Source organism: Thamnophis elegans, chromosome 5 (assembly GCF_009769535.1).
Source record: "Thamnophis elegans isolate rThaEle1 chromosome 5, rThaEle1.pri, whole genome shotgun sequence".
In the NCBI taxonomy this organism is placed as follows: domain Eukaryota; kingdom Metazoa; phylum Chordata; class Lepidosauria; order Squamata; family Colubridae; genus Thamnophis; species Thamnophis elegans.
In genome coordinates this window covers 16,345,246-16,417,334 of record NC_045545.1, presented here as the reverse complement: position 1 = coordinate 16,417,334, position 72,089 = coordinate 16,345,246, and the positions used below count along the sequence as shown (strand labels likewise).

General features: G+C 37.6%; 2 protein-coding genes across 6 annotated transcripts in view; both read right to left on the bottom strand.

Moving 5' to 3' along the window:
- The window catches only part of LOC116508915 (vitellogenin-2-like), a 28,250-nt gene extending 15,799 nt beyond the window's left edge, over positions 1–12,451 (bottom strand). The window contains exons 1-18 of the mRNA XM_032217725.1: positions 12,412–12,451; positions 12,254–12,274; positions 9,952–9,972; positions 9,078–9,098; positions 8,885–8,905; positions 8,188–8,336; positions 6,684–6,929; positions 5,798–5,965; positions 5,368–5,513; positions 3,919–4,084; positions 3,656–3,807; positions 3,304–3,481; positions 3,051–3,173; positions 2,649–2,852; positions 2,015–2,232; positions 1,587–1,684; positions 461–579; positions 192–293 (exon numbers count right to left, since the gene is read on the bottom strand). Coding sequence (XP_032073616.1) covers positions 192–293; positions 461–579; positions 1,587–1,684; positions 2,015–2,232; positions 2,649–2,852; positions 3,051–3,173; positions 3,304–3,481; positions 3,656–3,807; positions 3,919–4,084; positions 5,368–5,513; positions 5,798–5,965; positions 6,684–6,929; positions 8,188–8,336; positions 8,885–8,905; positions 9,078–9,098; positions 9,952–9,972; positions 12,254–12,274; positions 12,412–12,451 — 2,193 coding nt within the window. The remainder of the gene's footprint in view (positions 1–191; positions 294–460; positions 580–1,586; positions 1,685–2,014; positions 2,233–2,648; positions 2,853–3,050; positions 3,174–3,303; positions 3,482–3,655; positions 3,808–3,918; positions 4,085–5,367; positions 5,514–5,797; positions 5,966–6,683; positions 6,930–8,187; positions 8,337–8,884; positions 8,906–9,077; positions 9,099–9,951; positions 9,973–12,253; positions 12,275–12,411) is intronic.
- Positions 12,452–25,713: 13,262 nt separating this feature from the next.
- Positions 25,714–52,049, bottom strand: SSX2IP (SSX family member 2 interacting protein). 5 transcript variants are annotated; one of them, XM_032218885.1, is made up of 14 exons: positions 51,940–52,049; positions 48,024–48,151; positions 46,375–46,541; positions 46,036–46,236; positions 41,438–41,548; positions 40,386–40,521; positions 39,684–39,759; positions 39,431–39,608; positions 36,086–36,236; positions 34,153–34,289; positions 33,222–33,395; positions 31,508–31,619; positions 27,661–27,781; positions 25,714–26,968 (listed from the first exon to the last, which is right to left on the bottom strand). In XM_032218885.1, the coding sequence occupies exons 2-14, from the start codon at positions 48,064–48,066 to the stop codon at positions 26,797–26,799; spliced, it is 1,779 nt and encodes a 592-aa protein (XP_032074776.1). In that variant the 5' UTR covers positions 48,067–48,151; positions 51,940–52,049; the 3' UTR covers positions 25,714–26,796. The 5 variants fall into 5 exon arrangements, with proteins under 5 accessions (XP_032074776.1, XP_032074777.1, XP_032074775.1 ...); XM_032218886.1 differs by lacking the exon at positions 51,940–52,049 and adding an exon at positions 51,807–51,933; XM_032218884.1 differs by lacking the exon at positions 51,940–52,049 and adding an exon at positions 51,835–51,933.
- Positions 52,050–72,089: the final 20,040 nt, after the last annotated feature.

The window sequence follows — 72,089 nt, the reverse complement described above, 5'->3', positions numbered from 1 at the left end:
TTAGATTCTACCACACAAATAAAGTGATCAGATGATTTACTTTATCTTAAATTACAATATTAACCTGGGAAGAATTTTGCTACCAGATGCAAGATTTTCGCAGGGCAGCCCTCCTACTAAATCTCCTGGAATAATCTTATCTAATGTCCCCTTTAACATTTATATTCAAAGGAATAAATACAGAAATATACCTGGTCTTGGATATTTTTGATCTTCTGCTTGGTAGCGGATTGCTCAGACTGGCCATCTGATTCGTCAAACAATCTATCTAGACCTTGTACTTGCAGTTCAACCTGAAAGAAAAGAAAAGAAAAGAAAGAAAGAAAGAAAGAAAGAAAGAAAGAAAGAAAGAAAGAAAGAAAGAAAGAAAGAAAAGTATTATGTGTGAAGTGACATGGTAAGGGCATACTAACATCTCAAATGCTTTTTAATAATGAACTTTTAAAAATACAATATATACCTCTAGCAGTTCAGCCTTGCTATGGGGAAATGTGAAGTCTGTTTTCAAGACAACCTTTGAAGGGTGTCTATTGTCACCAGACATGAAGAATTTCATAGTAAATCCATTGTTTAGGAAAGCTGTCATACAAAAAGAATAATACAACACACATAATGAGATTATTAGCTTTTTGAAATGGAAAGATTTGAAATTTTACTTGTTTGGTTCACTTGTTTGGCTTAGTCCTCATTTAACTACAAAACTAAGAATACTATTGCCATTGAGGAGCCTAAGCTAACATACCTGCCTTATGCCCTAGGATTCTGAGAAATTATGTTGATGCAAGCTTTTTGTCTACCTATTTATTTAGATCTATAGTAATTTGCTTGGTTGATAAACAAAGCATATGATTAGGCTCGTTTTGCGAACTGCATTGCAAAATAAAGTTTAGATACTACTCTCAGATCTGGACTACAGAGATTCAGATGATACTATGATATGGTAGCAAAGAGTGAAGATTTTTTTTTATATCACCCTACTGCTGTCCCACAGTCCTTTATAATCTTTATAATCCAGTTTTGCAGTCCTAGTTCTACCTAAAGAGAGCCTGCAGAGTTCAGAGCCATTTTTAAGTGTCTCCGAGCAATAGAATCAATTGTTCACTTTGTATCACATTTGCACAACCTGTAATTTCACACTTAATGTTTTGTATGAAATAAGGCAAGGTTCAGTTAAAGGAGATGCCTGAAGTATGGAACCCTGGACCTTGCAAAGTTAGTGTCTGGAAAAACCAGAAAGCAAAAAAGGGATGAATCTTTAAAAACATCTTCGGGCATTGTAAACTAGGAAATCGTCCTCAGTTTTACTAGCCATTACAATTAAATCATTGCAATTATTTGGTTCTGATTCCACATTAATAGAACAATTTATACATGAATAACTCCTCTTCTCCTTTTGAGTTTATAAAGTGTAAGGCATATAGGACACAGTACAGAATTCGAAAATCAGAACTACTTGGTAGGAAACCAAGTAAACACAATAAGGTGATTTTTCGCTTGGATCATAATGGAGCAAATAAACTTACTCCAAATATTGTGACGCATCCCATAAAGAGAAATGGAGAAACAATTAAGTAATAGCTACTCACAGTTGAAAAAGACAACATGCATAGCCCTATTGAAAGGGGAGTTCAGTTCATCAAGTCGGGGGCTCAGAATTCTGAGGGCCAAAGAGCAATGAGAAGCCCTAAATGGGGAAAAAGAGGACATTGTTAATATTAGGTTCTTTTAACTATTAACTGGGGCAACGTCTACAGACTGACTCAAGAACAGGCAGCGCTAGACTCTATGGAATTCAGCTCACATCCTGTATCCTCTGAGAAGTTGTGTATAGGATTACAATTTAACAATCTTGCAGCCTTCTGCAGGCTTAACAAACTTCCTAATCTGTGTATGATGGGAGTTCTCATTGCTGGTAATGTATTACTTGGAACCTTGATTTGGTTCCAAGTAATACTTGGAACTATAACATTTCTGTACCTAATATAACACATAATCTGAATGTCTCTTTACTTACAGGATGTAGTATGCTGGGTCCCTGATCTTTGTTATAGTCTTCATGTGAGAGTACACAAAGCTGGCAATATGGACATTCTCCTCATACAGCATTGCATTGGCCATGGCTGTCACTATAGATAGAGAAGGGGCACTGTCTAGGAGGACAATGCAAGCCATTACTCGGACGGGCTCACAGCGTGAAACATCCATAAAGATCTGAAGGAGTAAACCTTGAACCTAGACAGAAGAAACAAATGAATGTGGAGTTCAGCGAATACACATGGAAACAATCAGGGGGAATGTTGGTAATGGTTTTTCTCAGGATTTGCTTTCTGTGACTTATAGGATGGCCAAAGAACCACAAATATGGGCTCTCAAATTGCATTGTGGTTAGGCCTTTGAGTGGAGCATTTTCTTTGGCATGCAATAACTAGCTACTTTCTCTCGCTCTCTCTTTTTTTTTTCTAGGTAGGAATCCCATTTAAGCCTCCACCAATTGCTGTAAATATTGTTCAGCAATGTGATTTCAGGGATTACTTAGAAGCTCAAACATTCAGCTTGGTTACAAAGTTTTGCAGTTACCTGAAAGCTAGACCATAAGCGATATATGATTTTTACCTACTTTAAAAAGAGACATGTTTTCTGTCACTTACCTTTGTAGGATCCTGCTTGCCGACTTGTGCCAGGGTCTGAACTGCAATCACCTGGATGTACTCAGAATGTTTATCACTCTCACACAGGAGTTTCACTTGTTTCAGGCTGACAATCTGACCGGCATTGCCAATAGCTTTCAGAGCTAATGCAATTTTGTTTTCTTCTTTTTCCCGAACTGCCTCAGTTAGGAGGTTGTGGAGAGGCTATAAAGAATAAATAAATAAATAAACAGGATGTGGGTCTGTGCACTTTTATGCATATATTTTCATTGCTGTATCCAAATAGTCTGTATTGCTTTCTGCAAAGAAAAATCATGTTCTTTTGTTGCAATATTATCTATACATAATCAAGATTTAGATCTTGATATCTATCTAGATCTATAGATAAAATTAGCCATATACCTCAAGCAATTTAGGATGACAGGTTCTAGAATTGGAACATTGCTTGTTCACCATAATCCCATATGCCAGGTAAACGGCTTTTCCAAGGATAGATGTTTTGTCAGTGATTTTGGAAAGTAATTCCTGTTGGGAAGAAAACAAAATTGTTCTTAGAATTTAGGAGAACATTCTCAATCTAGGGTCACAATGCATCCTATGTAGATTTTAAAAACATGTTATAGTGCCATTCAACAACACCATAACATATACTCACTGCTGTCACTTTAGCAATTTCTTCCATTCTCGTAATATCCACGTTGGCAGAATGGAAGGTTGTGGGAATAAGCCAAATCAGGTCATGATATGGAAGTTCTCCACTGACTGCTTTGTCCTTGATGAACTTCAATGTGATCAAATTACCCGCATGGGCACATGAAACCAATAGGAATTTTCTGCAATGAATAAAGGGACACATTCTTTAAAATATCATGAATCGTCCACTAATGAAGAAATGTTTTCTGGCTCATTTTTCCATAAATCTTAATAATTCCTCTGGGAGAACAACATTTGGGGTTTCAGGAAATTAAGGTAAAGCTAGTATGCAATATACAAGTTAGCTAACATACCTAGTAGCAGGGATTCTTGAAAACTTGCTGTAGAGAGTGTTCACATCATTTAATGACAAGCGTTGTATGAGTCGGGTCAATACTGTAACCTTGGTGGAAAACATTTTATCCTGCATCTGCCAGTGCACTGATTCTTCTAAGAGTTGCTCAACCTGTCCAAGGAAAAATCAAGAACAGCATGCATTCATTCCAATCGCCAAGATCATGGTGTTTTCTGTTTGGTTTTGAAAGGGTTAAATTGTTCACTATTTCATTTTTTTTACCTGTCGTACAGGATCTATGATGGGGTTCTCCATCACAGGCAAAAACAGATTTGCGCTATGTTCATAACGAATGTTGATTGTTACAAGTTCTCCTTGTTGTTGTTGTTGTTGCTGCTGCTGCTGCTGCTGTTGTTCAGGTCTCACTTCAGTCAAGATGAGCACTTGCCTGGAAGAAAACAAACAAACACACACACACACACATATGACTAAATCATCATAAATGAGGACTCATCCATTTGAAATACTGTAGGATTGACTCCAGAAAGTCAGAAGATGGTAACTAGAGATAAGAGATGATTCAACCAAAGCCAACAGGATGCACTGCACTTCAAAGGCTTGGACCTGTCTTCACATTGGATTAAAAAAAAACATATTTGAGCTATGCCTATTTGCTAATTTTCTAAAAGTTTTTAATCTGAATTCCCCACATTGTGTCGTTCATCCTTTAATGTAAGACTAGTGTATTCAATTCCATAGGAAATTATGGCTTGTGAGGTTTTTCTGCAAATCAGATCCATTGCCAGGTTATGATAAGTATAATATATTGTATTATTATGAGCCGTGGTGGCGAAGTGGTTAGAATGTAGTACTGCAGGCTACTTCTGCTGACTGCCAATTGCAGTTTGGCAGTTCGAGTTTCACCAGGCTCTAGGTTGACTCAGCCTTCCACCCTTCCAAGATAAAATGAGGACCCAGATTGTTGGGAGCAATAGACTGACTCTGTTAAACCGCTTAGAGAGTGTTGTTAAGCACTGTGAAGCAGTATATAAGTCTACAGTAAGTGCTATTGCTATTATCACGCTTAATATATTTTTCCCATTGCCAATTAAACAAATATAATAAAGGGCAAAATCCTTGAGAGTCAATGTTATCCTTCCACAACTTTAAGGGCATAAAAATGCAGTTCTTCTTTTGGTCTGAAAATGAAAAGTGGTGCTGTAAAAGCTATATTTGCTGTATTGGTTTCGGTTTTCATGCAGCCCTGGATCTGCTGGTAGATTACTGGAGTTTGGTACAGAACAGAGAAGTACAGATCTATTGAAGTTACATTCTAATGTAACATAATCCCCAACTTCCGGTCCTTCCGGTGTGCCCTAAAAAGTTGGCTTTTTCAGCAAGCCGTCCTGGCCTGAATAGAATAAATTAAATTATTAATTTTTAATTTTAATTTAATCCTAAATTTGATTTAAATTGTCAATTGAAGGTTATTGCATTTCCTATTTAATCTTTTTTAACTTTTGTCATATGTGTTTTTATGGTGTACACCGCCCTGAGTCCTTGGGGAGAAGGGCGGCATATAAGTCCAATAAAACCAAACCAAATCAAACTTAGAATGTTACATTAGTTCTATATAGGCATACATCTATGCCTTTCAATGCATAGAGATGGTGGACTAAGAAGCAAAGCAAACTAAACAGTGCGAAATGTTGTTTTGATATTGCTACTTACTGAGCTTTCATATATCCGGTAGAATCATCTCCAGCTAGAGGGAAGTCCAATACTTGTTCAGAAATGACTTCAGTGACCATGTCACTCCTATCGTCCCGCTTGATTTTGACGACTGAGGCAGTTGCCCCTTGGACAAATTTTTCTCTCTAAGTAACAAAAAGAGACATATTTCACAAGGAGAAATGCAATTTTACAGCAAAATAGTATACTATTTTAAACCTGTGGCTGGTGTTCTTCCCTCCCCCATTTTTAATATGTACATATGAAAGTCCTAGTCTAGATCAGAACTATAACCTAAGAAATGGGGGACTCTCCTTCCGTCGTGTCCCAGTTCAAGATCTCGTATTTGTAGTTTGCAAAAGAAAAGCCCTCTATTAAAGCTCAGAGACCCACACCAACATGTGAGAAAATAGATGTACAGCACTCTTACTTGGTAGCAGTTGGGTTGCTGGAAGAGCTGGAGATAGGGCATTCCAACATTCAGCATAATTTTTTGTTTGCATTGGTTCAGGTCCCTGATTCTGTTATACAAGAAGACGTTGTTCCTTTTATCCTCGTAGAGAACATATCTGGTGTTGCACTCTCCTTCAAGTCCATCCTGCCAATATTGAAAAACTCAGTTTGTACAAGAACACAGGACCTCAAATTCCCAATGAGAGTCAAAGGGAGAGATTTGCAGCAGGTTTAAATAAAATCAGGTGCATTTAAAATGTCTACAACTTTAGAACAATTTTCCCCCCTCGCCTTTATCTGCTCCTTTACATTTTGTTCATTTACTGATATTTTTTCCAAATCCAGCAGGAAATAGACCAGGGGTGAAATTCGGCAGGTTCTGACAGGTTCTGGAGAACCGGTAGTGAAATTTTGAATAGTTTGGAGAACCGGCAAATATCACCTCTGGCTGGCCCCAGAGTGGGGAGGGAATGGGGCTTTGCAGTATCCTTCCCCTGCCACGTGCACTAAGTCACGCCCACAGAACCGGTAGTAATTTTTTTGAATTTCACCACTGAAATAGATGTTATAGATTTTGTTCAAGAACATCCAAAGAATCCCCTGGGAATGAATATCTACATATTTGAGGGAGAATAGCAATTGATACCTAAACAGATTGGTTCAAATCTAGCTATCTAGAAGTCGCTATTTCCTTATTCAGGAAAAATTTTTTTTACAAAGAGCAATCCAATATGCTTTGAAATCACATTGCTCAAGGAGATAGGAGACCCTTGATTCTTCATATGTTAATGGCTCATTGACTGTATTCTACTGCAGTAAAATAAAGCTTGAAAAGATGAGAAAAAAATTAAAAGAAGCCTAACCTCAAATAGTTCATACTCTTTAAGGTTCCGTGGTGTGACAGCGAACATGCTCAGCAAGCCTCTGAAAAAATTCTTGCAAAGTAGACTTGCTTGCGCTGGTATACGGATAGAGTTAATTTTTCCAGCATAGATGAAATGGGTTGTAAACTTCTGGCATTCAAGGAGCTCTTTATATTCCCTTCGTGGTTCTGACAAGGTATCTCTCGGACGGAATCCAACAGCATCTCGTACTCTCATATTCTTCAACTAAGAACAAAATGGAGGGCAAGAAAGGAAGCAATTGTTAAATCTTTTGGACACCAGTAGAAGAGATTGAAAATTGTTAATTTGGAAGGGATCATGCTTATTCCCCATTACAGAATGTGTTTCAAATTCAAATAGGAAGCAAGTAAACAAATGCACTAATATTATTTTACTGAGCTGCTATTTGCCCCGCTTAAATAAAAAAAAAGATTATTTCTGCACTAGCCAATCATAGCAACATTCAACAATAAAAAGTCTGTTCCCATTAATGATTAATTGGCATAGTGATGTAAACCTGGAGACGCTTACTCAATCTACAATTGACATCATCCCTACTGTTCTCACAATGTCATGGGAGGATACTGATGTGCTGACCAGTACTTCCCCCAGATGACCAATAAGGGAGAATAATTGTCCATCAATCTGCATCCCACACCTGTCATAATTTCACATGGCATTTATTTTTGCAGTGTGGAAAGGAAAATTATCATTCACTGGGTGGAAGAGCTGCAACGTTACCTAGATCTATTTTCCAAAGGCTAGTGAAGTGGGGTCACATCTTCATGTCACCTCTATCCCAGTGGGAAGAACAGCAGGAGACAAGACATACAAAAATTCCAGAAAATGGGAAACTGCTTGCTCCCTAGCTTCAGCTTTAGTATTGCAAAGTTATTTTGTAATAATCTCCACTGCCTAAAGACCCAGGGGACCAACACCCAGAAAGGTAATGTCTGATCCACCCCAATTCAGCAACTATTTGAAACACCTTCACTAATTACATTTTAGTTTGTGGAACACTAATTTAAAATTCAATTATGCCTCAGTTTTAAAATCTCAGTTATTCTTGTCAGGAATATAATGCACTTATGAATGAATAGTTTAGGATTGCTTAACTTTTTTTTAAACTGCAGACAAATAAAGAATTGAAGCTTAAGATGATCATTTTTCTCTTGGCCTATTGTACAGAAAATGTTAGGTCTGAGAATGAATGTACACTACTGTACAGCATAGAGTAACTCTGTGGTTACTGTTTTATCTGCTTGCTATGGAGTTTTCTTCACCTCTCCATGAAGCCTACTTTACCCTTTGAGAAGCTAAAGCAAAGCTGGCAATCTCCTTGCATTTTGTGACACAAAGCTTTAATCAATCTGTGGTCCATATATGGGAATATTTCTTGAATGAATGTACACTATAGTTTCCCTTCAATTGAATGGGCTTGAGAGTTACTGAAAGGAACTTTATCCTTGAGGAGAAAGCTTACCTGAAGCATATGCTCTGGTTGACCTGTTATGATGATTACATCAGCTTCTATCTTTAGAAGACTCCTTCCATAACTTTTATCTTCAACTCCAGTTACCATTGTGGTGTTGTAACTGTATTTGAATGTTTGTCCGGCAGGAAAGTCTGGTTCTATAAACAGAAACAAACATATGTGGTTGTCTTCAGTAAAGAAGGCATTTATACTAGGATGAAGGTTTTAATTGAGTAAATTCCATGATTATTAACCTGAAACTTTAAAGGACAATGGAAGTTAGATTTTTATTAAAGGCTTACTATTTATATATGCTAATTTTGGGTCTCTTTATGATTTGCTGGGGAAATCACAAAAGGAAACAAAAAGATTGGATTCCATTTAAGCAGATTTATATATGCTAATTTTGAGTCTCTCTATGATTTGCTGTGCAAATCACAAAAGGAAACAAAAAGAATGTATTCCATTTGAGCAGATTGCTATTGTTTTTGTGTATTGAATAATAATTTACCTGTATTTTTTTAAAAAAACTCAAAATAGAGATCAATTTTATATAATTTAAAAAGATTTAAATGAAGAATTTCTTTTTACAACTCATTTGTCTTATGCAACTCAGCTAATGCTGTTTCCTTTACTCAGCAGTGACAGCCCAAATATCATTTTAATATACTGATTTAAATATAAATACAAATATGAATATACTTACTGATGTCAACATTCTCCGTTCCTAGAAGAAAAAAAATCATAAATTGTTGAGTACAGTTTTAGAATAAAACAATAGAGTGTACATTTTCTTATTTAAACATCCAAATGAGAATTGCAAAATTATGTTTTATTATATGATCATCTTCTAACACAAGTATACTGATGAGTTGTCTTGTTATCGTCATTACACTTACCAGTTTCAGGATTCTGGGTTTCTGTGGGATAGAGATGCAATATTTAGCAAGTATATTAAATTTCTGAACTTCTTTTATTGCAAAAAAATATACAAGTAGGAATTACAATATAGTTTTTATACTGGTCTGTTCAAGATAACACAGCTTGTGTGGTGTTTTTCTTTGGTAAGAAAAGGTCTCTCTGGAAATCATGGCTTTCCTTTGAAACCATTTTTATCTTTTCTAATGCTCTACACCCGTGATGGCGAACCTATGGCGTGCATAGCAGAAGTGGCACACAGAGCCATCTCTCTGGGCACGCAAGCTGTCATGCATTGCTTTTCCAGGTTCCAGTGTGCCAGCCAGCTGTCTTCATGTGTGAGGGAGCGCTGGAAACCAAAAGAGCAGCCGCCCGGTGCACATATGAGCCCCAGGAAGATAATCTTCTGGATTCCGGTGCGCACGTGCTGATCTTCACACGCACGTGGGCACCAGAAACCGAAAGACCAGGTGGCCATTGGATTCAAGATTTATGACGCATTTCACCCCTCAATCTCAGCCTGATCGTCTCTTAAAAATGTTAATCCATTTCTTATGTACTGTAAAGATTAAATCATTGGCCAAACTCATTAACTAAAGTACGGTACTTGAAAACCAAGAAGGCCATTTTAAGTTTTCAGGGTTCTCATTTAAGAATACACCTAGGTTTTTTTTAGTTTCCTTCTGTTTTGATGTATCAGTTTCCTTTAAATTGTTAACGATTACAAAAACTAACTATGTTTGACTTAAAATGTGATGGTCCTTAAATAAGTATCAATTAATTATTTAATGTCAATTGATTTTGTTTAATGTCATTTCAACAAGAGGCTAGGTTTGTTGTAATTTTTCAACTTACTTGACTGAGGTTTCTGGTTCCCTGGTAGAAAGAAAATGAACATGTTATAATGTTAGTTTTAACAGTACGGTTATGATTTATATGTTATATATTCAAAAAACTCTTATTGTATGCTGGTTTATAACAAAAAATCATTAATCCCAGCAGTGTTCTCAAGAGCTAAAAAGTTTCCACAAAGACTACTAAAAAGTTCCATTTACTGAACATGCATTGCTTTTATTAAATACATAATAATCAGACTGGTATGTTTTAATTGTATAATTTACTAAATAATTGCATTAAAGTATAAAATAATCAGGAGTATATTTTAATTAGCAGGATTGCAAGTAAATAGCACACTTCCTCACCAAGATAGCTGCTGACTGGAAGGAAAATGTTTCTCTCTTTTTTGACAATCTGCTGATTTTGCTGCCAAAACTGGGGGTTTTTTTTGGCAGCGTTGCTCCTTGGATTTGTATGGGGGCACTTAGGAATGACCCAACATGATTTTTGGATAGCCATGGCTCCACCCACGAGGAAGCACCCTGGAAGCAACTGGTTTTTCATGCACCTTTTCCTCTTAGCTGAGTATTCTCCAGAGGAAGCCTATTTTTTGATTTTACTGTTTGAAGTTTTTGTTTTGCTTGGTTTTTTTTATTTTTAAAAGTTAATTGGCTGGTTGAATGCTGATTTATTCAACCAGTGTTGGATTTTATCTTTTCTTTTTGCTTTTGATGTATCTGGCTGTTTTCATTAATTTCTGCTTTTCCATAAGGAAAATCACATGGCCTTTCTGGCTAGTGAAAGTGCTTTTACTCGATTTACATTTTTATTGGATATTCACTGCAGGGACTTTTTACTTTTATCAATTTGCAAAAAATTTGGAGCTTATTTTTCTCATTCTTTCTTTTAATTTTGGATTAAAATATCCAAAAAATATCTTCCCTGCTCCTTAGTTTATTGTCTTATTCTGCTTTGAAAAGCTCTCTTATCTACTTTATAGAGGAACAACATGTCAAATTACAGAAAAGGGGATGAGGTTGACACTAGAGAAAAGACTCTCTGATAACATGCAATTCCTACCTGAAAGCTTTTTAAAAAAAAGTTTGATGAAGTTATAAAGGCCGTGGAAAATATTCAAAGTCAGGCCATCGTAAATAAATTAAACCCACAAAAGGAATGTGATTTCAAAGCAGTAGATTCATTGGGAAGAAATATGGACCCAGATTTAGAATTAACTCAGTTAATTTCAGGCCTGAAATTTAAGCCTGCATTCTTATAAAAATAGTAGAAAACTATCTGAGTGATTAAGTGATAATTTGGTCTTCTTTAATTATATTGAAGGGATTGAATGGATTTATCACACCTAACTGGGAAACAATTTCATCTTGATTTTTTTGGGGGGAAGATAGATTGGCTTTGGAGATTGGATTTATTATATTTAACCAGAAAACAATTAATGGTATTAAGAAAAAAAACCACGGATATTTGATTCGGGATGAATCAGTGTTAATTCTTAAGAAATGTGGCACAGTTAAGAAGCCATGGTAAATGTTCTATGGGTTGATTACAACAACAGTTTGTTAATAACAATTTTGAAATTCTATTTGTCATTATTATTATTATTATTATTATTATTAACTATTTTGTAATTAATTTAATACATAGATGACAGGTTAATAACTTGCAAATAGAACTAGTAGTTTAGTTGTTTTAAAAACACACTATTATGTGTTTTTTTCCTTGTTTCTTAAAAAATGGTCTTTTTAAAACTAAAATAAAATAAAGTTTAAAAATAATTCTTGTCTAAAAATATGGAGCAAAACTAGCAAATGGTTTTGACATATGAACTAACAATTGAATGAAATGCAAGTCATAACTATATAGAAGTTATTTTTATTTAGCATGTGCCTTTTTATTTTATATCACAATGTTAATGAAAATGTTAATTTTTTCAAGTGTTAATTCTATATTTGTTCTGCACTCAGTTATAACATGATATATAAGGCTACAACTATTCATTCAAATTGATTAAAGCAGATAATTTATCTTCTGACTTACTGATTACTGATTATATTTATATACTATTCCAGTTGCTCACAATGTTAGAGAAATATCTTGCAGAAGGATGATTGCTTTTTGCTAATGGGGCAGGATAATATCCTACTCTGTCCAAGATTTAATAGCAGGCACTAGGAGATTTGCGACTTATCTACAAAAGATAGTACGTCATCACCCCATTTTCAATGATGGAAAAAATGTTTCAAAAAACATGCATGGTATAAAATAGAAATAATACAAGGTATATTGATGTCAGACTTACGGGCTGGGAACTTCTCGGCAGCTGAGGAAAGAAAAGAGATCAAGAGATTACAAAACGAACATAGTAGGATGGAGTTTTCTTTTAATTTTAAAATATATTTTGACTAAACTATGTAAAATTTTACCATGGAGTCATAGTAAAAAGAAAGCCATACTCACCCACAAGGGCCACTAGGAGAGCTATGACGATTCCCTTCATGGTGAAGGTGAATGGCAACTCTCACCCATCCTAGGTATTTTATAGAGAGATGAGAAGCATCACGTGATCTGTGTCAACCAGGATTTTGCTGATTGCACATCTTTTAATCAATTTCAGCAAACTTTTTTTTTTTGGACTCCTGAACTGTTCCTACTTTTAATCCCGGAGAGAAAAGAATCCTGTTTTTCTTCTATCTTTCCACAAATTCGTCCATATTTTTTAAGTTCACCAGACATACATTGCTACACTATTTTTGAAAGTCATCAAATATGTCATAAAAATATGTTTGAAGAGATTTTATTTTCAATTTTTACTTCTGGCTGATGGCCATTTGGGCACTATTTTAGGTGTTGAAAACTTTGCCCTGGTTATTTTGACCGAATACATGATGCAAATATTTACTTAACAGATCATCATGGGGAAAAGACACTGGTATCTTTGCATAACATCTGCAAGGTTAGTTGATGTATGAGGTTTTTTTTCCCTTGTACAAGGCAGTGCAATCCTATAGGCAGTTTCTCTGAAGTATCAGTAAGTCCCATATATCTAGTGTCAGGATTACAACCATAGAAAAATCCTATACAGGTAGTCCTCAACCTATGACAACAACAACTGAACCCAATTTCTGTTTCTAAGTGAGACAGTTGTTAGGTGAGTTTAGTTCATTTTATGACCTTTCTTGCCACATTTGTTAAATGAATCACTGCAGTTGTTAAGTTAGTAATATGGCTGTAGAGGGAATCTGGGCTTCCCCATTGATTTTGCTTGTCAAAAGGAGCAAAAAGTAATCACATGACCCTGGGATACTGTAGCCATCAAAAATATGGAGAAGTTGCCAAGCATCCAAATTTTTAATCACGGGACCATGGGGATTGTGCAATGGCCGTTAAGTGTGAAAGAGGGTCAGAAATCACTTTTCCAGTGCTGTTGTCACTTTGAATGGTCACTAAATGAATGGTTGTAAGTCGAGGACTATCTGCAAAGGGGAAGATAGTGAAACAATAGAGTCCCTCAAGTTAGCAGAATTTTCATTGGCTGATTTTCACAAAAACAGTGGGAAACATTTTGTCAGCTGTAATGTAGCTAAGAAACCTCTGCAGAATAGAATAGGCAGCGAGGCCATGAGACCTGAACCCAAGACTGCCTATCCCCAAAGGCTTAATTTTGGAAACCCAGAAACTACCCAGAAAAATATCAGCAGCATAACATGCTTCATCTGCAACTGCACTGCTAGGATAAATCTATGCTCATTCATGCTGGACTTCATTGTTGAATAAGCATCACTTGTTGATCATACGTTAATAGCGTCAAATATTGGCAAAATATTGGCAACTTTTGAAATTATTTGAGTTCCAAGTTATCAAACTAAAAACTCAGCCAAGTATTTTTTTTTAAAAAGCATTGAGAGCCTGGAAATATTTAGCTGAAAGAGAGAAATATGAGATCTTAAATTATAAGAGAGAAAGAAAATGATATCAAGTTATGCAGATATTCTGAAAGGATGTTGCTGGTCTTGTTATCCTTCACTTGGTAACTTTCAGACAACTAGAAAAAGTGGTTATACTGGGCCCTTCCTCTTCTACTTCAATACCACATGTCACTGAGAAAGGGTGAAAGGAGAAGAAAGATGGCTGAAGAAGTCAGTCAGATAACTAAGGGATCGAAAAGAAAGAAAAGATGGAGGACATGACTAGGCTGAAGTCCAGCTTGAATTTCTTCTAATCTTAGACCCTGCTAAGTTCCCTTGTCTGCTAGTAGTTCAGATTCTTGTCAGAGCTCAAACTTACAATAAATCTTTATACCCATTTGAACTGTCTGGACCTCCCGATTTTCTTGGCACTTGACATTAATCTAAACTACTGGCAGACATGGAAAATTAGTGGAAGTTAAAAGTAGAAGGAATTCAAGGTGGGCTGGACTTTGATCTTTTGCTAGTGTGAGGGCACTCATGGCTAATGATGCATTTGACACCTCTGTCAGGCTCAGGCTACCATCTCCTATAGGGCAATGGGTAAAAATCCTGAAAGGTTTTAAAATTATGGGTCTGGGATAGGATTTAAAGCAAATCAAAGATGAGATCCAGAAACTTTGAATATTTTCCCCCAAATTGTCAACTTTAATGTATGATAAAGGAAAAATATTAAATAAATATTATTTAATATGTTTAATTTTTTTTCCACATTTTGTTGAAATCTTGGCAATCAGAAAGAAAATACCAACAAGAAATATAAAGATCTGGGAAGGATAAATATGTTTTCATAAGACTAAAAATTAAAATATATTAATTCACAATACGTTTTTCAAAATTATTTTTCTACTCTGGCAACCTTACTTGCAAAGGTTACGTAGCCCTGTGATACAGGTCACAATGGCCAAAGGATTTATTTCAACATGAAAATATCTGCAATGATCAGCAAACACTTTAGCTTCCAAGGTAAATGTCTGGTTAAAATGGGAATTACTAGGAACCAGAAATTTTTAGAAGGCTGCGGTTCAGGCTGACCTGCAAATCAACAAGAACTTTCTGTTTTCCTAAAAACAAGTCATCTTAGGAAAGCCAAAAGGTGAATGAGGAACTCAGCTCTTTTCAGTCAGGCTAATTGTTACTAAGTGGAAATTTTTGTTCTATTTTATAATATGTCTGGATTTGATTCTATACAAGAGATTTGCATATTAGTGAATCAGTTTTGAAGTGTTTATAACAGGTATAAGAATTTTTTTCTCTCTAATGAATGAATTGTTTTAAGCCACAAATGAGCAGAGATCACAGTCAGGTCAGAATAAAAAAATGAGTCAAACCCTAGTCACATTTTATGATATCCCTTTCTAAAATGAAATATTCTTCTTCTTTATCCTGGAGACCATTAAGAAAAGGAAAGATGGCAGAATACAGAATAACGGAGTTGAAAAGGAGCTTGGATGTCTTCTAGTCTTCTAACCTCCTGCTCTGGCATGACACCCTGTTCCAATCTGGATAAATGGCTGTCTAATTTCTTCTTAAAAACCTGCAGTAATGGAGCACCCAGAATTTCTGAAGACGTTCCACTGATTGTTTTCACTGTCTACATCTACATGTCAATTGCAAGAAGTTCTTGAAATTAAACCAAGATTTATGTACCCCCATAAATCAGAAATAACCTATATTATTATGTAACTGTTTCTATATTTCGAAGGGCACTAACTCTAGCATGTGGTAATGCTTTTACCACAGCAGTTCTGGAGGGCAGATACAAAAATGTCCTGTATGAGCTGAGATTGTGCCCCTGTGCATAAGGGGCCAATGAATCCTTAGCGTATGTCCTCTTTATGCTGTACTTCTGTAAAGATTTGTGGACTCTTAACTTTTCACTGGATGCAACATACGGGAAATTCTGATCTCTTTGGTGTGCAGTTGTTACTACCGGATCAGCATGATACATTTTCATTGAATGTGGTTAAATTCTGCTATCTGTAAAATTAGGCAGAAGTTGGCTTCCCGTAAAAAAACCTCACCACTAACTGCAAAGTACTGTGATGTCTTGTTCTGTTTTTTATTTTTTTTATTTTAATGTTTTAGTTTTTAATTGTGGTCTGTTGCGGCGTTGTCGCCACACTGGTGGGCTGCTCATGTGTCCTTGCCTAATCAAAAGGAAAACACCAGACGAAATTCCTTGGGATGAGCAAAAGCCTCGAATGATCCTCGAAGGGCTCTTTTATTAGAAAAAGTTAGTTACAGCGTCATAATCACACATGGAACAAGTAAGCTAATGAAAAGTTCACAGCATTCCAGAAATAAACTAATAGAAAATCACATCATGGCAAAGAGTGGGCAAAGGAGGAACAGAAGATTACAAGCTGCATGGCATTGGGAGGGGGAGAGAGGGAACAGAAAGATATAGCACAGCATAGCGGGGGAGGAAGGGCATGTGTGGGAGTAGGCTCACACAGTTCTTGTTACATTAGGCTGCATAGTGAGTTATGACCGTTAGGCAATGTTTTTGCATCCCTGTGTATGTGTGTTTCAGACAGCCGAAGCTGTCCTGCACGCAAACATCCAGAATGAATTCCAACATCTCCTATATTTTTGTTTTAAAAAGCAGCGTCTCCCTCTTCGTCGCTGGGCATGCGGAAGGGATCTTTCCCCATGAAAGGGGTTGACTGTTCATGTAACTCCATGTGGTTGACAATGTGAATTTTCTTCTGTGGAGCCAAGCTAGAGAGTATATTCTTGCACATTGCAAATAAAGAGGGTACACATTGAATACAGCAGCACAACAGTATCAGCAAAGCAACAAGGGTTATAATGGTCTTGACAGTATTTCCCAACCAGCTAAAATTAGGTAGCCAAGAGGTCAGCCAATCCCACAAGGAGTCCGATGCCTTATATGTCTGTCTAACTGTTTGAACAATATCATGTAATTTTTCCACACTGGTTTCAATTTCTCCGGACTGGTTCAAATAATGGCAACAGGTAGCATTCAACCAAACACATAGGCCTCCTTCCTTGCTTAACAAGTAATCCAAAGCTAATCTATGTTGAGTTAAAATTCCAGCTAAAGAGTCAACTTCTGCCTGCAGGGCTTGTAGCCCAAATATCGTGGTGTTAGCTAGGGTTTCCATTTGAGCAGATAAGATACGCAGTTGTTTAATGTTCCATGCGACACCCAAGAGTGGTAGGGCTATAGCAATAAATCTTTCACCTTCTGTCAGATAGGTATTGTCAGGATCATAACCTAAAGCTGGATTGATTGCTTTCTTTTGTCTGGCCCACCCAAATTGTTTCTCCCAGGCACTATTGGGTTGAGACATGGGATGTGCTGAGATTCCGGCAGGTGCCAGAGTTCCAATAGTGCAAGTACCATTCCATACAGGGGGCAACACCTTCCCAGCCCAATGACCACAAAGCCAGTACAGGCCAGGTGGTAACCCATACAAATAATACCCATGATGGCCCCAGATTTGTTCCTGTACTCTGTTAAAGGCAACCATCCCTCTCCTGTTAGAGAATAAATCTATGACTATACTATCTTCTTTTCTACACTTAAAATGCTCAGGTAATGATAAGTGTGAACAATCGTCGATTCTGCCCAGTATATTTTGACACATCGGGTTTTACCCCCTCTTGCCCCCATCTGCATTACATGGTGGAATGTCTCGCATGAAGGTTATGAAGCAGTAACTATTGGTGGTATCACCAAGCAAATCCCTTTGCCCTGCTTTTCTGTTGGGGATTATCCCCACTGCAATGCTACTTTCAAAATTACAGAAACTGGCTACGATTGTTCACACTTATCATTACCTGAGCATTTTAAGTGTAGAAAAGAAGATAGTATAGTCATAGATTTATTCTCTAACAGGAGAGGGATGGTTGCCTTTAACAGAGTACAGGAACAAATCTGGGGCCATCATGGGTATTATTTGTATGGGTTACCACCTGGCCTGTACTGGCTTTGTGGTCATTGGGCTGGGAAGGTGTTGCCCCCTGTATGGAATGGTACTTGCACTATTGGAACTCTGGCACCTGCCGGAATCTCAGCACATCCCATGTCTCAACCCAATAGTGCCTGGGAGAAACAATTTGGGTGGGCCAGACAAAAGAAAGCAATCAATCCAGCTTTAGGTTATGATCCTGACAATACCTATCTGACAGAAGGTGAAAGATTTATTGCTATAGCCCTACCACTCTTGGGTGTCGCATGGAACATTAAACAACTGCGTATCTTATCTGCTCAAATGGAAACCCTAGCTAACACCACGATATTTGGGCTACAAGCCCTGCAGGCAGAAGTTGACTCTTTAGCTGGAATTTTAACTCAACATAGATTAGCTTTGGATTACTTGTTAAGCAAGGAAGGAGGCCTATGTGTTTGGTTGAATGCTACCTGTTGTCATTATTTGAACCAGTCCGGAGAAATTGAAACCAGTGTGGAAAAATTACATGATATTGTTCAAACAGTTAGACAGACATATAAGGCCTCGGACTCCTTGTGGGATTGGCTGACCTCTTGGCTACCTAATTTTAGCTGGTTGGGAAATACTGTCAAGACCATTATAACCCTTGTTGCTTTGCTGATACTGTTGTGCTGCTGTATTCAATGTGTACCCTCTTTATTTGCAATGTGCAAGAATATACTCTCTAGCTTGGCTCCACAGAAGAAAATTCACATTGTCAACCACATGGAGTTACATGAACAGTCAACCCCTTTCATGGGGAAAGATCCCTTCCGCATGCCCAGCGACGAAGAGGGAGACGCTGCTTTTTAAAACAAAAATATAGGAGATGTTGGAATTCATTCTGGATGTTTGCGTGCAGGACAGCTTCGGCTGTCTGAAACACACATACACAGGGATGCAAAAACATTGCCTAACGGTCATAACTCACTATGCAGCCTAATGTAACAAGAACTGTGTGAGCCTACTCCCACACATGCCCTTCCTCCCCCCCTATGCTGTGCTATAGCTTTCTGTTCCCTCTCTCCCCCTCCCAATGCCATGCAGCTTGTAATCTTCTGTTCCTCCTTTGCCCACTCTTTGCCATGATGTGATTTTCTATTGGTTTATTTCTGGAATGCTGTGAACTTTTCATTAGCTTACTTGTGCCATACAAATGGGCATCGGTCACAAGAGCAGGTAAACCCCTGTGAATGGCTTTTTGAATTTCATGAGCATATTGAGACGACCAAATAGAAAGTTGGGAAGGGGTCATCAACATACCACACAACAGTTTCCAGTCTTCTAAAGTCATAGTGTAAGTATTAGCTGTGGTTTCAAACATCCCTTGTGCATACGGAGAGGTGATCCCATACGAGGAGACAGCAGACTTAAGGTCTCTGAGAACCTTGTAAGGGATGGGGACATAATTTGGAATATTTTGGCCCGGATTGTTTGGGTCCGGAATCATTTCAATTGGAAAACAGGCAGAAGCGTCCTCTAAAGGGATGTCCCCTTTTTGAAAACCTTCCCTTACAGCTGCAGCTATGGCACCCTCACAAAAGGGTGTCACAGAAGAAGCCAGTGGTGTTTCTGAATGCTGAGGAGCTTCAGGGGCTGAGGGTGGGCACACAAGGGAGGAAGAAGCTTTGGATTCAGAGTGTGAATTTAGTGAAGAGGTTTCCAAATATGGCGGGGGGGTGTCTGGTTCCCCCATCACGGCTTGTTCATGAACTTTTAAACATTCCATGACGATCTGCCAAGTGGAAAGTATTTTCCCTGGTGCCCTTGGAGGGTCATGGAAATACTTCCCTAATTTTTCCCAAGTGGCTATTCGAATTGAGCCCTTATCAGGATATGTGGGACAATTTTGATAAATATACCTGAGAAGGTCAGTAAGGTCTTTTTTCGAAGGGATGGGGAGAAAGTTCCCATTGGTTTTTAAGATTAATATTGAGGTTTTGGCCAATTCTCTAAGTTCTTGGAGGTGCGCAACCTGAGGCTTAGAGAATTCTGCCCCCATAACTCACGATTGGGAGGATGCTCCGTCTGCGATGGCCGGTCCTGGTATGCAAGGGGCGTTCCTTCGCCGGTAAGCAATGGGGGTGCCAAATGAGACGACGTGCTTGATCAGCAAGATCACGTCGGGGTCACCAGTTGCGGCGTTGTCGCCACACTGGTGGGCTGCTCATGTGTCCTTGCCTAATCAAAAGGAAAACACCAGACGAAATTCCTTGGGATGAGCAAAAGCCTCGAATGATCCTCGAAGGGCTCTTTTATTAGAAAAAGTTAGTTACAGCGTCATAATCACACATGGCACAAGTAAGCTAATGAAAAGTTCACAGCATTCCAGAAATAAACCAATAGAAAATCACATCATGGCAAAGAGTGGGCAAAGGGGGAACAGAAGATTACAAGCTGCATGGCATTGGGAGGGGGAGAGAGGGAACAGAAAGCTATAGCACAGTATAGCGGGGGAGGAAGGGCATGTGTGGGAGTAGGCTCACACAGTTCTTGTTACATTAGGCTGCATAGTGAGTTATGACCGTTAGGCAATGTTTTTGCATCCCTGTGTATGTGTGTTTCAGACAGCCGAAGCTGTCCTGCACGCAAACATCCAGAATGAATTCCAACAGTCTGTGAGTGTAATAAAAGATTTAGTGAACAATTATGTAAGAACAGAATTAGACCTTATCCTGTTTTACCAAATCACAACTCAATTGGATCTCACTAAATAAATTGGAGGATGGTTGATGGAGTAGATCCTTTTAGTGGTAACACTCCAGGGAGATTCATTTGACACCACCTTAACAACTTTGCTTTATGGCCAGGCCTAATAAAATCTTTGATTTTTATAGCAAAGCTGCTAGTTACCTGCTGTAATACATAGTTTTAGACCTGAGGTGAAACTGGCTATATCTCTCCCAGTATTAATAATTATAACAAAAAAAACCCTTTAAAAATTGATACTATAGTTTTATTGCATATCTTATTGTATCAAAAAATGCTGGAAATTGCTGCTTTTGGCTTATTTCTTTTTTCCTCTTCCCTCATTTTATCCTTTCCCCCTTTCTTTTTTCTGTGTTCTTTATTTCTTTTTTATACTAAGAAAAAAACTTTAATAAAAATGTATTCTTTCTGCTGCAATTTCTTGCTTTCTATAATTTTATTTTTAATATTCTTTATGAGAACCAAGTTATTAGTCAGCCCTTATATTGAAAATGAATGAAGAATACTTTAATGATTTATTTTATTCTTTCAATTCCACTCTCAGATTATACTGTATCATGTTAACTCATGTTTTTTTGGACTTACAGTAAGTTTTAATTGCACTTTGCTGTCTGGTTCTTCAACCTGGAACTTGATGAGTGTGGGTTAATTTAGAAATGCAATAAATTCATATTTTAGCTGTACTGAATGCAATGGAGCAAACTGATTATGAAAATAAATGCTTACTAAATTAAACTGGGTTCATCTTGTTGCACATATCCACAAATACAAAGTGGGCCAATTCTTCATTGCAATTTCACTGTTACTAATTAACTGAATATGACCTTATTGAAATTTTCACTGACCTGGCAAGTCAGTTTATCAGTCAAATATTATCAATTGACCGGTCAATCAAGGATCAATTTTTGTTCACTGTCAAATATTGCCAAATATCCCATGAAACTGTGAATGCCATAAGCAAAGGACAAATAAGGTAAAGATTCCCCTTGCACATGTGCTAGTCGTTCCCAACTCTAGGGGGTGGTGCTCATCTCTGTTTCAAAGCCGAAGAGCCAGTGCTGTCCAAAGACGTCTCTGTGATCATGTGGTTGGCATGACTACAGAACGCTGTTACCTTCCCATCAAAGTTGGTCCCTATTTTTCTACTTGCATTTTTACATGCTTTCGAACTGCTAAATTGGCATAAGCTGGGACAAGTAATGGGAGCTCACTCCGTTACATGACACTAGGGATTCGAATCACTGAACTGCCTTCTGATTGACAAGTTCAGCATCTTAGCCATTGAGCCACTGCGTCCCACAAAGAACAAATAGAATATTTCTATTTCTTTCAGGTATAATTGCTTGGCGAGTCGTTTTTTTTCTCTTAACTTTGGTACAGGAATCAGATGTCACTGTAAGAAATGTTATTGTAGAAGCATTTTTGCTAATAATGCTTGAAGAAGTCTCTACTGCTTGGCAATTTGCTTTGTTGTATTGCTATTAATTTATTTTCCTTTATTGGGTGGTTGCTGTGATTTAAGATAGAAGCAAGTAGAATTGTTCCTGATCCATTCATATTTATAATAGACAGAATCTTCCCAAATTTCCTAAAACTGCAAGATATTCATTACAATTTAAAACAATTTATTTTAAAACAACATGCAATATTTTTGTAACTTTTTTTATTAAACTTGCTTGCTGCCCATCTTGTTATAACTAGATTAATTAAACCTGTTGAAGATTTAAGATGTAGTATTTGATCCCTGGGAGATGTTCTTTAAACCATCTCTTCTTTGCAAGGATGGAGAAAATGCTAGGAATGTAAGAACAGACCTGTTGGACCAGGCTGAGATCAATCTTAATTCAGCATGTTGTTTTTCAATTGCCAAACAGAGGTCTCTGGGATCTTTGCAATGGTAATGGATCTGACCATGGTCCACATCTGCATGCTGGTGATTTATAGTATCTGGTTAGGTCCATTTTTACATCCGTAATGGGGTGAGCTAGGCTGCTTGCTCCTAGGATTGATCTCAGCCTGGTCCAACAGGTCTGTTCTTACATTCCTAGCATTTTCTTTTTATTGTAAGCCGCCCGGAGTCCTTCAGGAGTGGGCGGCATACAAAACTAATAAACTAAAACTAATAAACTAAACTAGTGTTCTACAGAACTTACACACTCAAACGACAATATTGGTGACAATAGGAATTAACTGACAGATCATTTGGAAGTCTGGTCTGCATCCTGTGGCTATTGCAAGGCCTGCTATAGTGATAGGTTATAAGTCCTGTGCTCCTTCCTCCTCTCTCTTCTTGGTCCTCCACCATTGTCAGGACAACCCAGATGCCGATCAAATACCAGCTGCCAATCAAACAGCAGTAATGGGCAGGAGGAAGAGGGAAAATGGCTACCTGGCAGCTCTGCAACTATAGAGGCTCACAAAGAGCCTCATAAACAGCCTCACAAAGAGGATGAATAAATGGAGACAAAATCCAGAACTCAAAGTAATAGGGCAAACCAAAGAATGGACAGCCTGCTGACAAACAGGCAATAGGAAAGAAGGCAGCAGCTGAGAAAAACAGGGAGATGCCTTCATTTCCTTCCCCCCCCCAAGTGGTGTGAGGTAACCATTCTTCTATTCGTTTTCCTCAAAAAAGACCAAGATTTGAAAGAGGAGAAGAATCAAGAACAGCCAGGAACAAACAATGAGAAAAGATGAAGAGAAAGGAAAAGTTGAGCAGAACAGAAATAGAAACACCCAGTGGTGGGTTTCAAATTTTTTTTGAACCTACTCTGTGGGTGTGGCCTCCTTTGTGGGAGTGGCTTGCCGGCCATGTGTTTTCTCTCTCTCTCTCTCTCTCTCCTTCCTTTTGTCTCTGTCCCTTTTTCCTTTTTTTCTTTCATCTCTCTCTCACTTTTACTTTCTTTCTTTCTTCCTTTCTTTCTCTTTCTCTCTCTCTCTCTCTCTCTCTCTCTCTGTGTGTGTGTGTGTGTGTGTGTGTGAATGGTGGGTTTCAAAAATTTTTGGAACCTCTTCTGTAGATGTGGCCTGCTTTCTGGTGGAATCTCTTCTAACCGGTTCGGTAGATTTGACGAACTGGTTCTACGGAACTGGTGCGAACTGGTAGGAACCCCCTCTGGAAGCACCGCACCCCCAACCCAAAATAAACCCCTCTGTAGGTCATTAGTTTAGCTCTCTAGAGAGTGACCATATTATGCAGAGATTAAGACAATAAGAACATAAAAGTCAGCAATAAATTGACGAAATTAGAAACATAGAATAAATATATTAATTCAATTTATGTGGCTGCCCGTCTATGCATTTGACTAGGCAGCTAATAATTAAACTAGAAAAAGCCAATCAAAATTATTAACAACCCAGAGCATAAAGCAGCAGCTGAGAACATTCATGTTATAATACCCATTAAGACAGACTATCACATCTTTTTCGGTACACCCATTCTACTGTATAATGACAGAAACAGCATTAAATGGTTTTTGTCTTTCAATAAAAAACATATTTGTATTCCTTCTTTAATATTTTTGATTTGCTGGGTCGGTATGGAACAAGACTAGTAAAACTTCATATTAAAGCACAGGAAATAATACTTAAATTGGACTTTTATAGAGCCTATAGAAAGTAGATAAAGTATTGTTTTATTATTGAGATTAATTTCAGAAATAGTTGAAGTATTTATAAACATTCCCCTTTTTGTGTATTCTCCTTTTGTAAAAAGTTTAGTCTTTTTCCCACCATTGAAGGGACATACCAAAACAATCATCCAAGTTGCCAGTGCTGTGTGTTCATTGGGGCTGGTCAATATGGTTATTGGTGGTTGAAACAAGAACCCATAGAGCAGTGTTTCTCAAACTGGGCAACTTAAAGATGTCCGGACTTCAACTCCCAGAATTCCCCAGCCAGCGAATGCTGGGAGTTGAAGTCCAGACATCTTCAAGTTGCTAAGGTTGAGAAACACTACCATAGAGCCTTCCTGATTATGTGTGCTTGGACCCAGGAAGTAAGTCCATACATCCTTGAGGGAGGGCTGGTTCTGCCTGCTCTTAAAGACATGGCTGTATCACTTCTCATTAAGAAATCATCCCTGGATCCAATAATGCTCAAACAATGTCATCCCATATCCAACTTTTCCTTTTTAGAAAAGACAGTTGGTGTGCCAGTTTTAGGGGGCCTTTAAAAAACAGCTTTTTCAGTCAGGTGTACAAGACCAAGATTTTGTATTTAATTGATTGCAAACTTTGCCAGGATCTTTTTGATTGCTCAGTGGCCTCCGAGTGTTGGGAATGAGAAGACACATCGTGGTGATTGTTTTTGAGTTCCTTTGGACCAGGTCCTTTGATTTTGGATAGGAGAGAAATCTACTGTAGTTTTAGAACTTTTATCTGTGAGGCTTGTCAGAGCTGTATACTCTCCTCTCTTATTTAATATCTACATGAAGCAGGGTGGTTTTCCATCAGCATGGAGCTAAATATAATTTGTATACAGATGATGTTCACATTTTTCTCTCTGCTCAACCAATCAGTTTTTCCCCAGTCCAGTGTCTGAAGGCTGGAGGGGGTATCTGTTTGGATAGGGAAGAATAAGCTTCAACTTAAGAGTAGCTATAGCCTGAGAACTTTGGCCTGGGAACTTTCCATTTTTATGGAAAGAGTTTTCCAGGACCAGTTCCACATTCTCATATATTGCTGGTGTGCAGTATGAACTCTCTGCTCCTTGAGAAACAGATGGCACATGCAATTTGGATAGTTTTTGCATACAGCCCTTTTGTTCACCAATTGTGTATATTTCTGGATCAGAAGTCCCTATTCACAGTCACTTTTTTCACAGCTGAGTTCACATTTTTACCAAGTTATATTATCACCCTGGTATCTTTTTCCCACTTAGTTAGTCAGTTTAGACTCCTTTAGAGTATCTATGACGTTTCAGATTTTGCTCCCAAGTGCATCATTTAATGATTGGCTTAAACTGAAACATCCTTTGATCATTTGCCCACTTTACAACACTTTTCCCCAACTCATAAGCACTGTAAAAACTGCGGTCAACTTTTTACTCTGAACTTCTAAATGGGTACGGGATCTGCTCCTATCTGTGAATTGGAAAAAAACAGACTATAAAATATTGAAATGCACATTGCAACATTTATTTCCTTTTAAAAACTGAGATATTTTCAGAGGGGTTCAAGTCTGCTGATTTGCTTACTTGAAGCATGCATCATCTACATTCAGACTGTGCTGTGGAAAAATATTGCAATCATCTTCTGAATTATCTGGCGTATCTCCACTCTAGTAAATATAGATTGGCTCCTGAAGCGTAGATACACCAACAATTCTTGCATCAGGAACATGACATATTGTCTGTTTGTTGAATTCCAAAGGCCAGTTAGAACACTTTGACAAAGTAGAGACATAATGCTTATCTCTGATTTACTGTACAGTATCCACAACATATGAACTCCTAAAAAAGCACCCCATCTCCATGTACATTTGTCCATATTTTGTAGTTCTTCATTTTTAAGTTTTGTTTTCCTGAAATGTTTTTTTTAAAAACCCTAATTCATAAACATGTTTTTTTAATTAAAAAAAAACATTTGGCATGTAAAATACTATGGTTTGGGGAATGTAGGGCTTCATACATTTTATGGCATTATCACATAATGCTTTATATCTTATCTGTTTGAAAGCTAAGGCCCTGCTTTTAGTTTAAAATATATGAAAAGAGGTAATCCAAAATTATACAATAAATATAGAACCTGTCACGTTACTCTATAATATACTATACATTCAAGTTAAGAGAAAAAAGTTTCAATGTCAGTTACACTTGAAATATACAAGTGACCAGTTCATCATGACTGCTAAAAGTGCTATTTTTGCTTGCAAGGAAACATACAAATGCTGAAGCACTTCATCTTTTGCTTCAAAAAAAAAAATCACACATTCCTTCAATTAAAGAGCCATATCATCTGTAATAAGAATATACATAAATCTGAATAAAGTTTTACTATTTATATTGAGTGAAGGGCAGAGACTCTCTTTCTAAACGGGACATATAGGAAAAGTTTTTTGGGGGAGGCAGAGAAGGGTGGTTAAAAAGCCACACATACAGCATAACAGCTATCACCATCAATTCGACTCATGAATTGTCTGTTTTGTGAAACTCAAAAAATTTATGGGTGAAACAACTTAAGAAAAAGAGCAAGAATGTTCAAAAAGCTAAGATGAATTAATGATGTGGTCTGTGCATAAGTCTGATAGTGGCACATGAATGTTGTTCCCACTGTCTTCTGCCACAGGGCTAGTTTCCTTAATCTGCAGCATTAATGGCTCCCTTTTCATCTGGTTGGTCTTTTGGTCTTCAGGTATTTTATCCAGAAAAGTACTCAAACTGGGAGAAAACAAAAATAAGAAAATTAATGCACTATTCTTAACATAAGCATTTGCAGAAAAAGAATGATAAAATATAGGATCATAACATCATGAAAATGCCTTATCTACTTTTCTCAGATGTCAGGACCCAAGTAATAAGGGCATCATTTTGGCATCAGGATTTGCTGCAACTGCTACTGGTTTTAAATATGGTTTGTACACAAATACAATGATGAATAAAAGTTGGCTCCCTTTATGAAAATATCCATCCATCCCAAACCAAATAGTTTGGCAACATTATACGACAACATATTATAGTTCCAATTCTTCTATATCTTCATTGCTACAAAAATAAAAAGCTCTTTGTGCAAGACATCCACAGTTGATGATCTACACTTGTCCTAACATATTATAAGTTGGACATATGCCAGAGAATTCCAAAACCAGCCTCAAAAACAATAATTTTATTGAAGTCCCAAGAAGAAATGGTTACGCGCATTTGCTTTCAATCTGCAGACACTACTGTGAGTTGAATAGCCTAGCATTTGCCTTCTTAAAACCAAATATTCCAATACATCATATTGAAAAAGAACTATTTTGCCATCTTTTGGAACTGCTAACTGTAATTTCTCCCAATTCAAAACACTTTGATTTTAGCTGTTTAATGTCTTCTGTTGTTGGAAAAGAAAGAAAAAAAGAAAAAAAACATACCTGTTCTCAATAATATGTTGAGTTGATTGATAAACATCTGAAAATTTGGGTACATTGGACATGTGATTTAATTTCTTTTGGTGCGACCTGACATTGGTTAATGTGTTATCTGATTCAGAACCTGAAAGACAAACACAGTTTCTCAGAAAAGGCTCAAGCCTTCCCTAGAGAGGCTGGCAACTATGATTTTTTTTCAGTATCAAGGGAAAAATCTGTATTTTATTTAATTCTGTGATATTTTAAGTATTTTTACAATTATTAATTCTTCTGTGAGTTGCTACTAGCTTTACTATAAGGTTTGTGCCCTATTTGTCATGATTAGCATTATTGCTGATGTTATAAACATTATTTCCCTTTGTTGTTTTCTATATCACTTGATTGTATAGAAAGTGTTTTTAATGCATTTGTATAGTCTCCACAGAATTGTGATTGTTGGAAGTTTACAACAGAAATCAATAAATCATAGCTAAGTCTACTCCTTTTTCTTCAATCTGATTTTAGAGACAGCTTTCCAAGCTGACAAATGTTCTGTTGTTTCTAATTATTTGTTTTAATTACAAGTCTTTGAAATTTCATTGGGTCAGAGTCAGACGGAGAAAATAATGGGGGTTGCATTTACCTCATGCTTTAAACAGTGTCAAGAGCTCCCTTTATAACCAAAGAAAGAGGCTCCCCCTCTTTATTTGCGTATAAAGCTAAAGCTTGGGGTATAGTGATATGGCCATTCCAGGAATTACAGGGAAAGCAGCTGTTCCTTCTCAAAGAGCCTATTACCACTCTAAATAGGCCAACTTTCTTTTGTTTTCTTAATAGCAAAATATCCTCATCTTATAAAACTTACAAAATAAATCCACCTTGACCATTGATTTTCCCGTACAGTACCACCAGCCACCCTGGAAAGGGGAGAACTTACATAGATATGTGTCCTGGCTGGTATCCAGCAAACATGGAATACTCTGGAATCAAAATACCCATTACCCAATCTACCAGAATGCGAGATAGAATTCATTTAAGTACATACTTTAGAAGTACAATAGGGGAAAATGATAAGTAAAATAAACAAAAGAACAAAATACATGTATTGAAAAAGTAAAGAAGAATTAGGAAAGGCATTGCCATTAGCACTATCTATTCACAATGCTGGAAAAGTACAATGGAAGAGAAGAAGCTGTAGCTCAGAATTGCAGATAGCAGCTGTAGCTGTAAGTAATAAATCCCACAGCCATTCAGCTGGGAACAGAAGGGACACCGAATTCATCAAGGATGAGTAACATATTTTTATCTAATACAATACAATACAATATAATACAACACAACAGCACAGTTGGAAGGGACCTTGGAGGTCTTCTATTCCAACCCCCTGCCTAGGCAGGAAACCTTACACCATTTCAGACAAATCACTATCCAACATCTTCTTAAAGGCTTCCAGTGTTGGGGCATTCACAACTTCTGGAGGCAAGCTGTTCCACTGATTAATTGTTCTAACTGTCAGGAAATTTCTCCTTGGTTCTAAGTTGCTTCTCTCCTTGATTAGTTTCCACCCATTGCTTCTTGTTCTGCCCTCAGGTGCTTTGGAGAATAGTTTGAGTCCCTCTTCTTTGTGGCAACCCCTGAGATATCAGATCACTTAATCTTAACTTTCTGGATGGGAATCACAGGTAAAAAAAAACAAACCCAAATCTGAGGACATAATCTTTATTTCTCATAACTGAACTTTGCAGAAAGTTCCCAGAAATGTTGGGAAATGAAGATAATATAATAACATAAACTTGGTATATGTTATGCATATTAACAAAAATACATACAGCAAGCCAAGTTTGAAAACTGGTGATTTTACTAAAACACAAATTTCAAAAACAAATCTTCCTAATTTCCTCATGTTGTCACCATACCATGAGCTCTTATTTTTTTATAGTTAAAATGGTCAGCAATATACATGTCAGCAACCAGACCTTTCAAACCTCATCCATTAGCAACTTTTAGCAAAAGCCTTCAAACACTGGAGGCCACTGCTATTGCTAATTAATTTCATTAATCCTAAATTAGCCAACCGTAAACCTTGTTACATTCTGGGTACTTAGCCAGAAATAGTACACATCCTCTAATTCAGCAGTTCTCTAACCAGGACCATATGGTGTCCCTAGAATATTTCAGCTGAAAAATATGAAACAGGGGACCACGGCATCTGCAAAAGGACTACAGACAAGCCAAGTGATTATACTGCAAATACTGACTTTATTATAACTAAAAACATGTTTTAGTTACCAGCCAAGTGGCAATCTCTAGACAAGATGGGTGGCACACAAATCTAATAAATACATTTTATTTACCAGTAGCAAGACCTGGTTCAGGAAGCCACAAATGAAAAACAAACTTGGAAGGATGCCATGAGCAAAAAGAAAAAGTTGCAAAACATTGCTCTAGTTAACAATCTCTCTATTAGCCAACAATATCTAGATTTGGATTTCTTGGAAGTTATGAGAGCCAATGCAACTACATAAGACACTACTATAATACATTCACTACCTTTTTCTGATTGAACTTAGGTGTGCAATCATAGTCTTTAAAACTGCTGTAGTTATTAGACAGCAACTGAATGTATGTACAAAACTTCTGAAATTTTGGAGGTGGGTTGTGTACTTAAAGAGATACCTGAAAGTCCAGGCAGGGATGTCTTTGGGGATATAGCAGGAATTTGCTCTATAAACATAAAAATTTAGACTAGTGATATATATCTAAGGGCAATACTCTATTTATAAGTGGCCTCTACCAGGATGTGGCCTGTTTGCAACTAGGCTGCACAAGTAGCATGTGCAGCTCAACCCCATTCATGTGGATGCATGCCAGCCCATCATTCATGGAAGTCAAGATGCACGTGCGCATGTGCAATGCCCCAGGTGCACAGCCCAGTTTCCTTCTCCACCCCCCCCCCCACTCCCCTGTACTGGGCCACCAAGCCGAAAAGGTTGGGGGACACTGCTGTGGACTAGATGAGCAGCATGTAAATCTAATGAATAATAAAAAATAATTATAGAGATGTGCCAAATTTGTGGCAAGATGGATTTCTGCCCGGAAACACTGTATCTGAAATATCTGAGATCACTTCTTGCCTGAAGACTTATTTTCAGAAATCCCTTTAACTTCTCTTAGAAATCACATATAGTTATCTGGAACATTAAATTCCAATTTTAGAAAAGTTTGGTCTTAAGCAGAAAAAAAAATCCATCTACCACAATTATTTGGCTTCAACTGTAGACCTACAGAATGAAAGAATTATCACTTGTACAGGACCAAAACTAAACAAACTGTAAAGCTCAGAGGAGGGACAGGGAGAGGTAGAGGGGGAGGGAGGGAGGGAGGGAGGGAGGGAGGGGGAGGGAGGGGGAGAGAGAGGGGGGGTCAGCATGATCCACTAAATCATATGAAATAGATAGGTTTCTGCTGTTAACTAGAAGCAATCTGGTTCCCACTAGCTATTAATCACCAAATTATGATCACTCACTGAGAGCAGAATGTCTGTTTTTCAGAATAGTTGGCATAGCGTTTGTTTAGATTAATACTAGAGGAAGGAAAAGGTTTCTTCCCCCATGATGTTCATCCTATTGAATATCAGAATAACACAGTTGGAAGGGATCTTGAAGGTCTTCTAGTCCAACTCCCTGCTTGAGGCAGGAGACCCTATACCATTCTGGGCAAATTTGGCCACAAGAGAAAGATACGCTTGTATGCATCTATGTGTGGCTTCAACCTTCTATTCGGGTATGACCAGTGATTTATACCAACAAACAAATATTTGAGACATCAAGGAGAAACCAAACTTGATAAAACATATATATAAAAATCTTACTTCCCAGGAAAGCATTCTGCGCTTTCATCCGATCAGCCTTATTTTGATCAGCAGTCATATTTAAGAACTGTTGCTTCAGCCAAACTCCACGGTCTTCCTCAAATGCCTTTCTCTGCATCAAGAGAAAATATAAAATTACAAAAAAAATCAATGTATTTAATGTTTTGTCAACTTCAAAAATAATGCAGAAATTACTTTTGCAATTTGGGGGGGGTATTTATAATGTATCATTTATTTTATTTATACTGTGCTTCATTTTCTACTCTGGTGAGCATTCAAAGTAGCTAATAAAACATATAGTCCTCACTTAATGAGCACTTGCTTAACAATTGAAACTACAAAACCTCAAAAAGGGCATTTTACAGCCTATAAATTATTTCTGACTATTGCAAAATGTTGCAGCCACCAGGACCACCCCAGTATTCACATGATCATGATCTGGGTGCTTAGCAACCTCTTTACACTTATGAGTTGATTGCCATTTGCAATCTTCTCTTCCCAGAAAGTCAATGGGGAAGCTGGTAAGGAAAATTGCAAACTACAACTCTTGACTTGGGGAACAGGATAAAAGAGGTCCCTGCCATTTCCTGTATGCTTGGATCTCAGCAAATGCAGAGCCCGAAATCCTCTCTACGCTTCTGTGGAGAGCTCCACAAAGGACCCCCAGTTCCATGCCATGGCTCCTGCCCTCTGAAACTTCGTGCCCTTCAAGGTGAGTTCCACCCTCTTGGCCTTCCAAAAGAGCCTAAACCTTGGCCAACTGGCTTGGGGCTGTGTTGGGGGCTCTCCCATTTTGGAAGTGGCTAGTAGATTAGGGGAAGATTCCCACCTCCACCCCAGTTATGCACTGGCTCTTTTGTATTAATTGTAATGTTTTTTCAATACTGAATGTTTTAATATTTTTAACATCCTAATTGTTTTATACTGTAATTTATGGCATCGTAAACTGCTCAGAGCCACTTGATGGGTTACATATGAATTTAATAAATAGAAATAAATAAACAACTGTATAAGGGTCTTTCCTTAACAATTAAACCAATTTGTAATGAGAGAAGTAATCACTTAGGCATGAAACTAGTTAGGGCTTTGAAGGGCCACATCAATACTGCAAATTTTGCTTGGTAAATACCTGGTAACCAGGAAAGATCTTTTTGTAGATACTATGTGGTTGCTATACCTTCTATTAATTTGCAATTTACTTGCTTAATTTTCATCAACTGAAACCTTTGGGCCACTTTCAAGGAATAGCCCCCATATAAAGAACATGCAGTAGTCAAGAAGGTTTTACCATTCAACAGATAACTATTGTTAAATCTAACCAACTCTAGAGCAGTTCTCCATCACAGTTGCTATGTGTGAATCCAGTGGCAGCTATAGATCAGGAACCTGCTCCTTCAAGGGTGTATAATGGCATGCAACTAGTTAAGAATATGAGAAAGTACAGAGAATTCTGATGATGTTGGCACTTGAGTTATATGGCTGAAAATGAAAGTCTCAGACTTTTCAAAACAACATTGTATGCAGCGATAGCGGGACAATCTATCTTTTAAGTAAAAAAAAAAGTGGACATGCTATTATAAATATTCCTCCTTTTGAACTATTCAACGATCCCCGCATGAAACATGGATAAGGTAAAAAGAAAGCCTACTGCATTTATGGATATAATTCTTGGTCATTTGGTTGCCTAAGAAATTATTAATCTCCAGTTTTATACCTCCAGTCCTAATCGAATAGCTGCGTCAGTAAAACTTTTGCGCTCTTTTTCAAAGTTCTTCTTTTGTTCTTTGAACAACTTCCATTCTTCTTTGAGTCTTTCTTTTTCTTCCAGCAAGTAACAATCCTGTAGCAACATATTGGTATCATCATCACAGGGAGCAGTTAGCTGCTGCTGCAGATAGAATGTGAGGTACGGAGAAATCAAATGAAGTTATTTGAAAGCTACCTTCCTGGCCACAATCACGTTCTCGTTAGTTGCTAGAAAAAGTTAATCAAATAACATTAAAAACCTAACTGGAACAAAACAAATGGTATCGCATTAAATCAGAAGTCAGAAGAATGTAAAGGATGGAGAGGGGAATCCAAAAACTAAATTACTAAATAAGCAAAACCAAACCAAACCCAAACTCTACATGAACACTGTTCTCTTTACAGCTTCCTTTTTAATTCGGGTTAGAGTCAGGGCGACTGGATGGAGTTGAGCGTTTACTAGTTGGATGACCTTCCTGATGCCACAGAGAGTTCACATCAGATTTTTTTTTCTTTGCATCCTAGAAGAGAGAAACATCTTTCGCTATCTAGGATTGAACTCTCAACCTTCTGAGTGGGTGGTGAGCGTCTTCACCACTAGGCCACCATGCCACTCAATGTTCTCCTTACAGCGAATATGAGAAAATGCCTAGTTCCAAACAATGCAAAGAAGGCAGAGTGGATGATTCATGCAATGTTCCTCTCTTCATCTATATAGCAAAACCAGTGAAATATTTAGAATGTTAAATTCTGAAGATCACTGCTATGCCAGTTCTTAATATATGGTTTTCTTTTATTTGTACAACTGCCAACAAACAGGATTATAGTCTGATGCACTTTTTATTCTTCTTGTAAATTTCATCTCTTTTTTTGAAACTGGTACATATCTCAATGCTTACCTGTAAAAGCTGCTGTTGAGTTTTTATCATCTCTTTGCACTGCTGAATTTCCAGCTGCAGTCCTTCGATTTCCAGTTCATGCTCATGTCGTGAGACTGTATCTTTGTCACTCAACGAGCCAGAATATACATGCGATACTACACGTTTGAAAAAGTGCTTGATTATTTTTGGTATACACTGCATTGTATGTATTCAATTAATCAGTAATTTACAAAATATACCAGTTCTGACATATCCCTTCTTTGATATGTAGCATAGATAGTCCTGGATTTACAATCATTAATTAGTAACTGAAGTTGCAATGGTACTGAAAAAAGTGACTTATGACCAGTTTCAACAATTACAATCCTCATGGTCGCATAGTAAAAATTCAGACGCTTGGCAACTGGCTTGTATTTATGACAGCTGTGGTGTCCTAGGATCACATGATCATCTTTTGCAAAGTCAACGGGGAAGCCACTCACTTAACAACCATATTACTAACTTAACATCTGCAGTGATTCAACTGTGGCAAGATTGATCGAAAAATGAGGCAAAAGTCAAGTTAAAGTCTTGCTTAGCAATGAAAATTTTGGGCTCAATTTTGATTGCAAGTTGAGGGCTACCCACAAGTTCTTGCTTGCATGCAAATGGTAACACTTGCAGATCTTACAGTGCACCATTATTGCTACTTTGTCATGCCATTGTTTGCAGTCAGTTACAGATAGAGGTAGAGATAGAAGTACAGGCAGTCCTTGGGTTATGAAAGCAATTGGAATTGCCATTGGTAAGAAATATGGTTGTACAGTACAATGTCACATGACTGAACTGATTAGTGATGGCATTTCTGGGAGTCCCAGTTGTCATTAAGTGAGGACCTCATGGGTTGTTAAACAAGGACCTCAAGTGACCACAACTTCCAACTTCTTGCCAGCTTTGCCATGACTTTACTTGTAGGAAGCTGGCAAGATATACTGGAAATTGCAATCACATGACCACAGCTTGTTGAGACATCATAATGGTGAGCTGGGCACTGAGTACCCAGATTGTGATCATGTGAGCAAGTGAATGTTGTGAAAGTTGGAATTCCAAGGACCAGTTGTAACAACCACTTGTTCAGAGCTGTCATAGGTTTGTAGGGTACTGAACAAACGGTTGTAACCTGAGGACCACCTGTATGTAACCTGAGGACCACCTTCATAGACAACTGATTGCATTAATTTGTATTTCTTACTGAATTTGGTTTTAGAATGCACTATATAGAAGAATTCTACATAAAACATATTTTCTTCAAATCTATTTAATCCTCTGATAGGACATTAAATTGCTTTTTAATTGTTTATAATTTCATGACTTTTATTTAGATCCTTTAAATTAACAGGGCTGTTTGAAAATAATTATATAAAAATCCAAAAAAATAATTGGTAAGGCTTTGCCTTAAATGAGGAGAATCAGACATGATTGCCTAGAGAACAAAGGAATAAAAGGAAATATATGCACTAATATCAATGGGTTCATTAAGGACTTCCAGCTATAAAAAGTGTAATTTCTTTGAAAAGTTAAGCTAAACCAAACCATAAGCATTCATGGAGATCAAATCATGTAGAAAAAAAAACGCTTTACTTATGTTTAATACTCCAAATCAAAATTAAACTAATCTTATCATTTCTCTGCCTTTGTTCCTAATTCATGGATGTCACAACATTTGGTTTAACTGACATAAATTCTTTGGAAAGAAGATAATGGGAAGATTATTGTCAAAATGATAAGTATAAAAGGAAGCAATTTCTCAAAAAATAAAACTGTTCAAAACAGAAAAGTCACTATATGCTTAAGAATACAGGAAATACATATTGTGTTTCATGATTTTTCTATTTTAATAATGTTTTATAACTATATTAGCCTTCTTTCTAATCAGAAATCAAATAAATGTTGTAGGGAAAATAGACATCACCTTGGTTATCCAGATTTTCAACATGATTTTTCAGCATTCTCCACTGTTTTCGAATGCTATTAGCAAGTTGTTCACGCACTGTTTCACAAGAAAGTTCCCACATGTCTTCTTTATTTGCTTCTCCAGAGTCTTCCTCCAAGTCTGAGAGAATCTGAAAAAACATATATAAATATGCATTTTAAAAATGGACTTTAAAAGCAAGATGATCCAAAACTTTTCATTCTAATAGTTTTATAGTGTATATTATTATGGCAAGATAATTCTACTGGTTTCATATGTATTTTGTTATGGGTATTTATTGTGAGCGTATTTATTTACAATACTATTATTAACTTCAAAAAATTATAATTATATATTTATTAAATATTAATATATCTAATTTATGTAATATATTAAATCAACTACAATCTTGGGAAATCTCTTTTGTGGTTATGTGTCAGTATTCCTCATGAAGCACAAATAATCACTTAGCGTTTGATTCCTCTAGAGTCGTGATGGCGAACCTTTGACACACGTGCCACAGGTGGCACATAGAGGCCTCTCTGCCGGCACGCTAGCCATCGCCACAGCTGAGCTCCACCACGCATATGCACAGGCCTCCCACCAGCCAGCTGGTTTTTGGGTCTCTGCAGCACATGTTGTTTAATCAAAATGCAGTTAAAACACTATACAAATTATGGAGAATATAACTATATATATCCAATAGGAACAGGAAGTGCCTCACAGGAGCAGATAGAGGTAAATCCTACCGAGGCAGGAAATGTATCACTGAACAATGGAGATGAATGCTAGAGAGGAATAAAGCTGCATACAAGGCAGACATAATACCTGTAACAGCGTAGGCATGCAAGGGGATGGGGGGCAGTGCGCCCCCCTTTTCCCCTGCGCCCCTTTTTTGGTCCCAGGTGGCTTCAGGGAGGCCTGATAGGCCCAAAACAGGATGTGGGGGGGGGTCGTGTGCTCATGTGGGGAGGTGCAGGGGGAGTGCATAGTCACAGGGGCAGAGGTCACGGGGGGGTCATGCGCATATTGTATTATGGGTTTGGGCACGCATACACACACTATCATAAGCTTGCGTGTGCTTTTGGAACGCAAGGACAAAAAGGTTAGCCATCACTGCTCTAGAGTCTAGACAATGTACTAGAATCAATATTTCCTAAAAAAATCTTCTCATGTCCTAGTCCTGTGATTGTGAACCTATGGTACGTGTGTTGGAAGTGGCACGCAGAGCCATCTTTCCGGGCCAGCAGCTGTTGCCCATTGCTCTTCCGGGTTCCGGTGCACCAGCCAGCTGGTCTTCAAGCACGTGGGAACAACGGAAACTGGAGGAACAACTGCCTGGTGCACATGCATGTGCTGGGAAGATCAGTGCGCATGTGTGCCAGAAATTGGAAGGCTAGGTGGCCAGTGTGCATGCGCACATCCAAAACTGGAAGATCATGTTTGCAATGCATGCATGCGCACGCACACGGCTGCTCTTCTGGTTTTCAATATACACGTGTGCACTTATGCACCAGTACTGAATGAACAGTGTTCACCAACACTGTCCTAGTCTGTCACCTTATTCTTGCAAATTAAGGAGCAGAAGAATTGATTTGTAACCTTTGTTCTCTAACCATATGTTCATACATTATTTATATAATGGGTTTTTTTGTTGATTGAGATCAATCATATTGGGCAGCTTAAGTGTAAAAGGTATGTCTCTTTTTAAAAATCTGCCAGTAAAGTATTAACTACAGAACATACATGAATTCACTAGCTATAGTTCATTGTCCAACTTGCATCCTTTCTATGATGTTGTTCTTTAGGTCAAAGAAAAGTACTAGCTCCACCTACTGAGTAAAGAGGGTAAAAACACTTAATTCCTATCCTGCATAGTATATTGAAAGAGATTAAAAATTAAGGGATGTATTAATATAATGGTGGAGGGGACTGACGGGGAGAACAACAGAACAGCTTTGAAACAAGAACCAAGTGCCCCTGATTAGAATAATTTGTCCACCGAGAGCAAGTTATTTGTGAACAACAATTATTACGAGTTCAGCATCTCCAACGCAAGCCTATCCTTACATTTATGTAATGGAATATAAAAGTGAAAATGTTACAAAATAATTTACAGTTTGAAAATTTTTTATGAACCTGCACAGAATTCTAAAAGTGTAACTGGTTTATATACTTTCTTCTTAAAAGGCTAATGGTCTCCTAAATGGAAACTATATAAAAACTTTTCTATTCCTCTCTTATGTTTGCATAGGAGAAAAAAATCCATATATTTACTAAATAATTTTTATGATTGTCTAACTCAAAAGAGAACTACTATGGGTAGCCTGCAAGGGGGGAAAACAGTCCAAAATAGAAACAACAATCAATAATAATCAATCATAGATGCTGTGACTCACATTTACATCCTCTGTCAGAGCATTGGATACAGAAAACATTTTATGAACCTTATAACATATGGGGACTTGAACTTCTCAATTGTGGAACTTAAAATCACATGATGTTGGGTGTTTTATTACTGTTAAATGAAAAAATTATGCAATTTAAAGAACATTTACCATTTTTATCTTTTTATGTAATTTTATTTCTGTATTTTTAATGCCTTTAAATTCCTTGTAGCCCACCCTCTTATGCTGGTCTTTGACCATAATGGAGATTTATTTGATTTGATGATTCGTAGGGTATTTCTTTACATTTTAATTATTAATTATATTTAAATATTATATATTAAATATTTTATTTTTATTCTTAGTTTTATCTTCAATAGTTTGTTCCAAAAAAAGTGGCACATAAAATCCCAAAAAGGTTCAGATGTTCTTTAGGTCAAAGAAAAGTACTAGCTCAGATGTGCCCAATATATAACCAGTGAATTCAATTCCATCCCTTTAAAATGACGCATGACCACAACTTGCGACCACAATTGAGCCCAAAATTTATGTTGCTAAGTGAGATATTTTTAAGTGAATTTTGCTCCATTTACAATCTTTCTTGACACAGTTGTTAAGCTAATCACTGCAGTGGTTAAGTTAGTAACCCAATTGCTAAATGAATCTGGCTTCCACATTGACTATGCTTGTCAGAAGGTCCCAAAAGGTGATCACACATGAGCCTGGGGTGTAGGAACTGCCACAAACATGAACCAATTACCTAGCATCCAAATTTTGATTACATGACCATGGGGATGCTGCAAGGGTTGTGTGAAAAACGGTTGTAAGTCACTTTTTCCAGTGACATTGTAACTTCGAACAGTCACTAAATGAACTAAGTCAAGGAATACCTGTAAGAGTTTCACAAAATTTAGCAACGCATCATTTTGTTTTAATCATGTGCTACATACACACTTACAGGCCCAGTGTTATCTTCAATCTTCTCTTTAGGCATCTGCTTCTGTGATGGAAGCAAAGAAATTATCTCCTTCTTCATTTGTTGAAGTAATTTTTTTAGTTCAGCATTTTCAACTAGGAGCTGTTTCTGCCGCTGTTCATACTCATTTAAGAGAGTTTTGAACATTTCTTCTTCATTTCTGAAAAAAACAACCTCTTAATTTAATATGAAATACAGTAGCAAGCAAAAAAGAAAATTTTACTGGCCAACTCACTTAGCTTCAGTTTTCCCAGTTCTCCAGGCACCTCTTTTGCCATCAATTCTTCCAACATAATTTAAAATATCAATAGCTATAAAAAGGAAAAGAATTTTTAAAAGCAATGTCTTAAAGATCTTTAATAAAAATTGACTTGGCACTTGTCATCTGAGCTGATTGACTTGTCACCTGAGCTGATTGACTACTATATTTCAAAATTTGTAACCCAAAATTAAACCAAAATCACATCTCCTCTATATATACTTTCATTTCTTGTCTTCTCAGAACCTTTCTAGTTCATAGATGATTTTTTTTTTACTTTAAACTAAACCAATGTATTTTCATTTAGAAAAATACTTCTACACACAGTGATATTATGTGTAATAGATGGCCAAATAAGTAAATGTAAAAAGCCAGATGTTTCAGATGGATTAGGTTTGGAATCAAGCTAACGCACAGCATCTAAGATGAACAACACTATAGGATCTATTCTAGTTTGGAATTTATCATACATTTTGTTCTGGATATGTATTTGTTCTTAATAAGTAACTTCCTTGGTATACATTCCCGAAAGAAGTTTCCCAACTTTTATTGGGAATTTACCTACTCTGTATATTTACCTACTCTTTCCATGCTTTTAACAGATCACTCAATGTTGCATTAAAATATGAAGCAGAAGCAAACTGCTGTATCACCATTTTTACCATTATAAAGTTATACCTATTTTTTTATCCTTTTTACTCATCAGAAGTTGATGAAGCCGCTCTTTTAGTTTGTTATATTCTCGTTCTTTCCTCTTCATATCATGATTATACTGGGATGCTCGACTTGCCACAATATTCTGTAGCTTCTGAATCTAAAATGCATACATTTAAAGAAATGTGCATGTTTTAGAAATCCCAGGCTATTCACATTTATATCAGAGGTCTAGCCATAAATGAATATCCACTAAGAGATAGTAATAATTCTTTAAAAGTGTCATCAAGACAGGATTGGTTCAGTAATTTCTTCAGGTCAGGAAGTCATTTGTAATTATCTGGAATGCCTTCATTCTCATACTTACAAGGCTAAGTAAAGGATTTTTCTGTTCTTGATTCTCTGATCTGTTGGTCCTGCTCTTTCCCCCAAAATTTGTCACATTTTCTCTTGTTAATTAAGCTCCTAAAGAACAGCTATATAAAATTAAACAGGTACAGATTTTGCTAAAGGAAGTCGAGCTAGGTAAGTCTGAGGACCATACAAACCACACTTGAATTCTTTTTACCTATATGTTTGGTGTTGTCTTCCTGAACTTTCAAATAGATATCAGACACATTATTTCACATAATTCATTAGAGGCTAAATGTCATGGTTTTTTTTTTCTTATCTTTTTGGCCAAATTGAAATGACAGTTTCTTATGGTGTAAAATCCCCCCAAAAGATGCTTTGCAAAACTCTGTGAAGGGAACAAAGCATTTCACTTCAATTGTTGGAATTGCCTTGCTTTCTAAAATCAGAGTGTTTCTGAAACATCTTTGAGTTGCAGAAGACATTGCTGCTTCTCCATTTAAAAGAATAGCTTTTCATTTATATGGTCTGAGTATCAAAGAATACAGAGAATATGAAACTGCAGGACAAAATAATGTAATGTAAAAATGTAATCACAACTGAACTGCAATAATCCCATGAGATTGACATAGTTCTAAAACGAATAACTAGGAATGTTTACAAAACCCACCCAAGTCCATCAACAAGTTCAGTGATTTTGCCACAGGCATACAAGGTTAACTAACCTCATCTTTTTCATTCTTCAGTAACTGGTGAAGATTCCTGTTCTTACATTGAAGTTGCCTATCCCTTTCCTGAAGTCCAACAATTTCTCTTCTAGAGGATTCCAGCTGCTCCTAGTAAAAAGCAAAACAATTTAAATGTTTAAAATTTACTAGAGTTACATGAGAAATATCTTTAAGATTTTAAACCAACAGGAAACAAAGGACTTTCTATTTTTTTTTAAAGATATTTGAGGAAAATTGAAATATAATGTGTACTACATATAGTGTCAATGTATTACTTTATAAAATGCCTTATGCATAGAGGTAGTCCTCTACTTATGACTGGTCGCTTTCACAGTTATGATAGACCCATCCAAAAGGCACCCAACTTCCAAGTAGAATTACAAGTTGCTCATATTTTCTCTTTTGAAAAAACAAGGAGCAAGCAAAAACACAATACTAATCAACAGTGTGTTCAAAGAAAGAAAATCAAATAATCTGGCATTTGTTTTCAACTCCTAAGGTGAAAGAAAAGCAATGCACATTCTGCCTCATGAAACTTTCCTCCTGTTTCTAGATCTGTGTTGCTATCACAACTAGCAATGTCTACTACCTCTAATCTTTTTTTAACAAATCATTCCATGGAATTTTGAAAATTAAGGGTTTGACAATAATGAGAGAAACATCTTGACCCTTTCACCTGTTCACAATTTCTCTGCCTCCAATTAACCTTAGGGATGCATTTCTAATTGGCTGAAATTAAGTTGCAATTAAGCTACCTCATTTAGAGTCAATCTTTGGCAATTAATAAATCAAATACTGGCTATTATATATTCAATATTATCATAATAACATATGTTAGTATTGAATATTAAGTTCAATATTCTTACATTATATTACTATGAACATATATATTAATTCAATATTATATATTCAATGGAGTGAAGTGGATCATGTGATTAGGATGCTGGGTTGGAAGTTAGCAAGCCCGCATTCAACACCAGACTACTGCTGCTGCGTGGTGGGATGAGCTCTCATCAATTGCTCCAGCAACATGATGGGCACATGATAGGAGTTCCCATAAGCATCCCATGGGCAACAGTGATGCCACTGGCTAATCCCTTCAACCCAGAAGTGTCTTAAATGGTGTTTCCAATACAAAGGGATGGGATATATTCAAGGTAATTATTCATCCATAAAAAGAAATCACAAAACGTACACAAATGCAAACTCCAGCATTAAGTAGTAGTTTTGGAAGCACTATAACTAGAGTAATTTATGTGATCGCCAGGAGTAAAACATGACTTGATGGCCCATAATCAATCAATATAATCACCACACTGGTTATATTTTTTTCTACGTGTATCTAAGCAACTGTTTATCAGTCTAGATGAGGTACACACTATTTATACTTAAGTTTCTGCATTTATTAACCATTTTATAAATCCTAATAAAATCATATCTCCCCTGCAAAATATTAGAATAATAATTCTATTATTTTTTATTATTTTATTTTTTCCTTCTACACCACCTTACAGTCATTATATCAACATTATTATGTCATCATAGCTGTATATGTAAATATTATTTCACTTCTATGTTTATAAACCTTTATACACAGTTCTCTCTCTCTCTCTCTCTCTCATTTTTGAGACATTTTATTAAGACTTATAGGCCGCCCTTCTCCCTGAGGGGACTCAGGGCGGCTTACAATCACAAAGGGAAGGGTGTGCAGTGACAAGAGACAAACAATAAGTAACCAAAAAATAAAATGGTAAACCACAACATGCATTCAACAATCAACACTCGGGCGGGTAAATTGGAAACCTATCCCCAGGCCTGCTGGGAGAGCCAGGTCTTGAGGGCTGTGCGGAAGGTCTGGATGGTGGTGAGGGTACGAATCTCAACGGGGAGATCGTTCCACAGGGTCGGAGCTGCAACAGAAAAGGCTCTCCTCCGTGTAGTCGCCAGTCGACATTGACTGGCGGATGGAATCCGGAGGAGGCCCAGCCTGTGCGATCTAATGGGTCGGAGGGAGGTAATCGGCAGAAGGCGGTCTCTCAAGTATCCAGATCCACTACCATGGAGTGCTTTAAAGGTGGTCATCAGTACCCTGAAGCGCACCCGGAGACCGACAGGTAGCCAGTGCAGCTCGCGGAGGATGGGTGTAATGTGGGCAAACCGCGGTGCGCCCACTATCACTCGCGCGGCCGCATTCTGGACTAACTGCAGCCGCCGGATGCTCTATCTATCTATCTATCTATCTATCTATCTATCTATCTATCTATCTATCTATCTATCTATCTATCTATCTACATATATTGTTTTTTGGCTTAATTAATTTTATTCTTGTTTTGCAGCCATTTGTACCAATTGTTCCAAATTTCATAATATTCCAACTTTTTTGTCTTTTAGTGTTAATTTGTCCATCTCTGCACAATCCAAAAAATTTTGTAGCATTAATTCGTCTGAGGGGATATTATTTTGTTTTTAGCATTGAGCAAACAATATTCTAGCTGTGGTCAGCAGATGTGTTAATATGTACTTAATTTTCTTTGTATATTTCCCTTTGATTATTCCCAGCAGAAAGAGTTCTGGTTTGTATTTTATTTGTTCTCCTGTAATTTCTTGCACCCATTTCCAAATTTTTGTCCAATATTTTTGAGTTTCCGGGCAGGTCCACTATATGTGATAGAAAGTCCCTTGTAAAGGCTTGAATTTTATAATCCTCTCTTTTAATTTTAGTTCCTCTTATCTCCAAATTTTGTCTAATTCTTATTAGCAGACTTTCAAGCATCAGCATAAAGAGCAGAGGTAATAGTGGGCAACCCTCCTTTCATTATTTTAAAGGTCTCTGTACTTTCCGCATTTAATAATATATTTGCCCTTTGGGTAGAGTATATCATTTCTATTAATATTTCAAATTGGTCCCCTAATTTCATATTCTTAATTTGTTGCATCATGAATTCCCAATTTAAATTGTCAAATGCCTTCTGTGCATCCAGAAAAACAAGTGCCATTTGTTTCTCTGGATGCGTCTCATAGTACTCTAAGATATTTGCTACTATTCTGGTATTATTTCTAATTTGTCTTGTTGGGAGAAATCCATTTTGGTCTGGATGTATATAGTCTTTTAATAGTTTTTTTCCAATCTCTCTGCTATTATTGTTGTGAATATTTTATAGTCGGCATTTAACAATGAGATTGGCCTATAGTTTTGAATCTGATTTTTATCGTACCTTCTTTAAATATTAATGTAATATGTGCTTCCCTCCATGAATCCGGTATTTTTGCTTTCATTAGTGCCTCATTATACATCTCCAATATCAAGGGTTCTATCAATTCGTTCAATTCATCTATTATTTTATATCATTCTGCTGGAAATCCATCTGGGCCTAGCGTTTTATTATTTTTCTGTTTTTGGATCACCGGTTTCAATTCCAGTTTCATTATTTATTTATTTTTTGACATTTTTTTCATGTCTTCTGTTATTGACCGTGATTCTTCTCTGTTCAGATATTCTTTTATTTGTTTTTCATCTACTTGTTCCCCTTTATACAGATTCTCAAAGTACTTGTATGCAATCTTTTTCTTCCCTTTCACTGTATGTTGTAATTCACCAGTTTCCTCTTAAAGTTGATATATTAATCTTTTTTGTCTCTCTTTTCTCTATCTCTATGACAACCACCACCCCGGTTTATTTGCTTGCTCAAAGAAGTTTTGTTTTGTTAGTTTTAGGCCCTTTACCATTTCTTCCTGGTCTGATATATTTATGTCCAATCCTTTCTAATTTTGTCATTCTGTGGCTTATTTTGTAATTCTATTTCTAAATTTTTAATTTCCTCCTCTAATATCTTCCGTTGTGCCCATTTCTTTTTTTCTTTTTGCTGAATACACTATAATAATTCTGCGGGAATAAGCTTTCATGGTGTCCCATAGATTTTGTATAGATGTCTGTTCTTTTGTGTTTTCCTTAAGGAATAACTCCAATTCGTACATTTTTAAATATTTTTTTTAAATATTTGCAAATTTAACATCCATCTTCGTCTAGTTTTTTTTCCTTCCCAAATTATTTTAATGGGGTTGTGATCCGCCCACGTATTTGGTAATATTTCAATTATGTTAATGACAATCACATGGCCCTAGGATGCGGCAACCATTATAAATACTTGCTGGTTGCTAAGCACCCACATTCTGATCATGGGACTATAGGGAAAACATGACAGTCTGAAGTGTGAGGATTGGTCACACATCCCTTTTTTCAGTGCCATGGCAATGCAAATAAATGGCTGTAAGTTGAGGACTACCTTTAATAACATTTCTCCGACACTGCAAAAAGTTCACAGGCAAGTATTTTTCTAGAATCTTTCTAGAAATCTAATTTAAAACATTCAGCTGAGCTCCAGTTTTTAACTGTTGAACATTTTCAGGGACAACTAAATACCCTGGTCTAATTTCTATGTGAAAAAGTTTGAATTGCACATATTAAAAAAAAAGATCAAAGATGACATAGCACTTATGTTCGAATATTTCTTCACAAATTTGATGTGTTAATACCTTTAGCAAATAAGAGCATCTTCACCTATTAAAAAAAAGGGTATCACAACATAGAATGTTACCTTTAATTTAATGTAGCAGTTTTGCAGATGGTCCATATCGCTGCCCATTTTCAAATGTTGGGTTTCTGTTTCTTCCTGAGCACGTAGAGTCTTGCGCTGCATCAGCAGTAGCTCATTCATACAGTTTAATACAGAAACTATGCTTACTTCTTTGCCTCTGGAATCAGCATAAAGTGATGGGAAGCCAAGCGTGGTCAGTTCCTATCACAACAGATAAGAGTATTTTTTAATCAATCTTGGACAGTGGTGAAATCTGAACCATATTACCAATTTCTAGGACTGAGGCTGAAAGGGTGGGTATTCTTCAGGAGAGCCTCTGGGTAATAAAATATGTTTTACCTTGTTAAGATAGGAGAGGCTCTGTTCAATATTCTCTTCTGTGCAGAGGACGCTGAAAAAGCTGTGCATGCTTTTAGACGGAGGCAGTGCTGAGTTTTGCACCTGAGGCACACTTAAGCTTGAGGGAGACATATTTCTGGATGAGGTATACCAAGTAATATTATTATCTGGGAAAGGGAAAAGTTCAAGCAGTCATACACTTAAAGAATAATCACGACTTAAGAAAGCAACAGTTTGAGAGCTAGACTTGGCTTTCAAACTTGGCTTAAAAGTATTTTTAATATCCTTTAAGGCAGTGGTTCCCAAACTTGGCAACTTTAAGACTTGTGGACTTCAACTCCCAGAATTCTCCAGCCAGCTCTGCTGAATTCTGGGAGTTGAAGCCCACAAGTCTTAAAGTTGCCAAGTTTGGGAACCACTGCTTTAAGGTAAAAAAAGGGTTATTCAAAATACCTTCAAGCCAAGTTTGAGAGCCATGATTGTTCAAATTACAGAAAGATGAGGGAAGGGCTATATAATTAGCATACCAATCTTTATTAAGAAAGCTTTATTGAAACCATTCTACATCATCTGTGGCAATACCACTTCAATAGTAAAATCTGCATCTGATTAAATAATTACGCTACCATTCCAATTCATATGTCAATGTGCTGCTTCTTCCAGTTATGTGCTTTTCCATACTGTAATTCTTTAGCATGATACATGGAAAATATTAAATTTACTACTGGTTATTAAATGAAAATATATGAAAATTTGTAACGGGTCTGCCAAGTCTGGATTTACAGCAGTGAATTATAAGCCACTATATCATTCTGCATTCACATTTGAAATGTTACATATTTTATGCACAGATGTCCAGAGCTTACGAATGGATAAAATATGTGAATGCTATTAAGTCTCTTGCATTAAACCCAGGACCTATATGGTGCTTTGGATTCAATTCCAAAAGGGTATTTTGGAGTTTAAGATTTAAAATCTTCCCCTGTCCAGTTCTGACTGACTCAAGGGGACAGTGCTTATCTCTGATTTTCAGCCGAGGGAACCTGCATTGATGAAAGATGTTTCCATCATCATGCAGCCAACATAAAAATATGGAATGTGGTAACCTACCCACTGAAGCGTAGCTATTTATTATTTGGATTCACATGCTTTCAAACATGTTGGCAGGAGCTGGGGTGAGTATCGAGAGCTCACATTTTTGTGAAGCACTTGGGTCTCAAACCCGTGCTGTGGTCTTTCCAGCTGACAAGCTCAGCATCATAACCACTGAGCCATTGCGCCCCCTCATTTTGGAATACACGTTGGCATTAACATAAATCAGTCAGCAATTTCAAGTAGCTCATGGTTTCTCCCAGGATTATTTGTTTGATCCCCACATTTTCTTCAGCAACTGAATACACAATACTGCCTACCCCAGTCCTATTCTTTATTTCACCCCATCTGATTCAGATGTCCTGAGAGAATCTGCTTGTGACCTTTTCTGAGATGAGGAGAGGGATCGAGGCTCATACGTAGTAGTGGTGCTTCTGTTTTTGTAGTCTTTTGCTATGGGTATTTTACTGCATCACTATTCAATTCACTATATGTGAATTGCTAAGAGTACAAATCAAATAAAATATTCTGAAATTTCCACTTATCACTTGGTTTACCTGAAGACAGCTCTGGCACTGTTACACTGGTCCAATCTCCCATAGCAACTAACACATCTAGGAAGCCTCATTAATTAGCAGAGGATCATTATGATCACTGTGGGTTATGCCTCCTAGGTCAGCATTGCCTAAAACAGCAAAAAACAAATTTAAATTAATGAAACTATTTAAACCAAACCTGAGCATAAGCAGACCTAGAAGACATCCTGCTTGGTTAAAGCACACTTTCCATTTTCAGATTTGATATTTATATGGTTACCCATCTGACAAAGAATTTGGATTCATACTCCCCAATGCTTACAAATACATCAATAGGATATTTTGCTCGGACATGATAAGGCAAATAATGAACTTATCATCAATGTGAATTTTAAAAATTATAACAGGGTTGAATTAAATGTATAACATTTTTGCTGGGCTGCCAGGGAACTTTTTTATCTTTTATCTGTGGGCGCAAGATTATGGAGGCTGATGTAACAATGTACCAATGTTCCCTGATCTGGGGAAGAAAAATTCAGAGGCCTCCACCAGAGCATGAGCCTATTGCTCACAGGCTACCGAGCCTTGAATTGGATACATTACCTTTACAAGACAGCTTTTCTAATATAAGACCTTTTAAAGTTGAAAGTACAACAGTAACTTCATTTTGTTCAACTATTGCAGTACACTGCACATAACAAACATGTAAACGTAAATATATGAAATGTCATAAAAAAAATAATCTTGGAAGTGCTATCTGATTCGTCGATATTTTACCTCCCTTTTTATGCTCATTACACATTACAAGACAGTTTGGAAATATGCACGGAGAAAAGAAATACTGCTTCTAACAAATTCACAATGTTCTTTTTAAAACCCTTCATTTTCAAAGCAGAAAAGAAAAACATAACCACCAAGTCAAAATCAGATTAAATAATGTTATCACATAATCATTTCTGGTGCCTTGATTCATTCTGCTGCTGCCAAGACAATTTCACATGGTTTATAATTCAATGCAGCAACTATTACATGTGGCAAGAACATCAAGCACAAACTTCAGAACTCACTTCTTCATCTAGTTAAATATTCATCAAGATCAGGTTCAAAAGAACTAATATCATTAACTATAGCATAGCGTTTTAATTCTTACATGCCAAGATTTGTTTATCTCATTCCTAATATTCTTAATATGATTAATTTGTCATAATATTCTTAATATGATAAATGTAAGAGGCACTGCTTGGTGCAGCTATATTAAATCAGTTCTCCGTTCCTTGTCAGTAGAGCTTGAACAGAAATATATATTTTAGATAATGCAAAATTAATTCTAAGTTAGAAAACACCCACTTCTCTACAATTGTTTAGTGGTGTTCAGCATAACTGTTTCGTATCTCTTATCAATATTTATACAGATTATAATTTAAGAAAAGTTCTGTAATCTGAAAGGTTGGTTTAATCAATCTGATTACTATATATACTGAAAGTGTTGCATCTTGAGATTTAATATACATATATATATAAGGCGCACATTAAACAGCACATTCAAATTACACCATATGGCTGCATCACCAGCCAAAAAGAGAGATGCTTGTCCAAGAGTTATACATACTCTGTTGTCTTTTTGAAATAGTGTCATACTGCTCTCCAAAAGACAGCAAAGTATTTTACTAAGGATGAAACAATGGATTTAAATTAAAATAGAATATTGATACTGAATTCTTTTGTAGTCACGTCTAATCTTCATTTCTGACTTTAGTGTAAGAATTTGTATTTTACTAGTCCCTCAAAAGGTGCTGGATAACAAGAAACATCAACTGTTGCAAGAAAAATTCTTGTAGCATGAATTTATGAAAATGTAAATCCTTTGGTAAGCAAGCAATTTATTATACAGAATGTTCTAAAGCAGGTGAAATAAAATCAATTTTATGAATGGGAATTTAAGAGACCCCAGAAGCCATTCATGTGTATATAACTTTACATCTAATATTTAAGAATTCTAATATTTTACATTTGCTTTCTTTATAGGATATTTTTCATGCATGCTTATGTATAAATTAAGCACAATGAAGGATGATGAAGACCTGCAAAACTCATGTTTTCCCAACTTGGAGGAAATTAACTTTTCCCAACTTGTGTACTCTGAAATGAATTAGCATGAAGCATCCTCAAAGGGCTCAAAGATTGTTTTTTAAAAAAACTTAAAATTCAAAATATTCTAAAAAACCTGTAGAATCATTTTCATTTATTTTTCAAATTCTTGAAATAATTTCTCCCACCTAGTTAAAAAGAATAGGTTCCCTCCATTAAGATGCAACATTGTGCAAGAAAAGCAACAACAGCTGGTTTTAAGAATTTTGCCACTGTTGTAGCAGGTTATTTTCAAAGCGATGCAGATAACTTTGTAATAGACATTATGTTGGGATGGAACAGCCAAAAATTATAGAGGTCTGATGCCATTCCTTTTTGTAAAGATTACAAAGAACCTACCTGAACAGTACGCTTTGGGGAGGAAAAAAAACCTATACTCCCTAACAAATGCAATACACACCTGAAAACAGCAAGTGTAACTTCACTGAATGTCCTCATTAATCATGAAAAACAGTTTATTCAACCTTCACAAATCTCAGCCTTCAGGCAAATTAAACTGATCTCAACCAGGCATATCCAGGAGGCGCGGGATTGGGGAAAGCTGATATAATGTAAAGGAATACAATATTTTTAAATTTTTGAATGGGGCAAATACCAAACTGTCTGTTCTCTGAAGTGACATGATAGCAATATTCCAGTATTTGAGGAGCTGCTACAAAAAAGAAGGGGGTCAAATTATTCTCCATAGCACAGGAGAGCAGGACAAGGAGCAATGGTTGGAAACTAATCAAAGAGAGAAGGAAGGTAGAATTAAGGAGAAACTTCCTAACAATGAGGACAATGAACCAGTGGAACAGCTTGCCTACAGAAACCATGGATGCTCCATCACTGGGGGGGTTTAAGAAGAGACTGGACAGTCACTTGTCTGAAATGGTATAGGGTCTCCTGCTTGAGCAGGGGGGGGGGGGCTGGATTAGAAGACCTCCAAGGTCCCTTCCTCCAGCTCATTCGTTCTACTCTATGTCTCAAAACAGAGAGAATCGATCCGGAGAGGGGGGGAACCATTTGGAGACCGGGCAAACTGGAACAACCAGATCTAAAAAAAATTTATGCGACGTCGGTCAACGTCCCAGGCAACTTCAAGCGATTAAGGTTTATCACCCACAGAACACGCATCACCAGGAGGGCAGTTTCGGACGCCGCGGTTTATCAAAATCTCCCCCCCCCCCCGCCTCCTCCTCCTCCCCGGACCGGCAAGTTCGCAAGGCAGAATGCGCGCGCACGCTCCCACCTTGGGGAGGGGGGGATTCTCCACCGCCTACCTCCAAATGTCCCCCCCCGCCCGACGCGCGCACCCCTTGCCGGTTTTTTTTTTGCGTCCGGAAGTAAACGGGGGTGGGGGGAAGCTGCTTTAAACGGAGAGGATATAACAGCCCCGCAGGGTTTATTAACAACTTATTCAGACGCGGGAAGCAGGCTGCGGTCCGCACGTGGGTTTCCTCCCCCTCTCCCCCCTCCCCATTTTTCTACACTCCAAGGCGAATCCCCCCCCCTCTCTCTCTCTCTGCAATACGACTACCCGTTTTCCCAGCCTGCACCAACCCACCAGTCATGCTTTCTCCTCGGCATGCAACGGCAGCCGGCGCGCGCCGCCTCCGCCCCCCCCCCGCTCCGCTCTCCTGACGCAAGCGCGTCCCCGGTTCTTCCCACCACTACCGCGGTGTGCGGTGCTCCAAGCCCAGACCTGCTCCAGGAGAACCGGGAGGGTGGGACATTCCACCGCCGCCTCTCTCGGGGTTGGGCGGCAGCTGCCCGTCCTTTACTGGACATGCCTCTCGGCACTTCCCACCTGCTGCACAGAAGGGGCGGGGCGACGGGGCTGCCTCCGGACAACCCAGCCGAGCTTCGGGTTCCCAACGGCAGCTGCTCGCTCCGCTTCCGCCGCTGCTGCTCCCACACCCCCCCCACCCCACTCCTCGACTCCGCCAACCGACCTGGCCCCTCCCGCTCGCACGGCTCGCGGCGTTGGCCGCAAACCCCGCCTTCTCTTTCCCCACGCGGCACCCCAATTGGCCCAGCGGTTGCTATGAGACCTTTCAACAAGGGGCCTGGGAGACGCAGCAGCTGCTATACCACCACCACCTCCCAAGCCAGAAGCGCTCTGTCTCCTCACCTGTTGTGGCCTCCGCCTCCGGTTTAACTTGCTGGAGATACACCGAAGTCAGACCGCGGTATCTCGACGGACCGTGGCTTGTTATCCCCGAGGCTGTGATATATAGTCGAAACGCTCACATTTAAGTTGCTACAGTACTTCCCTTAGGTATTGCTGCGTCCTCCGAAGCTTGCTGCAGAAGTTATTGTTAGCTTTTGCTAAGACTCCTAAGGCGAGGAAAGAGCAAGGTCTTACTGAAAGGATTTGTGAGGGGCGGGGTTAGCTTTAGGAAAAGAGGATTAGAGTTGGGGGAGGAGGCGATAGATTTCCCGTTATTAAAAGTTCTCAGATAAAGAAGATGCACCTGCTGGGTTGAAGAGGAAAAAAAAAAAGGCCTTAATTTCCCAGGGAGTTTTTAAGAATTTTTCAATAATTGCATTCACTCACAGCTTAATTTGCTCCGCGCAGCGTGAGTGTTTTCCCATCATTTATGTGTGGCAGTAATTTGGTCTTGCAAAGTGGGTTGAGAAAGAAGGTGACGCTGCTGTCTCTGCTCCCCGAAAAAAATATTTTTACTTCCTAGGAAATAGTTAAAACTTTCTTTCTGTCCCTTACAAATGTGACAAGTTGCTAGGCATATCTAAACTAGTTTTACCCAACTTGGTATTCCTTAGTCTATTCTATTGCAACTCCTACCACCCCAAAAAGTGGGAGTTAACCAGGTGACTGAGAATTACCATAGCCGTGGTTCCATAAAATCAGAAAGGAATAGCATCGAAAAGTTGTTTATATGATTCTGTGCCCAGACATGTTTCTATTGGTTTTGCGCTTCCTAAAAGCTCGGCATGGTGTTTAAATAGAGCAGTGTTTCCCAACCTTGGCAACTTGAAGATGTCCGGACGTCAACTCCCAGAATTCCCCAGCCAGCGAATGCTGGCTGGGGAATTCTGGGAGTTGAAGTCCAGACATCTTCAAGTTGCCAAGGTTGGGAAACACTGAAATAGAGGACTACCATACTCAATTTCTGTTGTAGCAGTTAGATAATGGTGACAGAGATTGAACTCATCTTCTGAGGCTCCAGAGGGACCTCTTTTGTAAACGACGCACTTTCTAAGGTTTTTGCCCAACAGTGTTTGAAACACAACCTCTTTTGATATTTTTCTCCTTTAAATTATTAATTAAAGCATTTTGGACATTCAAAATTTGAATGACCAGTTGAATAGCAGTAAAGAAATCCTCTTAGTGATCACCTGGATTTTTGCATCTTAGATCTGGTCATCTTAGATCTGGTCACTCATGTATTAGATAACATACATATGTATAAACATGATTTTGGATACATGAAATGGATACAAATAAAAAGAAACATTAGGACCAGGACAATAGACACATTGGTGTGTTTATGCATGCCCCTTACAGACCTCTTAGGAATGGGGTGAGGTGGACAGTAAACAGTCTAAGATTAAAGTTTTGGGGGTTTGGGAAAGAAACCACAGAGTCATGTAGTGCATTCCAGGCATTGACCACTCTGTTGCAGAAGTCAAATTTCCTGCAATCAAGTTTGGAGCAGTTTATCTTAAGTTTGTATCTATTGTGTGCTCATATATTATTGTGGTTGAAGTTGAAGTAGTCATTGACAGGTAGGACATTGTAGCGGATAATTCTATGTACTACGTTTAGGTCAGACCAAACGAGGCATAGCTCTAAATTGTATAATCTCAAAATTTCAAGTCTAGTGTCATAAGGTATTCTGTTGTAGCAGTTGGATAATGGTGACAGAGATTGAACTCATCTTCTGAGGCTCCAGAGGGACCTCTTCTGTAAACGACGCACTTTCTAAGGTTTTTGCCCAACAGTGTTTGAAACACAACCTCTTTTGATATTTTTCCCCTTTAAATTATTAATTAAAGCATTTTGGACATTCAAAATTTGAATGACCAGTTGAATAGCAGTAAAGAAATCCTCTTAGTGACCACCTGGATTTTTGCATCTTAGATCTGGTCCCCTAATTGAGAGATGAATAATTCACTTAAGATTTTTAATAGGATAACATTCTTCAATTGTATATGGGAATTACTTTTTCATCACACAATAGTAATAGAATCCTTCCTGGAACTAAAACTATTATCTGTATAAAAATAACTGTGTAAAAATGGGATTTGGTATGAGTCTGATTGTGATGCACAATTCAGCTTTTTCAAGATATACAGATGAGACAGTAGTAATCACAAACTGCATAAAATTTAGATACCATAGTTCAACATAATCCCTAATAACTATGATTTTTTTTTATTTTGTCACTCATGTATTAGATAACATACATATGTATAAACATGATTTTGGATACATGAAATGGATACAAATAAAAAGAAACATTGGGACCAGGACAATAGACACATTGGTGTGTTTATGCATGCCCCTTACAGACCTCTTAGGAATGGGGTGAGGTGGACAGTAAACAGTCTAAGATTAAAGTTTTGGGGGTTTGGGAAAGAAACCACAGAGTCATGTAGTGCATTCCAGGCATTGACCACTCTGTTGCAGAAGTCAAATTTCCTGCAATCAAGTTTGGAGCAGTTTACCTTAAGTTTGTATCTATTGTGTGCTCATATATTATTGTGGTTGAAGTTGAAGTAGTCATTGACAGGTAGGACATTGTAGCGGATAATTCTATGTACTACGTTTAGGTCAGACCAAACGAGGCATAGCTCTAAATTGTATAATCTCAAAATTTCAAGTCTAGTGGCATAAGGTATTCTGTTGCAAGCAGAGGATTGGAGGTCTCTTGTGAAATATCTCTGGACTAGATTGTATTCATGTCTGATATGCAGTGCGGGTTCCAAACAGATGAGCTGTATTCAAGAATTGGTCTAGCAAATGTTTTGTATGCTCTAGTTAGCAGTAATATATTACCACAGAAGAAGCTACACAAGATTAAGTTAACAACTCTTAATGCCTTTTTGGCAATGTTATTACAGTGGGCTCTGGCACTTAGATCATTAGATATGAGTACTCCAAGGTCCTTGACAGAGTCAGGGTCATCTACAAGATCATGTCCACCTAGCATAGACTTTGTGTTCTTTTTTTTTTGTGTGTGTGCCAATGTGTAAGACAAAGCATTTGTTGGTTGAGATTTGAAGTCGCCAATTGTTTGACCATTCTGATACATAATCAAAGTCTTTTTGAAGGGTAGCAGCATTGTTGGTGGTGTTAAATAGTTTTACATCATCAGTGAAGAGAATGCAGTTGCTTGTAATATGATTGCAAAGGTCATTTATATAAAGTATAGAGTGTTCGTCCTAAAACGCTGCCTTGGGGGACACCACTATTAACGGGCAGGATTTGATAGGGTACTCCCTATTTTGACCACTTGTTGCTGGTTTGACAGGAATGCAGCTATCCAATTATGCAGGGGTCCAGAGATGTCATAAGATTTTAGTTTTAGAAGTAGTTTATCGTGTACCACTGAATCAAAAGCTTTGCAGAAGTCTATGTAAATTGTGTCTATTGTTTTGCCATGATCAGGTTGTGTAGTCCATATGTTTTTGCAGTGTAGGAGTTGTAGATTACAGGGTAAGTTTTTCCTGAAACCAAATTGTTTGTTAGAGAATAGGTTGTTCATTTTTAAGTGGAGGGTAATAGATTGGTTTATGATTGATTCCATAACTTTGCAGGTGACGCAACATAAAGAGATTGATCTGTAATTTTCAACTAGGCTGGGGTCTCCCTTTTTGAAGATAGGGATGACTCTGGCTAGAGACCATAGGTTGGGCAAGGAGCTTGTTCTGAAAGATTTTTCAAAGATTATGCTTAGAGGTTCTGCTAGGCAGTGGAAAGCTTTTGATAGTTTATTTCTGAAGAGGATTACTTTTATGAGCTCTTAATAGATGAATGAAGGAACACAGAGCCAAATCCTATGCACAAGTTATTCAGTTAAAAATCCTACTCATGTGGTCTGTTAAATAACTACTATAGGGCAGCAGCATCTATAACATACTTTCAGTTCAATTTATTTCTGAATAAATGTATTTAATATTAGTCTAAATTGTCAACTTTGGATATTATGGCACACAATAATGGTAGCTTCCCAGTTATGGTTGCTGGTTATTAAATTACAATTTTGAATATTCTTTACTGTTGCTCATGCTTTGTTTTAGGCTGGGATTTAAAAGTGAGTAAAAACTGAAGAGCAATAGGTTCCCCACTCTGCATGAGGAACCATTTTATCACAATAATTTTTACTTTATGCAGTACAGTGGCTAAGGTTTTGGACTAGGAAGAAGAAAATCAAGGTTTACATTTGCACTGAGTAATTGGATTACTTTCAGCATAATTTACTTCAAAGAACTACAAAGTTAAAATTAAGGGATATGCCTATGTAACTGTGAGAAGAAATTAAATGAAGATGTTTTATTTTTATTATCTAGCTTGTGTATAACTTTACACACGGTCAATCTTTATTTTATCTGAGGTTGTAGTTTTATTGATATGAACTATTTTGCATGAGAGATAAACTTTTGTTCAAAAACTCAGATGAATAATTCTTTCCAGTGAGACAGCAGGTGCAGAAATATACAGGTAATCCACAGTTAATGACCCATGACTTAATAACTGTTCAAAGTTATTTTAAAAACTTACAACCTGTCCTCAAAGTTATAATTGCTGCACCCTTCCCTGTGATCTCACGATTGCAGTTTAAACACTTGGCAACCAGCTTGCATTTACAACCAGTTGCTGTACCCTGTATCACATGACCACAATTTATGATGTTTTTGTTGTTTTCTGGCAGAAATCTGTAAAAAATCATTTGCCCAATCACATGGGTTGCTTAACAGGTACATGATTTACTTAACAACTATTGTAAAATTGAGTCAAGTAAATTCCAGGCTTAATTAGCTACCTATATATGCAGCAAATTTCAATGAAAATTGAATTAAAATATAAAGGTATATGTCAGCCTCTGCCTTGCTGCTGCTTCAGCTGCCATTGAAATGGGGGGGCATGGTATTTGGGAGGGGAATCATTATGTGCTGGAGGAATATTCTAGAAGCTGTCCTGACCATCTCATTGCGCATGTGGAGGAAGGGAGTTTCCCGCCAAGGTTAACTGTCCAGCATTCCACCCTGATGATGTTTTTTGAAGATATCTCCCACCTGACAGTTGGGTGAATTATAATTGGACTATGGACTGGGGTGCCAAGGGGAGGGGATTGACCTATACATTATAATCATTGCTTTCGCGCCCAATTAACCAGACTCATCTTAGCTTTGCTACTATTCGTTTGTAATTAGTAAAAGTACACTTAATTTCAAACAAATGGAGTTGAGTGGTTTCTTTCCTGATTATTAAATGAAGCAGCACCTGACAGTATAAGTATGTATAAGTAAAAAAATAGTTACCTGCTCAAAGATTTCTGTTCTAGAAGCCAATCTACTAAATATGGAGGAGCAATTACCAAAATTACAGAATGTTTTTGCATATAAACTGTATAAAGAAAATTATGGGAATTTCAGAAATGTTCTATATCTTCAATATTATCAAATATAAGAGCTGCAATTCTTGATATAGTTTAATGATCAAACTTATATAGTACATGATTTGGATGTGATTATTGCTATAATAATACTAACCTCCCAGAATGGTTGCTGGTTATTAAATGTTTGAACCTATTTCCTCAGTTGCACTTGTTTTATGGCAGGGACTTTGGACCAGCTATCTATTATGTTTCTAGCAGGAAGTGAAATGTAGCTGATTACTGTCAAGGCCCATTATTTAAAAGTGCTAATTATGCACAAAAACCTAAAAAGAAATACTGTGATCAACTTCACCTGAAGTAGATTTGAATTATCATTTCTATAACTATGAGCAGAACAAGGAGTGTTCATATAGTAGATTCTGGGAGTCTGCCACTGTGAATCTGAACAAATTATATATGTAGTTATATTTTATAACATTCAACTGCTGCAGTATATTACACTGTTTACACAGATTTAGCTGTATATTTGAAAAATGTTTTGTAATCCCCCCCAAAAGTACTGTGTAGATCCAATCTTCCAATATTCAATATTATTTCAAATCATATATATCATCTATCTATAAAACTCTTGAATCTTTCTCTCTTTCTCTGCCTGACCTCTTCTTAGATGCCAGATGGAAACGTGAACACTGGGGGGGGGGGGGGAGAGAACTCTTATACATCATCCCACTTGCTCAGCCTCTCTGTGGCTATCCATTATTATAATCATATATATCTATATATATAATCATTTATATACTGCTGCTAAAACTGCTGTTGGAGGAAATGTGCTTTTGGGTTCAGTTCCAAGTGGGGAAAAATACACTGGAAACATGGAGACTGCTGGAAAAGACGTTTTATTGGTGGACAGGACCACATGGCTTGAGGTCCTGGGCAAAAAGCACATGGGTGAGAGAAAGAGAGAGATGTATACCCTCTGTTGGGCCCCACCTTAGAGCTTTCTGTTTCTGTGTAAGAAATATATCCCATTGGCTGTCAGACTCTCAGGGGGTGGGGGGTCTTAGCCAACTTTGTAGGCTGTCTGTGTCCCAGGCTTGGTTGAGCCTTGCTGGATGAGGTAATCTTCCCAGGTGCCATGTAGTGAGATGGGTAGAGGGCTAATCCTATGATGTCCTGAGGGCCATGTCTTAATCCCATCACCCTGGAGCTACCGTGGGGGGGGGGGGGGAGCATTGACTTTAAAACATGTTTCTCCTTTTCTCATCTAGGGAAACATAATATTCTGCCTTTTTAATATTTCCTAGAATATTTCATTTTTCTAGGATGTGGGTGGGTGCTAACTTCCTACACTGCCATATCTATAATTTTTTAACTGGGCTCCAGAGGGTGCACCATTAGACAAAATCTTTTGAACCGAGATAACTCAAATGGCTAACTTACAGAATACATCCAAAAAAACTCTCATAGAACTTAAATTTGGCATTTTCATTAAACATAAGAAAGTAGTTTATGACATAATATGGTGCTGGTGTTTGACTGTTACTCAATTCAAATAGGCTATTTTCAAGGCAAACATTTATCAGAATGTCTCCCAACTTTTCCAGTGAATGCAGTGCATCAACTTATGGCCACAGAAATCCAAAATTTCCATTGCTAAGCAAGACAGTTGTTAAGTAAGTTTTGTCCCATTTTACGACCTGTCTTATTGCAGTTCTTAAGTTAGTAACATAGTTGTTAAGCGAACTTGGCTTCCCCATTGACTTTGCTTGTTAGAAGGTGGCAAAAGGTGATCACATGACCCTGGGACTCTGCATCTGTCTAAATACATGCCAGTTGCCAAACTTCCAAATTTTGATCATGTGACAAAGGAGATGCTGCAATGGTATGTGAAAAACATTCATACATTTTTCAATGTTACCATGGCTGTAAATTGAAGACTACCTATAGAGATTCTGTCATTGGCATTGAGGAATCTGTAAGGAAGTATCTCTGAAGCAATGACCCAACAGGAAGTGGTTAATCTAATCCATACACTACTAAGATTTTCTTTCCTGTAACTTTTAACTGGACAAAATAGTACATCATAGATCAATAATTTTTGCACCAGGTACCTCAAATAGAGTGGACACAGTGGCTCAGTGGTTAAAATGCTGAGCATGTCAATCAGAAAGCTTGGCAATTCGGTGGTTTGGATCCCTAGTGCCGCGTAACGGAGTGAGCGCCTGTTACTTGTCCCAGCTTCTGCCAACCTTGAAGGTCAAAAGCACATTAAAAATTCAAGTAGAAAAATAGGAACCACCTTTGGTTGGAAAGTAACAATGTTCCATGTGCCTTTGGCGTTTCGTCATGCCGGCCACATGACCACGGAGACATCTTTAGACAGCGCTGGCTCTTTGGCTTTGAAACAGAGGAGAGCACTGCCCTCTAGAGTTGGGAATGACTAGCACATACGTATGTGCAAGGGGAACTTTTACCTTTACCTCAAATAGACTAATTTACAGAATGTATTCAAAATCTTAGTTTGGATTTTGGATCATGATTCCCATTTTTAATGTAAATGGCAAAAGTGTACATGCAATATGCAGTTCTAAACTCAATCCTTCAAAACCAATACAAAGGATTTGTGATTGATTTTACAAAACCAGGAGTTATTTACCAAGTTAACCACAAATAAATTGTAGAGGATTCAGAACTGACTACTGTAATCAAAATCACAGATTAGTCATGTGTACAAATCATGTACAAGTCAAATCCCTATTTGCACATAATACAGTTCACTGGAATAATTTCTGAGCTCATTAACTTTATTATTGTGAAGGTAATTGTTGAATGACACCAAAATGAGATGTTTATAATTGCTGTGGAAAACTAGCCTTTTCTGTTTCCCATTAATGTAAAAAGCAAATTAACATGCCATTTATAGGTTTGTTTTAATTATGTTTTTAAAGAAAGTTCGGGTAGTTAATTTTTAAAATGGCTATGATTATTGCTGTAGAGATAATACAGCTTTTTTCTCATAGACAACATTTCTTATTTTAAACCCAAGTAATTAAATGCTTTCTAGTTTTCCCCCCAATACACTTAAAAGAGAATATGAAAAATATTAGAAAAACAATCTTACTTACCTAACATTTTAACAGCGTTCCTAAAATACATTTAGTTTTAAAAATTAATAAAAGAAAGTACATATTGTCATATATTCATGAGATGTTAAGAATGTGTCTGTATCTGTATATATGGTTAGAAGTCTTCTTAACACACTTTAATCATGTGTGAAAGTCGTAAGAATGAACATTTCTTAATAACTCTAGGATATGTGAATAAATGCATTATCTATTGAAACTAAAATACTTTGCGGCAGGGTAACCATTCAACAAAGTTTGAATTTTCGACACTTATTGTATATCTATGATGAGCAGCTGACAAATATAGGGCAGGAGGTTGCATATTGGGGCATAAGAGTGATTTGTACTACGTCAGGCAACCCACTGCATTGACTGAACAAGTATTCGGAAAGTTGCACAATGGAGTACTGTCTTCATCCCACCATAGCTATTCTTCAACTTATAGCCATTAGTTTAGTGGCTGTTGAAAGTTACAAAAGCATGAAAAAAGTGACTTACAATGGGTCCTTGCACTTACAACTATTACAGCATCCCCAGGGTCATGTGATCAAAATTCAAATACTTGGCAACATTCAAGCACATGTATTATATGGTTGCAATGTCCTGGGATTGTGTGATTGTCATTTGTGATCTTTCTGGATATGGAGAGTTGATGGGGAAAGCCAGATTCACTTAACAACTGCATAATTCACGTAACAATGCAGTGGAAAAAAGGATAACAAAATCTGGTGCTGCTTACTTAACTGGATTAGTAATGGAAATTCTGGTCCTAATTATGGTTGTAAATTGAAGACTACCTTGATAGCATATGACTACCCATATCAGCTGACTGATGCTGGATGCAGTAAGAGGAATAGTTCACTTTCTCCATTTATTCAATGCAGTAGATTTACTTTTATACTATAGAGCACAGATATGTCTGCTGCAATTTAGCAGCTAACAAACATATGCAGCATGAGATTATCCATTTGTGTGCCACACAATCCTCAGTGTATCTCTGAGATAATTTTAGTCCTTAAAAGAGTAAACTTGCTGAAAATTGGATTTATTGACCATTTTAATGTCATTCTAAGAATGGTAGTTCATGCTGATAACTACGTTGACCCACTTTTCTGAAAAAACAATACTTTCCTTAAAAATAATGTTTAAATGTGTTATTCTAAATGCATTTGGCAAACCATTGCCTGTCAGTTATTAATCATACTAATCTCTCTTTCAAAATTAAATACATTTCTTTAAATAAATATATAATTTTAATGACAGAAAACCTTTGTAGAAAACCCTCACAATGAAATAGTACTATATCAAGGTTTTTAATTAAATTACCCAAATAAATAACCAAAATAAATTTGACTTAACTTTGGAATTTTGTATCAGTTTTCAAATTAAATTATTATATATTCATAACATCTTAAATGTATTACAATTATCCCTTTTATTTTATTTTGCAAAATTAGATATGGCGCAGGCATACCAGCAGTTGCCTGTAGATGGCGCCATGGCGGAAGCCCAAACCATCATGATACACAGGGGTGCATTCAAATGAACCTGCCTTCAATTCGGCATTAGTATCGCCCCTGGGCTGTTCCAAAGGGTCATGGAACGGCTTTTGCAGGGGATTCCAGGAGTCGTCCCCTATTTTGACGACCTATTGGTATCGGCTGCAAATAAGGTGCAATTATTTAAAACATTGGGAACTGTTCTGGCCAGAATCAGTGACAAAGGCCTCCGTCTCAAAAAAGAAAAATGCCAAATTAACGTGCCAAGGGTTGAATTCCTAGGGTACCTCATTGACGGCTCTGGGATTCACCTGACCAACAAAACAATTAAGGCAATCCAGGATGCCCCTACACCTCACAATCAGACTGAACTGCAGGCATTCCTTGGGCTCCTTAACTTTTACAGTGTCTTTCTCAAACAAAAAGCCACAGTTGCTGAGCCAGGAGTCCAGACCAGCTGCCCTATAGGCGCTCGCTAAGGAGTGGGAGCTACCTCAAGCACCATCGTCTAGGGTGCACATAGATTTTGCTGGCCCAGTTCATGGCCAGACCTTTATGGTAGTTGTGGACACGTACTTGAAATGGCTAGAAGTAGTTCTCATGACCTCTACCAAGGACTACGGAGACTTTTCTCCACTCGCGGCCTGCTTGATGTCTTGGTCTCTGACAACGGACCCCAATTCGAGACCTATTTAGCAGCACAGGAAATCAGACATGCCCTGGTCGCCCCATTCCATCCGGCTTCCAATGGTCAGGCGGAGAGAATGGTGAGATCTGCAAAAGAAGCCCTATCCAGGATGGGCCCGGGAGATTGGCAAACACGGGTTGATCAATTCCTCCTCATATAGCACATCACGCCAAGTGCTACCACTGGTAGCCCTTCCGAGCTAATGGCTCGCCAGCTAAGGTCCCACTTAGACCGGCTACACCCAAACTACTCTGCCGTGTCGCCCCCAGATTCGACTGGCAAAATAAGAAATGTTAGTGTAGGGGATCAAGTTTATGCCCACAACTACGCTGGGGAAACTCTTAGGATTCCTGCCACAGTAATAAGCATCACCGGACCTCGCTCTTACTTATTAGAGCTCGAGGATGGTCGAAATTGGAGACGGCACATTGACCAACTCCGTGGCCGCATTTCCAACTCCAGTCTTAGGCAACCAGAGGTAACTCCTGCACGAGTTAGCCAAAGCCCTACCCAAAAGGAACACGAATTCACTCCTTCCACAGATAACTCAATCCCGAAGGTACCGGGGCACTTATCTGAAATTGTTGCAGGCTCGCAGCGAGTCCCGAGCGAACCGGCTCCAGAAACTTCAGCTGTGGCCTGTGAGAAGTTCCAGGAGCTTTCACCAGGCGAAGCCGCGCAGGCAACAGGTCCATCTGACCTGACTGAAGAATACCCACCAACTGAACTGCGCAGGTCTGGGTGAGCCACCAGAAAGCCCGCCTACCTGCATGACTACGTCACAAGTCTGTTGATCCCATCTAAGATGGGAGGGGTGTTAGATATCAGAAACAGTACTAATGGTTTTCACCAAGGTCCTCTGTTCCGGCGGGAACAGAGATTCATTCTGATTGGTCAAAGGGTCTGACAGCTCCCTATAAAAGGGCTGCTGTCAGATTGAACCTTCGCTGGATTGTACACAGTTGACTTGTACTAATAAAGAGCTGTTCGTTATTCTGAAGCCTGAGTATGCCTTCATTCACCCGATCTAACAGTACCCACCCCTGCAAATCCGGTGAAATGCTACTGGTTCAGGCGAACCAGTATTTCCGATGATCAGCTGTGATGTGTGATTTATATTAGCTAGAATCATCAGATTTCCTGCTTTCTAGCTAATTAAATCATGTGGTACAGGGGATTTCCCCTCCCCAATGTTCTACTTACTTTAGCAGACTCTGAAGACTTCAAAATGTTCCTTTTTAGCGCTGCGTGGGTGCGCCTCAAGACAGTAGTAAATTCACCGAACCGGTAGCAGACTTCAGAGGATTTTATCGCTGCTACAAATATACAGTAATCTTGTGAAACCATGATCTGTTTAGGGAGGAAGAGAAACACTGACCAAATTAGATGTATGTTTCTTACATATTCTTTCTTTGAGGAAAACCAACCAAACCTACATAATTCTATAGATATGAAATTGTACTTCTAGACTATTGTGTATTTTGAAATTATTCTTAAGGAAATAGGGTAGCTCAAAATACACCAATGGGCAATAACGTTAGAAAGATCAATTTAAACTTATCAAGCCAAATGCAAATTTCTGAACTCTTCAGATTTCAGGAGATCCATCATTTCAAAAGAGGGAAAAGCTGTCCAATTATGTAGAGGAAGCAGTTGCTCCTACATAAGTAATTTCTGAGTGTTTCTCCCTCTCTGCATTACATCTTAGAGACAGGATGGGGGGGAGCAAGCTAAAAGGGCAACAGCTGCTTATACATTCTTTCTCTCGCTCAACCTGTGTGTGGGTTATTCATTGTTACGAATCACCTACTACTAAAATTCTCATGTATAACTTTTAACTGGGTGAAATGGTTCATCATAGAGCAAAACGTTTTGAACCAAGATACTTCAGATGGGCTGGCTTATTTAATGTATTCAAAATCTGGAACTCATGACTCCCGTGGAATTGAAATTTGCAAATTTAATAAAATGTTTTATGATACAAACATTACCATGAGGCATTTTCTGATATATAAAATTTCATAAAGTATTTCCAGTGGTCAGTTCCTGATGTCTGACTATGCTATACAGTTCAACACGAGTGCTTATCAAGGCAGATACTGTATATCTCTGCACATCTAAATTTTTAAGACCTTTTAAAGATCTTAAGGCCTTTCTATATTAGAAGCTCTGCCATTTTTGTTTGTTTTTGTCAAGTTTTTTTAATGTGAAGAACGTAGAAGCTCTGCCATTGTTGAAGGCATTGAGGAACCTTGTAAGAAAATTATCCATCCCCCAGAAAAATGGCAGATGTTCCACAGGTCAGATGAGGATGAGGGGGTTCACCTGGGCTCACCCGAGTATTGTGAGAGGAGGGCAAAAATCTATATTATACGTGGAAAGAAGAATTACTAAAAAGGTCACAGATTGTCTCTAGCATAAACAAGCTGGTCTGAATGTTAACTCTTTTACAGAGCAAATTGTTTAATTAAAGCATACATAAAGACAATCTGTGAACATGCTAATACCCCAAACTTTATAATTTTACAGAGATTGTGTGTCAGTAATGTACTAGATGACTTATACTAGGCTGGTGAGGAAATTAGTCATTTGTTCCTTTGATAAGCAGGCTACACACACTGATTCATTCCTGCTACCATGAAGCAGGAGCTTTGGCATAGCAACCAGATGCCTTAAGCATTTTTTATGCAGTTCACACAGTGTGACTCAACTAAATCTGCATTCTGATTTTTGATAAAGGACTGTATGAGGAAGTTACTATTGTTTCTATAGAGCAGTTGCTATAATAATGGAAATCTCAGATTACAAAATTTTAAATGAGATAGTTTATTGTGGAATGAATGTATACACTCATTTCATATGTAATCTCATCTCATCTGAGAACAATCAGGTAATATGTAGTACGGCAATGAATTGGATAGATTTAATTTTTTTCTTAAAATTAATTTTCTTGATTCCTATTGCCATCAATCTTTTTGACTTTAACAAATTGTTTTTGATAAGAAAAAGTGGAAAACATGCTAAACTATGATAAAATTCCCAGTTTAAGGCAATTGCATAAAATAGCTTCATCTTTGGGAGGAGGGAATCCAGCAAGCTTTAGTGCAGTAAATTATTCATAAAGTTGGGGTCCTTTACAATCAGGTGGCCTATGACTATTAACATTTTTCTCTTTGCATGAGAATTAGAAAAGAGGTCTATATCAGTAACCATTCACTGACTACAAAAGAGGTTCAAGGACAATATAAGGATCATATTAATTAATATAAGGATCATAGAGCGGAGGTGGCGCAGTGGTTAAATGCAGCACTGCAGGCTACTTCAGCTGACTGCAGTTCGGCTGTTCAAATCTCACCAGCTCAGGGTTGACTCAGCCTTCCATCCTTCCGAGGTGGGTAAAATGAGGACCAGGATTGTTGTTGGGGGCAATATGCTGACTCTGTAAAACCGCTTAGAGAGGGCTGAAAACCCTATGAAGCGGTATATAAGTCTAACTGCTATTGCTAACTGCTATATTTTCCTGCTTCATTTACTAGATATATGATAATAAATTCCAGCCTTCTAAAAACATTCACAAGGCTGTCAAAGAAACGGGATTCATCACCAAAGAAAAACTGACAAGCATTACTTTTTTATTATTGTTCCTACTGGATAAATGCGAAATGATCTGTACATTAATAAAAGTATATCCTTTAATATTTTTATTAGAAAATGAAACATTTAAGGAAGATGTCTGGGACTGCAGGTAGTTCTCAACTTACAACAATTATGTAACAACTGTTCAAAATTACAATGGCATACTGAAAAAAGTAACTTGTCCTCTCACTTATTGCATCATCCCCATGGTCACATGATCAAAATTTGGGAGTTTGGCAACTGGCATGAATTTATGACAGGTCATGGATTACTATTTGGAATTTTCCTAGCCGGCTTCTGCAAAATCAAGAGAGAAATCCAGGTTCACTTAACGACCACATGACTCACTTAACAATTGCAATGAATCATTTAGCATCTGTGGCAAAAACAGTTATAAAATTGGGCATGACTCACTTAACAGCTGTCTTGCTGAGCAAAGGAAATTCTGGTCCCAATTCTGGTCATATGTTGAGAACTACATCTATGGATTGGGGCTTGAGAAAAAAGGAAGTATCAGTCTATATGGTTATTTTAAGGGTTTTGATATCTTGCTTGAATAACACATATTTGTGTATATTTGTCACATTGAACTATTATTATGACTTAGGTTCAGATGAAATTTCAAACAAGGCAGCCGGGAGCTAACTGGGAGAGAACAATATATTTAAAACTATTCATTCAAAATATAGCATAGAAATTAAACCTGCAGTGGAAATTGTCTCTGTTACCACTGGTTTCTGTCTGATCATTCTGCAACAGATGCTAAGAAATAATTATACCATTCTCCCCACAGTGCTTATTCAAGCAACAAATGTCAAGCAAATATCCTATTTTAGAAGTGAGGAAATGTCAGTCGCACCATATTTTCCATCTTCATGATCTGACTGCACCATCTGAGGGTTATCTAGATATATCTTCCCCTTCTATTACTGTGCATAAATCTTTCTTCCATGAAATATAAAACAACTAGATATTGAAACAATAGAGCAGGGGTGGGTTTCAACCGGATCGCGGTGGTCCCTGCGAACCGGTTGGTCGGCGAACCCGGAAGTAAGTAACTTCCGGGAACGGCGAAGGGCCCTCCCGCCCGCATTCCTTACCCGGTTTTGATGAGTTCTGCGCTTCCACGCATGCGCAGGACGCATACAGCGCCTGCGCGATTCTCCAGGAGCAGCTGGAGCATCGCACAGACACTAGTACGCATGCATGCACCGCGCGCGTGCAGGAGGATGCCGCCCGCCCCGTTCCAACCGAACCGGTTGGAACGGGGCGAGAAACCCACCCCTGCAATAGAGGATCATATAATGGATAAGCAGTAGCTTTTGAGGATTTGCAATCAAATAGCCCCAAAATGTCTATCATGTTTACCTGAATTTACTGTCAAAGCCTGTGTGGCTCAATAGTTCAAGTGTGAGACTAAAGAATTGAGATACAGATTCAAGTCTATCTTCAGGCATGGAAACTCATTAGGTCTCTTCTAATCCAACCTAACTCATAGAACTATTGTGAGCATAAAATTAAGATTCTGTGTAAGCCACGTGAGAATTTGAAGGAAAAATGGGATAATCCAATAAGACAAACCAATATTATTTCTGCAAAAAAGCAAATGCAGTGAGGGGAAAAGGATTACACTGTCTGGCTAGTTTTTTATACCTACCCATCGCCAAGCACGAGGGAGTACTGATTGCTTCCATGGCTGAACATTGGAAGATTGAGTGGAGCAACAGAAAACTGGTGCCAAAGATGTAACAGGTACAGCCTGTGGCTGTGTGGAAATTGCCTGAAGTCAAGAAACACTTCTTGCATTCTGCTCTATTGGCTTCCTGATTTATACAAGTCGCATGTTCAAGACTACACCTCATTGGTTATTACATGCTGCTCATTAGTTGACTTCCTCCCCACTTGTTGAATGATGCTTTTCAGGTAAGACAAGTAAAACAAGTATTATGATTTTTAAGAGTTTTTTTTAATCCTGCAATTAACTTTGAAGGACATTGGCCTAAATCCAGGTCACTTTGGTGTTATTGGAGGAAAGATTTGCTCCCCTGAATTTCTCTCTTCTTTCCAACTCTCAGTATTAGTTCAATCCAAAGCATGATTAAGGCATTTAAAGGCTGATTCTCAAACTTTTTCCATAATTAAAATTACCACTAAAAAAGTGATTTTCATCCACCAATTACCTTAATAGCACTTATATTGAATACAAGTGAGAATTGTGAATTGAATTTTCTAATCTTGTCTCATGGAACTGGTAAAAACATGCAGAATCTCCAGTGTCCCATGGTACAGGGATCAGCTGCCAGAAGATAATCCTTAGAGCTAATGCTTTCCTAGTCATCATTCTTAGAAGTCCTTTCTTGAGCTAATAGGCCTAATGCATCCAGCTCCCAAGCAGCTCCATTAAATGGTCATTGATAACTAAACTTGTAACATGCATTGTTTGAACCAGTCAGTACCAGATGGGAACAATAAGAATTGGTTTGTATGGGAGGATTATTTCTTTCAGGCAAAGAGAATATTAAATGCAACTCACAAATAATTCCTCAACTGAGTGTCAAATTTTCCCCACCGCCATCCCTATCTTTTTGTTCTTCAGCATTGGAGGAGAGCCATCCCTTTTTCCACACTGGAGGGGAGAAAGCCTATCTCCAATCTGTAGGAGTCTTAGATTAATAAATATTTCAGCTTCTAATGTTTCTGGAGGTATTACATTGTTTTTTTGCATGAGAGGTGGTGGGTTTTTTAAACAGCAGCTGAAGAAAACCATAGAAGGAAATGGGGATATTGCCTTGCTGTATATCTTCCCAGCTATCCTTTTGGATACATTTGAAATGGACAAATGCTGCAATAGATCACATTTTAATTTAATTCTGTGGGGGCCTTGATATATTATGAGAAATACATAAAATAGATATAGATGCAAAGGTTCTGAGGTTTGTTTGTTTTTTGTGGACAAATCTTTGTTTAAAAAAAAAATTGCAGTCTAGAAGGCATTGGATGAACCAATGAATTTAAGATTGAAAACGCACAGGGCTTGAATTGAGAAACTGACAAAAGATTGCTGCAAAGGATCAGAGGCACTAATCCACAATAGATCTGCCCAGGAAATTCTAGCTATTGGGCAGATTAAGAATAAAAAAGAAGCTTGTTACCACTTTTCAAATTTTATGCCATTCAGATATGCTATAAGTACTGAAGAAAGGCATATGGAATAGCTGACATGATGCTGTTTTTCTGTTTTAATCAAGCTGATGGAGACATCTAGTGGCTAAAATTGGAACAAAACAGGATTAAGCACTATAGTTATTATAATACAAGTAATCCTCAATTTACAACCACAATTGAGCCCAAAATGTTAAGTGAGAAATTTGTTAAGTGAGTTTTTCCTCATTTTATGACTTTTCTTAACAGGTTAAGTGAATCACTACAGTTGTTAAATTAGTTTACATGGTTGTTAAGCGAGTCCGGTTTGCTCATTGAATTTGCTTGTCAGAAGGTTGCAAAAGAGACATTGCAACTGTCATAAATATAAATATGTCAGTTGCCAAATATCTGACTTTTGTTCATGTGACCATGAGGGTGCTGCAACATAAGTGTGAAAAATGTGAAAAATAAGTGTGAAAAATGGTCATGTCACTTTTTTAGTGCCGTCATAACTTCAAACAGTCACTAAACAAACTGTTGTGAGTCGAGGACTACCTGTAATGATATTTTACAGAGGCATTTTCATTTGTATACTGTAAAACAGTTTTCCTCAGCTCAATGCATTCTAAATATCAGAAGAAAATAATAATACTCTAATTAAAATTTGATATGATATGATATGAAGACCGTAATACTTAATTTACACCATTTAACATCCTTGCAGCAGTTATTGTATTGTAAGGCTAATTCAGCATATCTTGAGGGATATAGAATCAGATGAGTTTTCATTATAAGTAACTGTTTTCAGTATAATGAAGTTTCAAAACCAGCATTTAGTATACACATTCCAAACTAAGGGGACATAATATTCCCTTCACTGTGTTCATTAAACACAAACAAAAAAGAGATATATTATTAGATGGCAACTGGAAGGAGAAATCACAGCAAAGGGTAATCCTATCCTAACTATGGAAACTCCATTTCTTTTCTCCTTCGTGTTCATGGAACTATTCCTCCATTCACTTGGAGGATCTCCAAATCAGTGGAACAAAAGTGATGGAGAGCAGGGTATAGGGGAGAGAGAATCTTATTCATTAGTTGTCTGTATTTTTTTCAAAAGATAAGTACAAACTTGTGGTTCCTTTTTTTATTCGCTAAAACTCTTACTAAACCTCAGAATTAGGCAGAATTCATTAGGAAGACTCTATCTCCATCCTCTCACAGCAATCTCTGTGGGAAATTGCTGAAACTCTAGTTTCTCAGATTAATTACAATGAGGTATTTTAGATTTAAAAACAACAACCTAAATTCATGATTATGCATTGAAAACACATAGGATTTGAATAAACATATTTCAGCCTTAGTTTATTTGTCAAGATCAAAGTTAGTAACAAATCTTCACAAAGTATCCATATGCCAGGAATTGCATCATGCAAGTATAACAGTAAAACTGTGCATCTAAAAAAAACAAGCAACAGCAAGATTTTCATCAGGCAGTTTAATACCTTGTATATTGGATGGCTGAACTCATTTTGACATCTCAAGTAGTAGCTAAGAGATAACATGCACACCATGTAAACAATTCAGATGCCAAGAGTTTTCAAGATGTTCTTTTGTTTGTTCTCCTATAAACGGAGAGGACCACACTCAGCTTCGCTAACTTACAGAGCCTTCAGCCAGAATCCTTTGAAATATCTACACCCAGAAAACAAAAATGTCCATTAGTTATTTATGATTTTAGGAGGTTTATGCAGTTGAATATGGTACCATGATTTTAAATGAGCATTTGTATAAATATTATTAGTGTTGAAATGGATCTTCTATTCACTCCTAGTGCTTACCTCTCTTTTCTGAAATTTTCTATAGGCAGAAACTAAACTAAAAAAGGAAATTCAATTTTGTTTATTCTTCCATCCCTGATCTTGCTTTCCCCAACGGAATACTTGCAGCTAATGTCTGATTACTTCACTTGGACTTTTTCTTTAAAAAACTTCTTCACTGTACTGCTCTAGAAAAATATTCAGTATCAATAGAAATTAATAAAATGAACAAATAAACAGAAACCCAAATACAAGATTTCAACTTACAACCATTCGTTTAGCAACTGTTCAAAGTTACAGTAGCACTGAAAAAATGTCTTACAATCATTTTAAACTTTCATGACCATTGCAGCATCCCCATGGTCACATGATCAAAATTCGGACCACTTGGCAACTGCTATGTATTTATGGCAGTTGTAGTATCCTGGTGTCATGTTATCACCTTTTGTGGCATTCTGT

Excerpts from the sequence above, each read along its gene's own strand:
- SSX2IP (XM_032218885.1), bottom strand. The coding sequence starts at position 48,066 with ATGGGAGATTGGACCAGTGTAACAGTGCCAGAGCTGTCTTCAG. Across the intron at positions 46,237-46,374 it reads GCCTCTCCTATCTTAACAAG|GAACTGACCACGCTTGGCTT; the intron begins GTAAAACATATT and ends CTGTTGTGATAG. Across the intron at positions 39,609-39,683 it reads ACTGGGAAAACTGAAGCTAA|AAATGAAGAAGAAATGTTCA; the intron begins GTGAGTTGGCCA and ends TGTTTTTTTCAG.